The sequence below is a fragment of the Adiantum capillus-veneris genome, chromosome 8 (assembly GCF_014529385.1).
Source record: "Adiantum capillus-veneris isolate H3 chromosome 8, ASM1452938v2, whole genome shotgun sequence".
NCBI lineage: Eukaryota > Viridiplantae > Streptophyta > Polypodiopsida > Polypodiales > Pteridaceae > Adiantum > Adiantum capillus-veneris.
The window spans coordinates 152104388-152176476 of NC_140938.1; the positions used below are offsets into that span (position 1 = coordinate 152104388).

General features: G+C 42.8%; 1 protein-coding gene and 1 long non-coding RNA gene across 3 annotated transcripts; one reads left to right on the top strand and one right to left on the bottom strand.

The window, feature by feature from the left end:
• Window positions 1-4831: 4831 nt before the first annotated feature.
• Window positions 4832-35875, bottom strand: LOC147453172 (uncharacterized). 2 transcript variants are annotated; one of them, XM_086518649.1, is made up of 3 exons: window positions 35459-35875; window positions 34668-34953; window positions 33620-34050 (listed from the first exon to the last, which is right to left on the bottom strand). In XM_086518649.1, exons 1-3 carry the CDS (start codon window positions 35676-35678, stop codon window positions 33786-33788), a joined length of 771 nt encoding a protein of 256 aa, XP_086374775.1. In that variant the 5' UTR covers window positions 35679-35875; the 3' UTR covers window positions 33620-33785. The 2 variants fall into 2 exon arrangements, 1 of the variants encoding a protein (XP_086374775.1); XR_015188949.1 differs by lacking the exons at window positions 33620-34050; window positions 34668-34953 and adding an exon at window positions 4832-5434 and having other exon boundaries at window positions 35459-35597.
• Window positions 35876-41912: 6037 nt separating this feature from the next.
• LOC147453173 (uncharacterized) lies at window positions 41913-45195 on the top strand. The gene is made up of 2 exons (XR_015188950.1): window positions 41913-44203; window positions 44631-45195. It is a non-coding gene; the product is annotated as an uncharacterized LOC147453173 (long non-coding RNA).
• The last annotated feature ends 26894 nt before the right edge of the window (window positions 45196-72089 follow it).

Below are 72089 nucleotides of genomic sequence, written 5' to 3' on the forward strand. Positions count from 1 at the left end.
AAGGAAAGGAAAAGATTGATGAACCTCCCTTTATGGCTGATGCATCATCAGGTTTTTCACATGTAGACATGGATTCAGATGGTTCTGAACAAAGTCTTGATGAGGAATTTGGAATTCCGGCTGTCAGGACACCTGGTGTAAGGAAAGTACCAGAAGATGCTAGAGGGCGAAGGAGTGACCCAAGACCACGTAGATCTAACAGAGTCAGAAATCCAGTTCAGAAATTGACTTATGATGGGTATCTAGCGCATCACCAAGCCTACATGGCTAAGGTGATACAGGATGTGGAGCCCACATGTTTTGAGGATGCAGTTGGAAATGTGCATTGGGATGATGCAATGAATGAAGAGATGGCTGCATTGGAAGCAAACGACACATGGGAGTTGGTGCCATTGCCAAGTGGCAAGAAATCTATTGGCTATAAATGGGTGTATAAAACCAAGCATAAGGCTGATGGTAACATTGAGCGTCACAAGGCAAGGCTGGTCGCAAAGGGTTATGTACAGATGTATGGCATAGACTATGAGGAGACCTTTGCTCCAGTGGCAAAGATGACGACTGTGAGAGCTGTCATAGCAATGGCTGCATCTAGAGGATGGATTATGCATCAAATGGACGTAAAGAATGCCTTCTTGAATGGTGAGTTGCAAGAGGAAGTTTATATGGATCAGCCAGCTGGTTATGTCGATCCAGGTTACCCAGATTATGTATGCAGGCTTCTCAAAGCTTTGTATGGTTTGAAGCAGGGCTCTAGAGCATGGTATGACAGGATTGCCACATATCTTGTCAGTATTGGTTTTAGGAGAGCTCATGCTGATCATTCACTTTATGTACGTGAGAGTGATGTGGGGATTGTGGTCATTACCATATATGTAGATGACCTTATTATTGTGGGTGAAAATGCTATGGAGATTGACCATGCGAAGGGTCTTCTCAAACAGGAGTTTGAAATGAAAGATTTGGGCGAGTTGTGCTACTTTCTTGGCATTGAGGTGATCAGGACTCCATAGGGTGTATGGATGTCACAGAGACAGTATGCTTTGGACATGTTGTCAAAGTATGGTATGGCTGATTGTAAGCCAATTTCTATTCCCTTGGATGTGAATGCAAAGCTGAGTGCAAAGAAGGGTGATGTTGTTGAGGATGTCAAGATGTACAGGAAGATTGTGGGTAGTCTAATCTACTTGACTATCACGAGGCCAGACTTGAGCTACATAGTAGGCTTGGAGAGTCAGTTCATGCATCTTCCGAGGAAGCCACATTTGGATGGAGTACGAAGCACACTTCGGTATGTGCAAGGGACTCTTGACTACGCATTGTTTTATGCAGCAGATGCGCCATTAGCATTGTATGGGTATACAGATGCAGATTGGGCAGGTAGCATTGTTGATAGGAGATCTACGAGTGGCTTCATTTTCTCTTTTGGGAGTGCTACTGTTACTTGGAGCAGCAAAAAGCATCCTACAGTTGCTTTGTCAAGCACAGAGGCTGAGTACAGAGGTGCAGCAGTTGCGGCATGCGAGGTAGCTTGGCTACGCACATTACTTGAGGACTTGGGAGTGCAGGTGGACCAGCAGATTTTCATCCATTGTGTCAACCTCAGTGGCATGCAGTTAGCTAGGAACCCAGTGTTCCATGCCAGGACCAAACACATAGAGGTCCATTACCACTACGTTCGAGAGTGATTGTTGGCAGGTGACATCGAATTGGTCTACGTCAGCACAGAGGAGCAGATAGCGGATATCTTTACCAAGGCCCTCGGAGCTGAGAAGCTTCGACGTTTCCGGACTATGCTTGGACTCTGCGACATGCAGAGCTCGAGGGGGAGTGTTGAGATGTCGAGCTCTACATCTTGAGCTGGCATCCACTACGGGTCTTGGTCGCTTACGGCATTTACTCACTGGCGTGTTAGGTGACCGACACGGAGGATCTCTGCCAGTGATTCTATAGCTGGACTACACTTATAGTGCCAACCTAGTACGCTTCTAACGTGTTCACACTTAGTGACCGAATGTACATATGTGCTACTTTTCAGCTTTAGCACTTAGTCATTTTGTACTCTCTTTTCTGTACAAAGAAGAAGAAGCTTTCCATCTCTGTGTGCTTTGTGCTTGTCTTGCGTAGCTCTCTTGCATCCTCATTCTTTACACTTTCCTCCCTCTTTGAACTTCTTCAATTTGTTGGACCGCTTCCAAGAAGCATACAACCTCCGATGTCCTCTCCTCCTAGGCGGTGATAAACTGCTACTTTCATCAAAAAAGGAAGATGAAGGTTAGCAAGAAGGAGAAGATGGAGATTTCTTCCTTCTCTTTGCCTTCCTTCGATCTTTCCTTTCCCTCTTTTTTTTGTGGCAAGATGGTGGAGATCTCTTTCTCTTTGGTGGTGATGGTGACCACCGTGGCCTTCGTCAATGAGGAGCCACATCCTCATCATTGAAAGAATCTGAGGTGTGACCCCCATCCTCCATTGGAGCTTTATCTTCATGTGTATTCCCATGACTTTGAAGGGAAAATTCCTTGCCACTTTGTTAATGGGATACAAGATGGATTTGCTCTCCTTCTCCCACAAGAATTTCTATTTTGGAAGTCTCGACATGAAGCCTCTTAGAAATTCTTTCATTTTGGGGAGAAGTGAGTAAAGTACTAGCTTGAAGTTGAGCTTGCACTTCAGCAGGGTTACCCATATCTTGTTGTAGCCTGGTGACAAGAAGCTTCACAAGCATAGGGGCATCATTAGTAGCACCTTCATGTGCAAAATCATAGTCATCAACACTTATTCTACTCTCTTTATTATTGTCAGCCATGTTAATAGACTTGTGTGTATGCTAATTCGTTTCATTTGCTACTCCTCTTTACTCTTAAAGAGTATCACTCAACCATCCACACATGTGGTTTAGCACTTTGTTAATTGCAAAAAGTAGTGGAGAGGGTTTAACATTGCTAAGGCGGCGCCGGTCCGTGTCGCTCTTACTAATAGCTCAATAATGGTTAAGCCATAGGCAAGCGCCGAATGACTTCATTATTAAAACCATACATCTCAACGGTGTACCCCGTACCCTATTTTCCATAGGCACGCCAACCAAATATAATAAATCCCTATTCCACTTACTCTATTTGCAATGAACAATTCCAACCTTTATGATCTACTCAAGGACCTCTCTTCTTAAGCAAGAAAAGAGTAGCCGTATGCTTTGATACCAATGTAAGAGAAATGAACTAATAACTTGGAGACTAGTGGAAATTGGTTGTCTTAGCATGACAACCAATTGGTCATATCTTTCTCGTAGATCATTTCCCCGCTAGCTCTCCTCACCTTTGATGGTGTTTGAGGTCTCGGATACTGCATTTGCATACTTCGACGAACTTGACATTGAGCCTCCATCCCAAGACCTCAAACACCATCAAAGGTGAGGAGAGCTAGCGGGGAAATGAACTAATAACTTGGAGACTAGTGGAAATGAAGAGAAGATATGATCTACGAGAAAGAAATATTTCTCTCACTTAGCATAACTCATAGCATAGCTTAGCATAGTACTTGAGAAGACAAAGAGAATGAGCATGCTTGCATTGAGCTTGGCTCTTGCTTGGATTTGCATTCCATGTTCAAGACTTGTTGGAGTAGGCACTCTACTTCTCAAGCTTGAGGGAGAAGGAGCTTAAGCTTCCATTAAAGCTTCACTTTTTTATCTCACAATGAGAGTGTGAGGGGGGGAGAGAGAGAGAGAGAGAGAGAGAGAGAGAGAGAGAGAGAGAGAGAGAGAGAGAGAGAGAGAGAGAGAGAGAGAGAGAGCTTGAGCCTCCTTGCTCTTGCCTTGTGTGTAATGGTGAAGAATACACTAGCGAAAGTGGTTTTGTGAGAGAGATACTTGCTCTAACTTGTGTCCTATGAGTGTGGAATGGTGTGGAGACTTTCCCTACACACACATACACCCTAGGACCTCCCCTTACTTGAATTTCCATGAACCCCCGCCCTCCTTGGGGTATTTTTCACTTATCTTCTCTCTCTTGCTTGGTCTACTTGCCCTCAAGGACTACTTGCCCTCAAGGCCCATGCCTTGCCATTTTGCATGATTACTTTCTATTGGATAGCTTAATCAAGATTTCTGGCATATGAGTGAGCCTCTTTAATGAAGCTAACCCTAAGTTCCTTGATCTCCATTATATGAGCATTGCTCTTTGGTAGACTTGCTCCATTTGGGCTTCTAGGGAGATGATCACATCTCTCGCTTCTTGATCCCATGCTGAGACAAATCTAGTAGCGCATTTTAATATTCCAACTCTTGTTCCCTTTCTCCTCCTGTATTAAATGATCAGTTTAATAAGAGAGAATCATTGGGGAAAGTTAGATATTAGTTTTATGACAGTCTTGGTCATACTGAAAAGGCCATAATCTCTACATATCCAATCCATATGTTGCACTTAGTACAATCCATTTCACTTCAACCTTTTGCCATAAGCATCAAGCTAGGTAGAGTATCCAAGCACAACCTTGTTTTGACTATGAAATAAGAGTAAAGTCAAATAGAACTAGAAAGCCCTTCCACCTAGACTAAATTATCAGATTATGACTAGAACTAAAAACATTTCCCAAGAAATACCATTTTCCAACTTTGCAAAAACTATTTCACGATATAGAACACATGGAATCGATCAGTCTAGATAACATCCTCTTCAACCTTGAGCAGGTGTGTGTGTGTGTGTGTGTGTGTGTGTGTGTGTGTGTGTGTGTGTGTGTGTGTGTGTGTGTGTGTGTGTGTGTGTGTGTGTGTGTGTGTGTGTGTGTGTGTGTGTGTGTGTGTGTGTGAGAGAGAGAGAGAGAGAGAGAAGAAGAAAGAAAGAAAGAAAGAAAGATGTATTAATGTCCACTAGAGGCTGAAATCAGCATATGAGACAAATCAAATGTACATGTGTGTGTCCTCCATCCATCAATGAAAGGACAAAGGTACAAAAATGTACACCATAAAATGAAATGAAATAGTGATCCATGTGTAGCAGAGGTGCATAATCCATGATAGAGTGATAAATGGGGATGGAGTTGTATCACTAGGGATGTTTATATGCTCAAGGTAATACAATCATAAAAATGCATGGTACTAGCTAGCTCCATCCTATATTGATATGGAGGTGTATCACTAGGGATGTTTATATGCTCAAGGTAATACAATCATAAAAATGCATGGTACTAGCTAGCTCCATCCTATATTGATCTGGGGGTGTAGTACATGGTACATGGGTGGGTTTGGGATGAGATCCTCTTGTATGAAGGTCCCTCCATCTGCCAACATTTGGGCTCTCCTCTCCTACGCAGCATGGTGGTGTCCAATCTGGATCTCCTCGATGGAGTCCTACACAATAGTAGCCATGCCATGGTTCTCCTCAACCACTATTGGTGCAACATCCATTTTGCAAGGAGGGATGTCATCCATGGCTGTGTCCTGGAGCAACTGAAAACCATCAGATAGTTCTGTGTTGTTCTTGTCAAGTGCAAGCAGACAAGAAATTTTCTTAGCATTGGTTTTTGTGAAGAAAATGATCATGTTAGACTCTTGACTAACTAATCTCATGGAAAGTAGATTTAAGTCGAGTATAGTGAACTCACCCCCAGGCTCTATGTATGCAATTTCGAGTGCCAAGCACTTGGAAATATTTGGAATCTTTACCTTGCACATTGGGTAAGTGCACTCTGACCTTGTGTGTTAGTAGATGCTAATGACACGCATGTGATCTCCGACTATCTCTACATATATTGCATATAGTGCTTCTACAATAGTATCATGGCTAGTGCTTTTGGACTTTTTGTTTTGTTGTTTTCTCCAACCAAAATACTACGCATCATCTCACCCAAGTAAGATTTTTTCTGTTGTTGAAGAAAAGCAATAAATTTGTCCATCATCGATAAGATCTCTGCCCCAACCATATCTCTCTTCTGGTTATGTTGTGACTATTTTCCATCCGGTTCACCAAATGGCAGAGAAGAATCTTGCGTGAAGAAGTTTTATTACTTTAGCTGGATAGGACCTTGGTCTCTAGCTACATGAGTTGTGAGAGAAATCCATCAAAAGTACACACATTGATTTAAAAAAAAGTGCACATTTAAGACCCTAACAACAATGCACTTTTATTAAATCCAAATTAGTACAAAATATTTCACCCTAATTATTTGATTTAAATCTAAAAAGTTTCATACTTTTTCTCTGTGTACAAATTCTAAAACTATACCTACAAATCACTTCAGCCTTTAACCTCATGGATGCCCTCTATTGAATGTCCATCTAAATCCCCCTTCTCTTGAACACCCTTCTCTGATGATCCCTACTCAAACTGTCCTTACTTGAGAGTTTCAACTCTAAGTCTCCCCAACTAAATGCCTTCGTAAATGTCCTTGCTCTCATTCTCTTCCGAACATTGCATTCATAAATGTCCTTGCTCTCCTTCCCCATTTGATGCTTCCACCCTTGGATTCCCTTCACTAGATGCCTTTCTCCTCATGGCTCTTCTTCCCTTCTACACTTCTTCTTTCCTTTCCGATCTATTCGACTTGTCTTTTCTTCCAAATGAATGCACGAGATCTTGCTTTCCCAACACTCTTGAATAATGACCCTAACTGGATGGAAAACCTCCTTATTTATACCCCTAACTAACCTCCCATGTTTACCCGAAGACATCCGTTAAAAAAACCTCCATCTCAGCATTTTATTTCAAAAGCACCACGTGTGAAAGCCCATCATGATGTGGCAGCCAACTTTTAGCTTGATCCAAAATTGTTGCAAGCCATGATGAAATAGATTGCCCTTACCTCTGGGTGATTTTTTCTTTCTTGTTCAATGTCGTTTGACGACCATATATGGCAGTGAAACCTTTTCAAGCTCTGGCGGCTTCCTTCATCATTTCCTCTCATTGCTCGTGAGTGTTTTAAGCTCCCTTTTCATATTACCCAAAGCTTAGTTAATAGTGGCCAGCCATTATTGTTCTAGAGCCCAAAGCCAAGCCCTAAGTTATTGGGCGGTCAATGTATTTATGCTCAAGGTAACGAATATGGTGCCCAAAAGACATCCAAATCTCCTTCTCACTGTTGTCACTTTCTTTCATCCTTTTCATCAACCCAACTTTCTATGCCCATTGTTGTGTCCAAAATAAATACCAACCCTCCTTGTTTTTGGCTTTCGATGTCCAAAAGGGGTACTCAAACCCAAAGTTCTAGAAAACCCTTCATTCCATACACAAATACTTTTAAACATTTGCTTGCTTAATAGGAACAAATTTTCCTTTGTAACTTTTTCAACCGGTTGTCTTGAATTTTGCTTAGACACATCTTTTCCCAGACATTGGCATATTTTCCTCGTGTAAACACAAAGTGGCACAACATCGAGATTTTCACAAGGCTTTTCATTTCCTACAATGTTACTCTTCACTTTTGCATTTTAGATATTTAAAATCTCTCTCTCTCTCTCTCTCTCTCTCTCTCTCTCTCTCTCTCTCTCATGCGCGCACACACACACACACAAGATTGCGACAACTCTCTCGTGAAAACTCCGAGCCATAGTGCCCACAGATAGCACCATGTATAGAAAGCAAGAAGGAAGTTGTGATTTGCCCATGGATTTCTAAATTTGGGAGCACCTACATAGCTACATAGTGGGAAGCAAGACGAAGAAAATTCTAAGAAAGAATGAATATGGAAACTCTAAAATTCTCAAGGTGAACATATGCCTATACACAAAAGGATATTTTTGGCTTTCTAAAAGAAGCCTTAGTGTTGAGTTGGGTTAGCATACTTTCATTGTTTTCAGTGCCACGATGGAAACTTACCTTAAATGTTATTTCTATTTTAAAATATTAAATGAATCTTTCTATTTCACCTTTCATTTCACATCCTTACACAGCTTGACTTCACTTGCATTCTATTCTTTTAGAATGCTAAAGTGAAGCTTCACCTTGCATAATTCTAGTAAACTCTATACATATACATACATATATTTATCTATTTTACACATACACACACACATATATATATATGAATATATATATACACACACACACATATATATACATATATATATATGTGTTACACACACACACACACATATATATATATATGTGTGTGTGTGTGTGTGTGTGTGTGTGTGTGTGTGTGTGTGTGTGTGTGTATGTATATATATATACATGTGTGTGTGTGTGTGTGTATGTATGTATATATATATATATATATATATATATGTATATATATATATATATATATATATATATATATATATATATATATATACACACACATATATATATATATATATGTGTGTGTGTGTAACACATATATATATATATGTATATATATGTGTGTGTGTGTGTGTGTGTGTATATATATACACACACACACACACTAAATGAGCAAACCATGGCAAAGGGAAGAAAAAATGGTGAAATATGTGAGAGCTTAGTTCAAAAATCTTGCAAATTCAAAATTTTGACTATTATTTTTAGTTTGTTCTTTGCAAGGAGGAAACTTAGTCCCTTAATTCGACTATTATTTTCGGTTTGCTTCTTTGAAGAAGGAAACTGAGTCCCTTAATAAAAGAGACATTCTTGAACAATGCTTTACCTTATATAATTCTAGGTAAACTGAACCTAATGATTTTATCATTTTCTTGTTATTTTAGAAAGCCACCGTGACCCTTTCACTTGTTTAATATAGAGAGTAGAAATTATGTTGACTTTACATTGCCACAAGGCTTTTTATTTTGTGCAATCTTACTCTGCGAGTGAAAGCTTTTCTATTTTTTGGAAGCGAGTGAGTGTCACAATGTGCGACACATGGGAGTGTTGAGCTTTTAGCATTTTCTCAAGCTATTTAATAAAGAGTATGGATGATAACAAGATGATGTTAGACATACATACTTATTTAATCTCTAAAGTTATGCATGGATGCACCACTCCAAGGTACCAATTTGTGCACTTAAGGTGTGAAGTATAATTCCACCATGCCTTCCCATCGATTTTGTAACATTTAATGGCTTAGTAACTTGTGTGTAGCGGAAAATAGCATAAACATAGTGAGCATTCCATTAGAATAGATTCCTAATGAGCATAGCAAGAGTGCTTGGATGGAGAGAGCAACAAAAAGCATAACACCTAGTTAGATAGGCATGAACAATACTTCAAAAGAGAGAGAAATTAAGCTATTGACAACAGTTGAGGACCGGATTTACATGGAGCCGATCCCCCCTCCAAAAGGCTTTGTATTATAGGTTTCCCCCATCAAGGGAGACATTTTACAATACAATTCTTTGTGTTCCTTCAATAACTAGCTAGTGCAATGAAGACGGAAACTTCAAGTACTAAGCAAACACTTATAAAACACAACATCCATTCCCTCACGGTCTCAGACCCAAAACCTCACACACCTTCAAAGATGGTGAGAGCTAGCAGGGTATGAGAGTAGATTGAGAGGAAGAAGGAGTAGTCTTACGAGAAAGAAGTATATCTCCTCACATAATCACTCATAAAATCTTACTAATTAGCATGATAGAGGAGATGAGCATGCAATGAAGCTTGGCTCTTGGTTGGATTTGCATCACAAAGCCAAGAGTTGTTGGTGTAGGCCTCCCTTCTCACAAGCTTGGAGTAGATGATGAGCTTTCCATTAAAGCTTGAGAAGGAGAGAGAGAGAGAGAGAGAGAGAGAGAGAGAGAGAGAGTCTTCTTGCTTCACACATGAGATTGTGTGAGAGTGTGTGTGATAATGCCTTCACAAATCAGCCCTCTCTCTCATCTTGGTCGACCCCTCTTCCAAATTATTCATGTTGGCACCCCATTGGACCCTGCAAAGCTTAGCCAATCATAATTAAGAAGCATAAGTGATAGCCTTGTGACATGTGTCTCCCTTCCCCTTTTGTGAGAGCTTTAGGTAATTAAATAATGCAACTAAACTCTCATTGGACCCCTTTGTCTTCTGTCCAATAGGAAGCAGGCAAGCCATTGGGCTGTTGAATGCTTATTGGACCCCTTGGGAGACTGTCCAATAGTCTTCTAGATAGCCTAATTCTTATTGGTTCTTTTATCAAGTGTTTTTAAATGAATTAAACTAGATTTACTCTAGCCTAATTTTCATTGGTCCACCTCTATGGCCATCCAATCATATTTGAGTACACCTTGGGGGCAACTGGGCTAGGGAGCTAACATGTGTCCCTTATTATTCCCTTTGTGTAAAGGGAGCCTGTGTGTGTGTGTGTGTGTGTTTATCTCTCATCCCCTACTTAAAGGGCTCGCCCCCTCCTATGTAGGGATCTAGGAAGACTTTTTTGTACACTTACAAAGCATCCAATATCCCTAAGGTTTGACCATTGGACTTTACATTGAAAACGGGAACCTTAGCATTTTCGAAGTCTTAATGTGTTGAACCTTAGGGTCTTTGAAGCCCATTGTTGCACATTGCTCTTTTTCATATGGCCCCCCCTTTGGATCCCTATTTTTCCTCTTTCGGATCCCTATTGTGGTCGGTCTTCCAGTTAACCAATATTCTAGCTTTTTCTCCCCTAGTACTTTCCCATATTAAATGATCAGTTTAACATGAGAAAATCATTTAAGAGAATTAGATATTAGTTATTATGACAAATTTTCTTTACATAAAAGGATTCTTTGAGGACACCCAATTTATGGTTTGCAAAATCCAAATGTGAGGATCTAGCCCAAATTAATTGTGCACATGAATTAATTGTTTGAGCCCAAGAATTGGGTCTAGCCCAAATTTTGACATTTCAATAATCTTATCTATTTTTGACCATTTCTGTTGTAAATCTAGCTCTACGTTATGGAATTCTAACTTACATTTTCTTGTAAGTAAATAGATGTTGAAGCAATAAAGGTTCACTCCATATTCTGTGTGAGCAATATATGTGCTTATATGTGAGCAATATATATGCAGCGATCTACTCCCTCTTCATATATTTGAGGACCGTGTTTTTTTACTCTCTAAGAGGCACATATAAGCATGACTACTCATATGCTAATGGATCTAGTAACGTTGAAACAAGGATTATATCTTATTGCTAAACATTGTAAATTATGATCTCTTATTATGAAAGTTAAATTCAAAATGGGTCCTTACTACTTGTTTGAGGATGAGAAAGAGTATCTGTGAGCCCATACATCAAGAACCAAATTTTTAGTGTTGAAAGTAGGCTTTAACCTTTGACAAAGCGTCTTTGTATGAGGACTACTTTGAGTATGGCTTACCCACATGACACATACATTATTTATGATGAAGCTTCCTATATAGAAAGGTTAGTTCTATAGTTTGCAAAAAGAAAAGGACTTAGAGGATCCATATCAAGGAAGAGTCTATCCAAGCAGAGGTAGAAAGAGCACTCAAGGACAAAGCCATTTCAACGATGGTTTAGCCTTGGTTAGATCCTTGTATCGTAGCACTTGACTACACTTGTAGTAATCCAAAAAAAATGTCAATGTGTGGATCATTATATTGGCTAGGGCATGTAAATAGCGAGCTAATAATATGCACATTATTAGTGGATTGATCGAACGGGCGCCCACCTGGTCGGACATCACATTTGTACTCTTATTATTTTTTCGAGCTAATGTAATGATACTCTGTGTAAATCCTTATTCCAGAGTAGCGAGTCAATTCCATGAGTTGTACTCATGTAATGATAAGTGTAATCATGTCAAAATGAGGTCAAACATGGATCACGATCCATGTATCTTTGGCTATAAATTGACAAGTGGGTAGCTGATACCATTTGGAATATATTTCCCAAAAGGCACAATGTCAAAAGACTGAAAAACATTGGTCAAAACAACCAAATACGGAAAGTAGTTAAAAATCGCAGGGCAGACATAAAAACTTACTTTTGACTGGAAAAAAGTTGTCCAAATTCAAAAAGAAGTGGTGGAGTAGACTAGTAACACTACAGGTAATCATCAAGCCAAATTTGGTGTTCAAATATGATGGAACATGGATCGCGATCTATGTACCTCATCATGATTTTTTGCTGAATCCTGAGATTTGAGTAGTAGGTAGCTAAGACATAGAAAAACACTTTTCCCAAAAGAACCATTCGCAAAAAAGTTGTAAAAAGTGGTCAAAAGAGCCAAAAACATTTCATTTTCAAAACTGTGACAGCAGACTGTAGAAGTCAATTTTGGTTGGGCAAAACTGATCCAAATCCAAAAATTCTTTGTGGAGCAAGCTACAAAGATCATAAGCTATCAGCACACCAAAGATCAAGTCCAAAATTGGTGGAACGTGGATCGCGATCCATGTACACCTGAGGAATTTTTGGACAAAAACTTTTCTAGCATGTAGCAGAGACCATTGTAAACAAAAGTCCCCAAAGTATCATTGTCAAAAAAGTTCAAAAAGTGGGTCAAAAGAGCAAAAAGTAGCTCAAGGTGAAAACCCTAAAACAAACCTAGGGATTGAATTTTGCTTGACCTAAAGTGATCCAAATCACACAAAAACCATATAGCATAGATCAAGAGACCAAGGGCAAGTTGTGTGCCAAGTTTCATTACCATCTGACACATAGGTGCATGGATCGCGATCCATGTTCCCTTGTCACAGATTGAGACCAAACTTGTACCATGGCTAGAGTACATCACAGGAAGTCTAGTAGTCTTTTCAAAAGTGAATTTGGATATCAAAAACCAAGTCAAAAGCCCCAAACTGGCAAGCGAACTCAACCTTAGTGCTAACCCTCACGGCTCACGGACACCCTATCACCTACGACGAACGTTGTATTATTTACTTGGTAGAATCGAGTACCGGGCTTGTCGGTCCAATAAGAAAAGGGTAAGAGTGATCGTCGATGAGAGGTGCACTCTAACTGGAACATTCAAGGGATTAGTTGGCTAAGCATGGGCGCCCAAGTGTGAATGGGGCGAGCTCATATAAAAGTCAACTAAACCTAAAATTCACTCATTCTCTCATTTGTGCAATTGAAGAGTGCTCTTGCTCCATCTCCATCTTCTTCATCTCCTTGTGTGTGTGTGTGTGTGTTTGCGTGAGAGAGAGAGAGAGAGGGAGAGAGAGAGAGAGAGTGTGTGTGCGATCGAGCATTGCGGCGGCACGACGGCGGCGAGGCGGTTGAGCGCGACGTAGTAGCGTCTCCCTCTTCTTCGCGGCGAAGAATCCTCCACGATAGGAAGCGTAGAGCGGTGAGTGATACACCAATGCCATCTTTGAGCTTGCTATTTTAGGCTTGTTGTGTGCTTGGAGCTATTTGTGGCTCGCACGTAGTGTATCGGCAAGTTTCTTGCATTGACACGTGCGATATACGTGCACATTTTTGGCGTCGCTGCCTGGGAATGCTATACACTAAGCTTGAATGGCATTTTGTGCTTCTTTTGTGATGCAATTTCAATTGTAGGAAAGGTCAGGAAGCAGAGTATGTGTGTTGAGAAGAAGAATTTTGTGTTACTACTGTGTATTTTTTTTTGTTAATGGAGTTTTCAAAGGTACTGTGTTTTTTCTTTGTGTAAGGTGTTAGTATTAAGGTTGTTAGTTCTGTGTAATGTAATGTACATTAAGTAGGAAGTAGAACTGTGAGAGCTAATAGAGTGTGTTAGTGTGTAACAATAGGCGTATTAGTTGAAAGTAGGTAGGTAGAGTGTGTGTGTGCTCTCACGCAGGTCGCGGCGACCTTATCCTAAAATAATTTTTTTTTTTTTTTCAAAGTTAAAAAAAATCAAAACAATTTAAAGGTAGGACCGGGATCGGGAATATCTCCTATACCCAAGCCTAGACCCAAGCCTAGACCCAAGCCCAAGCTCACGCTCAGGCTTAGGTAACTATCGCCCTTTAAAATTACAAATTTTAGCTTCACACGTAGCTAAAAATCGACTTTTTTGAGGACCAACGGAGCTTCATGTGACCGAACGTTGTGCTGTAAAGCACACCGCGACCCTCTAAGTGCTACGTTCGTTTTGAGCTATCACACACTTTCACCAAAAAAATTGATCATTAAAAAACATTAAGAAAAAAACATTAAAAACGTAAAAAATACGAGTGAAAACAGACGCTTAAAAAAGTAAGCGGTTAACCTTCGAGGTTATTCGCCGACGCTTGTAGGGTGTCAAACGCACATGCATCTGCGCTCTGGTTGTGTGCTAGAGACGGAGCAACTCGAGAGAATTTTGACTTACGCGAGTTCTCAATATCCACCTACCTTAGGTTCCGGACCCTCGACGGGGACCCAAGGTAGTACAAACCATGACCCAAACATAGCGTCTAGTGACTCTTCCTCTGACTACGACATCATGGAGGGTTTACAAATGCCTAATCCTGATAGCTCAAGCTAAGACATACATACCATGGTCCCGCGGTCCGGGCCGAGCGTGCTTAGCCGCTTGAAGGAAACCTTTAGTAGAGCAACTCGCTCCGAACATGGAGCTAATGATGTAAATGAGGGGGGTGGGGAAGTAAATTCTCCATTCATGACCAACGTAGAGCCTATGCCTTTAGAGAATGTGCACGTGAATACTTCATTCACTGCACCTCCTGACTCTTCAGAGCTATTCCCCTCCGAGGTTATATTACCTAACCGTAGAAGCCTTGCCGAAGTGCAAGAGGTTGAGCGATATATCATTACGTCTAGGGAAAAGGAAGTCGAGAGCTTACGCAAGGCGGAGCAACGAAGAGAGTTAAAAGAGAAAGCCTCTATGTCACGATCCTTGCTAAGAGAGCAATCAAGTGCTCCTGACTTAGCAACCGCTAAGGGCCAACCCCTAGAAATCAACATTGCATCTAGTTCAAAGGACACCCCTAGCACCTCAATCCTAGATGGAGCATTCTTAAATGAGAATTGGGAGTACGAACTACAAACGGAAACTCTGACCGACCTATACACAGGTCACACCTATCACGTGGGTTGGTTAGATATCGTACAATCCACAATGGATGCTACTAGTGTGGAGGATCAACAACAAAGAGTTTGTGAGGTCATACATAGGGTCATTGAGTTAGAGAGACAGAACAAGGGGATCAACATGCTTTCAACGGGTCTCATGAGATTCTTAGATACAAGAAAGGCTAAACAACCGTCCTTATTGCAAATGGAGACTCCCTCGGTAAGTCCGATGGATCCTCCATATGTTGTTTCTCTAGGGGTCTCAGTGCAATCTGAGCCCACAAGTGATAGCTTCACCTTTCCAAGTCTGGCTCATCTTTCCCTTGATGACACCACGGCTAGCATGCCTACCGCAATGATGGGCATGACGAGAAACACGCCATGGACCTCATTTGTTAGTAAAGCACCACTACATGGTAGCTCAATGCCTGCAAAAGTACTTACAAGTGTGTACCAGTCGTATGCACCTATGGGTCATCGCACTCATGTAGTCCCTACCCCTCCCATTGTCTCAACTACCTATGCTCCACAACCACAACACCCAAGCTCTTATTTCCATGGGACTATACCGGCTAGCATTAGCATGTCACATCCGACGTCTGCTATGCCTAGGGCCACGCATATGAGCTTTGGGCCATCACATGGTACAACATCATACCAAACGTGGAACCCAAGGGTTTCCTATGCGCCAAGCCCAATGCCAATACCTACTCCACATGTAGTCTCTGGAGCGTCTTCACCCACGATGCCTGCTCACTTAGGTGACTTCGCAACATTTGCTCAAGCTATTGGTTGATCTATTGCTGAGAATATGTGTAACACGCCTGATAGAGAGCCTAGAAGTAAGGCAGTACAAATAGCCAAGCTCACAAAAAAATTTAGTGGAGACGGGGATGTGAGCAATCATATCGAAGTGTTCGAACAAACATGCGATTCTCTAGGAGAACACAATGGCCTGCATAAGAGTAATGCTTTAAGCCTATCCTTAAGTGGGAAGGCAGGGGATTGGTATAGAACCCTAAGGGTGGAAGAAAAAACGATTTACCCTACTCTTACGAAACTGTTCTTGAAAGAATACATACGAGAGGGAGTGCTTTGGGGTGTAGCCTGTCAGCTCCAGAAAGCCCAACGAGAGGAAGGATAGTCGGTGAGAGACTTTATTAGTCGCTTGTAGCATTTGAATTCTCGTTGTAATCCAAATGAGTGCTTCAATAATAATCAATTGCTGGATAGATTCATTAGGGGATTACGACATGAGGATATCTACAATGGCCTAGTCATTAGAGGTTTCACCACTTGGGAAGCAGTCACCACCAATGCGATCCAATTGGAGGATAACTTAATGATTCAAGGAGAAAGAGTGTGTTGAGTCTAAATCTATTAGCTCACAAGCATCGGGGCAATCGTGCTACGCAAAACAATCATATGTATCCAAGAAGGGAGCAACAATGGTTCTCAGTATGCTATGGACCGCATAGTACCAGTGAATGCCCTACTTTTAGAGTAAAATTCAATGGGAATTGCAATGCCTGTGGAAGGTATGGTCATCAAGCTAAGGATTGCATAGTATTTAAGCGTGTGATGGTCCATAGACCAACCTTAGCATGGACAGACACACCTCGAGTGCCTGCATTGATGCCGACCCCACCTCTTGAACAAACAGCACAACACATTGTCCCTAGGGCCCAAAATGTTGTTCAAACAACACCCTTACCACCTCCAGTGCTAGGACCGCAACCACCACATCCAAGAATCACGTATGTGAATCAAGTGGTTTGTGAGTCATCTATTGCTTCTTTGGAAGGCTGTGAGAAAGATATATATCCTAATATTGCCTATGGGATGGATGTGCTTAAAGAAAGTCCACAATACTACATGGAGGACTATTGGGGACAAGTCAAACATGTTTATCAAGCATCTGCTCTTGCGGCAAGAGGCCAAAATATCAATTACACTGCTAAGAGACCACCTCTTCAATGCTATGAGTGTGGAGATCCACATCGTGTAGCCGAGTGTCCTATTAGTCTACAAAAGAACGCCACACTAATGCAAACCAATCAAGCGAGCACGTCTACAATGCCGATACTCATGTGTAATCGATATGGCATAGATCATTTGATTGCCCAATGTCCAAATAATCCAAATGCACCGAAGATCACGCCATTAGACTTGATTGAAGTTACCGAGGATCCATCACAAAGTACACCTGTGGTACCAGTAAACGTACTCACACGATCGATGCTCCAAAAAAAAAATTATATTCTTGAGGAAAGAGACACGGCATCAATTGCCCAATCTCAAAAAAAGAAGAAAACACGAAGAAAGAGATCGCAAAAAGTAGCGAAGTCAGACCCCAGTTCAAAGACCAACATAGAAACTGGTGACGACCCTGTATATATGAGCGACGCTGAAAAAGATTCTGATTCAGGTGAAACAATGGAGACCAAAACGACCACTAAGATAGAAACCAACAAGGAAGACCTTCATGAGCCACAATGGTCAGGATCCAAGAAGAAGATAGGAACTTATCCAAACCCTACAGAGGAGATTGAGCGAATCAAGCAATTAAGGAGTTTGGTAGAAGATACCCAAAGGGATCTAGAACCAGCACCTAAGCAGATCCAGATTACAGACACCATGTTCCCTACGCAACAACAAGCTCACCAAGTCCATAGACCCTTAGCCATACCTAGTGTCATCCAAGAAGAAAGTGACTTAAAGTCATGGGAAAGTGGGCGTACTCACTTCTTGATGGAAAGAATGTTTACAGAGGGACTACTTGATCCTATCGAAGAAATGGAGATCCCATCTTCCCCACGTCAAGGGACTCAAGGCCAAAAGGTGACGTTAAACATTGCCAAATTGATGGATTTCATGTCTTCAGAAGTTAGAACCACCATCATGTCCAAACTATATAAAGACCCTGAGTTAGTCTCAGCTCTTTGAGACATCCTCAATGGAGAACTAAAGTTTAGGCTACCACAATTTGCAGAGATGGATGGAGCTGGGGAGATGCCAATAGAGGAGGAACACTTAGATCCACAACCCAACCTAGATGAGAACCTTGTTATAGAAATACCTGTTAGCAAGTTGGGACAATACTTTGAGGGTGATGAATCCAATGCGACCATACCAATCACTACTAAGGGATTAACTGTGAAGGGAATCCTTGATGGTGGCGCTGGGGTTAGCATTGTGACTAAAAATTGCTGGGAAACTATGGGAAGACCTCACCTTGCGACCACAACCATAGTAGTGAAGATGGCCAATGGGTCTATTGTTAAACCTATTGGGATGTTACAAGATCTCAAGATCAAGTTCTTTGGACATAAAATAAGAGTTACCTTCATTGTTAGGGATTTCTCCAAACACACTATGGCATCGGAGATGATCTTAGGACGTCCTTTCATGAGGGAAGAAAAAATGGTGAATGACTGGTCTAAAAACCATGTCTACCTGCAGTTCCAAGATTCTCTCATTCAAGTGGATCTTGTGACGGGTCGAGCACATCCTCTAGGAAACAGGTTTATAATTGATCATAGATCTGACACCACAGTTCACTCGGCCCCATTGCAGTATTGCTACACATGTAAAGCGGACATTGATGTTGGGAAAGATTCTCCTTATATGGATGTACTACCTGGGATGACTGAGTCGGACAATATGAATTGGGTGCACCTAGGAGCAACCATAGACACTTGGGAAAACAGGGGGATGACCTGGGTAACACCTGAGGGGGATGAAATGCCACCACTCGTACCCTTAAATAAGTTACAAGCAATGCATATAGCTTTTGACAAGACTCATCCCCATATAACAAAGAAAACATATAAGTGGGTCCCTAAATCTTCTTTAGCAACCATAGCTAGTACTAAAAAACAGAGGCCTTGTAAGAAACGTCCCACTCGTCCCAAGAAAAGTAAGAAAATGTGGCGTTGGATTTCTAAACAACTATTGAAAGCCCAAGGCTACTATCAAAGAAATAATCAAATCTGGGTGCCAAAACGTAGATTGTGTTCTTACCTATCACCTGACCCATGTGAGCCCAATCCCGTAGCTCCAAAACGAATAACCGATCGCGGAAAGAAAAAAATCACAGAATGCTACACACCCGCTCCAGAGCTAGTTTGGGTACCCGAGAAAGAATGATTTGTTCTACCTAGCTCAGGAAGGGGGGAGTCCCATGAAGCTTCTAGCTCCTCATATAATGCATCCATAGAGGTAAAAGCTTCTCCACAGTCTCCACCTACAATAGTGGACCTCCATGAAGCTACAAAGGAATCCACACCTCCCAATGTTCAAGAATTACATGATGAACCACTTCAAGTTCGATTCTAGGAGAGTATCTTACCACCCTTGCAACTCGACGAGGCACCTAAGGTAATAGAAAACTACTGGCAAAAATCCTCACCAACTGGAACAATTGGTTTCAAAGGGTGAAGAGGACATTTCAAACGGTATGATCTACCGAAGGAAGGGGGGAGTGTTTGCTGACATCCATCATTCACTTGCTTCCCTCTCAACCTTCCTCCCTGACCTCTCAATCTCCCAATCTTAGGGAATGTACATATAAAGCCTTATACTCAACAAAAACAAAAAATAAATAAAGAGCAAGAGCAATTAGCAAACGAGTATGCACAATAAAAGTCAAAACATTGACTCAGACCTACATTCGCATCCGGTACACTAAAACAGAAACCTATGCCATAAAACACGTTTGATCCACTCGAGTGATGGAGGGTAGGTAGAATTAGTACAATAGGAGTGTTTTTATTTTAGAGTTGAGTGATTAGCAAAGTTCCTTTTTCCCACTGATGTGCCTCCTAGAGGTATTCTTTGTGTTTCCTAGTGTGAACAAGAACGTATTGCTGTAGTTACGGTTTGGACCTTCATGGAATCTTTCTCTCCTCCACTTTTCAAATCAAGCGTGATCATCAACACAAACAGGTGTTTCTTATCCATTAGCATTACCCCTTATCTTTTTGCATCCATGTTTGTCTGCTTTAATTGTGATTGGTAGCATAATATCCGGCGCATTTGCTTAGTATCAAACATTAAATTCAGTGTAATTTTTTGTCATAATCACTTGTCTAGGTTTAAAAATCAATCAGTCCGACTAAGCTAGTTTAACCAAGCTACGCATTAGAGATCTTCTCTTAATACCATGGGGAATGCCTTCCTAATAATTAATGGTTACTTAGGTTCTTAATTTGATTTAAGCAGCACTGTGTGAAATGTACTATGGCTTTCTAGTGGGCTTAGTCCCTATTGACCTTTAGCTTAAGTATTATAAAGGGAGTTTACTAGTGTGATGAGCCTGGGGAGGGTAACAATGTTATATGACCCCCCAAAGTTACAAAATTAAAATGCTGAAAACGAACAAACAAAAAAAATATCAAAGTGCCACAATGTAAAATCTTAAGCTGGAAGAGAAATCTCAGCTTGATTGGGTACTTCACTCACATGTATCGCCTATGGTACTGGAGCCCTAGAGGTTCCTAGTGTGGGTGCTTTTCCTTGAAAAGCAAAAAACCCAAGGCATACAAAATAAGCACACACATCAAAATTGAATCACTGTGAAAAGACTTTGGGGGGTCAAATAAAAGGTAATCAGTCAGGCAATGATTTCATGAGAAATTCCTTTTATCGTAGCTTAACTACAAGGTCTTCTAGGTATAGCCTCTAGTCAGCCCTCGAACATGAAATACTTGGCTCTCGCGATTAAACCACTTAATTGACTAGAGAAAATTAAGAAGCTTACCCATGGTATTAATAGTCGATCTCTAGTGCCTTTCGATCGTTAAATTAGCAATCCCAGACTTGTTTAATTTTTATCTTTACTGTTGTTTATGGATTTGATTATATTGCAATTTAATGTTTATTGCTGACAAATGGTTTAAAATTCTGTTACCAATCAAATTGTCTGCCTACAACTGCATATGCTTTTTAATTGCTTATGAGAATGCAATTACTATGCCAATGTTGTTTGATTTTGCAGTGATTGAAGAAGGCTAAGGACATCCATCTCAAATGCTCTTCCATCTCGACGAACGAATTTCAACTTAATAGCTTCCGAGGACGGAATCTACATCAGGAAGGGGAGGCATCTTAACCCTCACGGCTCACAGACACCCTATCACCTACGACGATGTTGTATTATTTACTTGGTAGAGTCAGGTACCGGGCTTGTCGGTCCAATAGGAAAAGGGTAAGAGTGATCGCCGATGAGAGGCGCACTCTAACTGGAACATTCAAGGGATTAGTTGGCTAAGTGTGGGCGCCCAAGTGTGAATGGGGCAAGCTCATATAAAAGTCAACTAAACCTAAAATTCACTCATTCTCTCATTTGTGCAATTGAAGAGTCTTCTTCTTCTTCATCTCCTTGCGTGTGTGTATGCGTGAGAGAGAGAGAGAGAGAGAGTGTGCGATCGAGCATTGCGGCGGTACGACGGCGGCGAGGCGGTTGAGCGTGGCGTAGCGACGTCTCCCTCTTCTTCACGGTGAGGAATCCTCCATGACAGGAAGCGTAGAGCGGTCAGTGACACACCAACGCCATCTTTGAGCTTGCTAGTTTAGGCTTGTTGTGTGCTTGGAGCCATTTGTGTCCCGCACGCACTGTATCGGCAAGTTCCTTGCATTGACACATGCGACATACGCGCACACTTAGAATTTGATGAAAATTGGTACAGAGCCTGCATATGACCTTGTCTACATACTATCAAAAAAAAAAATTTGACATGGGAGTATCTAACTTAATGATCTTGTAGACATACTTGAGAACATCTCAAATCTCAAATTTGAGCTAAAAATACCCTCTGGAGACCAAGATACAAGCCAAATTTCTTGTGTCCTGGTCTTTTGAGTATTGTTTCAAGTGCAGTTCACTAAAATTGCTCTAACTTTTGATAGACAACTCCAAATTGAGTCAGGTAAAGCCAGGAAGAAAGCTTGCTTGGTTTTGGTTTTAGAGCTGAAATTTTCCACGTTTCCTAATTCCAAACTTTTAGGGTACCCAGAACTAATTTTTAGAGACCCAAGGATCATAAAGACCTAACTTTGAGAGAGACCTGATCAGGAGCAAGAAAGGATAAGTTGCAGAAAGCCAAAGTGGGCTTGTGAAGTACTATCTTGAGAATCTTGAGTGAGTCTTAATCATGACCAATAATCCACCATCAGGGTTTTCTACTCTACTCAGAGACATGAAAAATGCAAGAAATGTTGCAATGCCGTACAACAGTGGGATTGGGAGAATACCTAGAGGACATGCATCCTATGATAAACAAACCCGCTGTGTCATTGGTCTACAATATCAAGGTGACAAACTAGTCTTTAAAGGGTTTTGAAAGGTGTTGTGATGCAATGAATATCTTTGTTTGCAAGGATTCAGGCTTGCTTTCCGCAATATGTAGTGCATTCGATTGAAGCACCAACCAAACATTCTACAAGTGTTCCCTCGTGGAAGCAATAAAACCTTCCCTGATTATGGACTTGTTTGAGGGGGCTACAGAGCCTAGTTGGATACGTCGTAGAGGTATGTAGAATACAGAGATTTCCTTGTGGAGCTTTGCATGACCATGGTGTAAAGGGGGGCCCACACGGAAGGGAGTTGGCAGTTATAGAGGTAACCACATTACAGCCAACCAGCAGATGTCCATTGGGGCTTACCCCTCCCACCAAAAAAGTCATGCATCAGCATAACAACAAAGTTGTTTGTTGTTTGAAAATAAAAAATTGAAATAAATATGGGGCTGGTGCTTTTTGACAATCGTCTTGTGTAACCATGAAAGGATTTATTTTTTCCTTCCACTTCTTTTTCCATTTTTCCAAAGGAGGTTGAGCCACACACACACACAGGCTACTCGTAGATGTACTCAAGCTTCTTCTTTTCTGTTGCTACTTGTGTTTCCTCTCTATCCTTTCGTGAAGCAATGTCCAGGTGAAAGGCCTCCAAAGCATTAATATGGGCTAGCATCAAGGAGTTGATACCTTTGTTATCTGTCTGACGTAAATTATCCAATGCAAACCCTAGCAATTGAACGTCAGTAGTAAGAACCATGGGAATATATTCATTTGTCAAGCTGTTTGCAAATGCCATATCTTCTACTATCTACATTGAAAGCAATGTGCGCTATATGTAACATATCTTTAATTGTTTCGTTTGACAACAATTTAGTCTAAGGGTTTAACTATTTTACTTTCATTTACTTGTCAAGACGTCTCCATTGTGAATAATTTAGCATTCAAGATTCCTCACTTATTATCATAGTAAACTTTGAGGATAGCTTGAACTTTCAGCCAAGGAGAAGAGAGCTCTTTCTTAGGGATTAATTCATAAGCCCGTTTACATTCTACAAAGTTATGTTTATAACTAAATGTCTGGATAAACATAAAATGAGAGCTAAATTGATTACTGTAAACATAAAATGAGAGCTTAAAAGATACATGATGGAGCTCATATGGGCTTGTGCTATCATAGGAACATTCCATCATATCTGGCGTCACCATTTGACCATTTGGAAAACATTACAAAAAATATGCACAATGTCCAGTGACCCCAAAACACTTTTTATCTCCATATTTGAATGTGGTAGCTCCAATGAGGGCATAAGCTTGTATGTTGCCTCTTTTCCTTGTCCTCATTCCAACGAACTATTACATGACCATATTCAATAAGGCTCCAATTCGTGCTTTTAGACTTCATATAGCCATGTTAGGCCATGTTATGCCACTTTGACCATTCTTATTTCCATTTACTATAGTTGGCCAAGGCTTGCCCAATCGTACAAAAGAACGACAAAAACGTTAATCTACATTTGTCGATTTTGAAACCAATGAAGCAAATATGCATGTGTGGAATCTCTAGCTTAGGTTGGCACTCCCAGACAATGGTACCAAAAAAGGTTGTCTAGTCATTGACGTACAAATCCTTTAAATCATCAAATCCGGTTAGCTACCCCGTTAGTGCTTGGTGGCAACCATACTTTTGTATGGAAATCTCATTGCACACATAGTGCGACAAATGCTCGATCTAAATCTATCCTATCTTTAAACTCAAGAACAGTGTATCTATTGTGAAAATACCTCTTCTCAATTCTACTCAATCTATAATCTACAATCCACAAAGCAAGTAATGGTTCTCATTAATCAAGCATGGAATGCACAAAGTAGTACATGCACACACTTGAAAGAGCACCTTTCAATGCGAAAAAGGAAGAGCACACACTCAATAGAGAACAGAAGAGAGTAGAGGAGAAAAGCTCTTCATTGTTGTCTCCACATAAATTTTAATCCAAGATTGCAAGGTATGGAAGCTTGATCTTGCCACCAAGGAGAAGAGTGATCTTTCTTAAAGTGAGGTCAAAATCGCTTTTATATTCTTCAAACTGATATTTATACTAAAGCTATAGACATTGTATGGGTGAACAATAGCTAAAATAACTACTCTGAGCATAATATGGAAGCTTAGAACATGTAAATTGGGACTCATGAGCCTGGGCTATTATAGGAAACTAGATCATATATGGCATTGCCATTTGAAAATTCAAGAGATATCAAAGAAAAATTTGCAATGTTCAAGCAACATACCCAAAACACCTTGTTATTTTTGTATTTGAAACTGAAAGCTCCAATGAGAGCATAAACTTATATACTATCTACTTTACTTGTCCTTGTTCCAATGAACATGACCATATTTGATATCTCTACGGTTGAGTTTTGGAAAATCACTTTTTTGACTACATTTTTAACCTTCTCGTAGCATTTATGCAACACTTAAAAAATTTGTCCAATAAGGCTACAAGTGATGCATTTAAACTTCACATAGCCATATTAGGCCATGATATGCCACTTTGACCATTTCTATCTCCATTTGGGGGGGGGGGGGCACTAAATGTAAATTCTATATATCACATGCGTTCAAGGACTATTTATAAAATCCCTTAGCTGTGAAATTTTCACCAATAAGAAAATATTAAATAAAATAATCCCTACTTTTGAACCCACGTGATATTCACTTTTTATTGTAGTGATTCCTCTCCCCCTTGGTTTACCAAGGTTTTGACCGGTTCTTGCTAGCTTAAATGGTCTAATTTGTTCATGCTAAGTACTAATCGGTCTATTCCTTGTTTTCGCAATTCTGTTTAAGTGTGTCACGATAACCCTTCTTTGGCTAAATGACCAGTGTTTCTTTCACAATATGAGTCAATAGGGATTTTAAAAAAAAGATTATAAAGCAATCTCTAAAAAGATGCAATCTCTAAAAAGTATATAAATAATTATAAAGCAAAGATACACAAATATTTGAAAAAAGGTGAGAGGATTGAAGAAGGATTTACCATGCATGCACCTAAGATTTCTCTATATGATGAAAAGGGTTCTTCAAAGGAAAAAGATGCAGAGCTTATGAGCCTTTTGGATGAAGGTTTATAGGGGTTTTGAGCTATCAACAATAAGGGTTTCTCTTAATCCGAGGAGAGCTAGGTGTGATTCAAAATGGCAGGAAGAAGATCTAATTGATGTTTTGCAAGTTTTGGATGAGATTCTGGAATATTTTTCTTGAGTACCAAAGGATTCAAGGATACCCTTGATATGGGGCAAGAAACTAGAGGGGTGCTATATTACCCATGAAAAAATGGAACTAGTTATGGCTGTCAGAGACAGAAATCCTACAAGATTTTATAAGGGTACAAAGATGTGTTCATAGATATTGATATCTTTGCTGATACCATATGATCCTGGATGTTTTTAAGGGTGCGAAGAGCTTTACATAGGATTTGAAGGATGCAGAATGTTTCAAAATGGCTTTAAGGGTTTCTAGGGTTCTCAGGGCTCTCAGGGTTTGAAGGACTATAAGGGTTCGCAGGGTTGTAAGGGTTTTATGGGCAATGTTTTAGGCAGTTCATTGATGATCAAATGCTTGTGCTCAGTATATACTAATTTTTTGAGCTACCTGTGCCAAAAATGATCTAAGGTCTATCAAGGGGGCTCCAAAACTATTTGAGGGATAGGAAAAATAGATTTTAGTAAAATACTCATAGCTTTCTTATACATTGTCGGATTCAATTTTTTCTTTTATCAAAACAAAGCTCTTAATCAGCTATATATCTTTCATGTCAAAAAGTTTTTGCAATTCTAAAGGTGAAAGGGTCATATAGTTCTTCAAATATATGGGTATTAAAGACTAATTATTTAGCAGCTTTTAGAGTTTATGATCACTATTTTGGACATAGTTTTGACTTGTGACTACTGAAACGCCGTAAAATAAGTGTGTAAGTTACAAGTGCTCTTTCATTTACACTTGAACTCAAGTAATTTGATACATTTTAAGCGCTCCACTCTTGTGGCTCAATCTCAGAGACTAAGACCACATTCGGTGTGTTGGGCCAACTTAGGGCTATTCAAAACAACGAGACAAACTACATGGACCCTACTTAAGGATATTTCATACTTTGATGCCACTCTAGCTTGTATAGCACCCATAAACACTTCTACGACTTCACCTTGAGACTTTTGAAGCTTCATCCGACACCTGCAATAATTCTTGAATTGTTTTCCACATGTATGATATCTTCATCTCTAGCAGCATACTATTTGATCTCTAGTCCTTGATAATTCGAGCCATTTTTTATAATTTCTTTTGCAAAGTCATTCCAGTTGTTGAAAAACTCTTTTACAAACCCTTGAATTATTTCATTGAGCTTTGGATTCACTAATTGATCAAAATCTGCAATCATCTAGTATTTTGAAAACCCTTGAAGTTGCATCTCTACTTCATAACAGGCAATGTAACCTTCAAGATCATATCCATCGAAGATGTTTTTCTCTGCATATATTGCATCTATGGCTTCTACAATATAGTATCATCCATTAGGAAAAATATGAACCCTCTAGGGGCCCTTTGGGATTAAGGTTAATTACAGGCCAACCAATAGAAAGAGGGTAGTGGACACACTCTATACCTTCAAAAAAGTAGAGGGACAAGGTAATCTTGCACCTCTTCATGGCTCTTACCTAGTGAGAAGGTAAAGGAGGTGGCTAGGGGAAGAGGGGGAGGGGGACCACTTTGACCTCTTTTCTCCAACTTTTTGGTCCAGATTTAGAGGCCAACCAATAGGAAGAGGGTAGTGGGCACACTCTATACCTTCAAAAAAGTAGGGGGACAAGGTAATCTTACACCTCTTCATGGCTCTTACCTAGTGAGAAGGTAAGGAAGGTGGCTAGGGGAAGGGGGGGAGGGGGACCACTTTGACCTCTTTTCTCCCACTTTTTGGTCCAGATTTAGAAATACACTAAAAACTTGAAATTAAAAAAAAACAAAAAAACAAATTTCAAATTTCCCCTTCTTAAAAGGCCCCCAAATCTATTTCATTGTCAAAAAAGCACTTTTGACCTCCAAAAGTAAAAAATGTGCACTAAAAAGCCCAAACAAATGAATTTTTTCAAAAAAAAACAAAACATCATTTTCCACCTTCCAAAATTCAAAACATCATTTTCCACCCTCCAAAGTCTTATTAAACCTATCCTATAGCTAAAAAGTGGTTTCACTCTCTACAAACCTTTTTCCAAGCTCTCCATTGCTGCAACAACCACATGCACCACCTATAGTCCAACATTATCTCTTTGTTAGCTTTCTCCCACCTCCATTGTAGCACCAAGCAAGCTCCTCCTCTGTCTCTTTCCCTTGCCCACCACATATTTTCACACCAAGCTATTTCCTCTTCCTTCTCTCACTTCCATTACAACATGAAACAAGATTTTCCTCCTTCTACTTTCATTCACTCACACTACATGAAAACCTATGCTCCCAAAGGTGGCAAAAGTATGATCTCATATGACTTGCATACCACAACAACAAGAGGTGTGAATCATGAGTGGTCATTGCAAGGGTTCACCTCCAACATAAAGATAGAATGGTAAGAAAACTATCCTTGTAGCTTACATTCAGAGTTTAACATCATCTCCATATTTAAGTTTATCATGCTGGAGACAACCAACCTCTTTATAGATTTCAATGTCTAGGGACTCACACCTCATAACATTGGGGTGTGCTATTTTTTTTATGTCTTTGGTGTGCCATCTAGGGTTGTGTAGCATGTGATTGACTCTCACAATGCAAGTGAGTTATGTTATCTATGGAGAGTTATCAAAGATTCTCCTTCTAATTTCTTTTTTGTACAGTTGTCACTAGATTATTAGAATATCATCATTTTGTACTTTATAACTTTGTGCTCACAAAATTTGATGTTCACTTGGAGAGTCAACTTGTTTTGAGAGGACATGGGCAATCAACCATGTCCAGAGATGGAAAACATTGTATTCTTGGTCTCCGAGGAACCTTTCGCTACCATGTTAAAAGATTAGCTCAATTGGATAGAGAAAGTGTAAATATAAATTATAGATGCATACATTCTTAACATAGAAGATATGTACCACTCGTGCCTATGTAAATTGTGAATCAAGAAGCCTTTGATTGGGTACTATAACAATAGAGGTTACATGTGGTTTCAAATACCAAAGAAATGCCTTTACCAAAACATTCCCAAGAGCAGGGGGTGGACGAGGAAGCAAAAACTGGCTCCTTGTTTGGTCGATTTATAGTGCTTAATGTTAAGTGCATTGGATCTGTGAGGCCTTTGACCCGCCTTTGAACACAAAGAAAAATGGGAGGGAGGGGGGGGGGAAGGGGTCTTGCTTTGAGTACATCAAACACTACACCTCTATCTCATGACCATGCATTAAAAAAAGGCCTTGTTTGCCATTTTAAGGTCCCAGGGACCCTCAACAAGAGGGGTCACAAAAGCGCGTGAAATGGCCAAACAAGGGTCTCTGTTTGGCCATTTTGCACGTCCTTGTGGCCTCTCTTGTTGAGGGTCCTTGGGGCCTTAAAATGGCAAATACAAGAACATTTTAGTTGTTTGGCAATGATTCAAGTAGTTTTGTTGTTTAGCTGTTTCACCACCCAAAGAGCCCCATCATAGTCTTTGCATGAAGCCTCCGCGTATTACGTTAGAAGAATCTCATGCACAAGCACTCTTAAGCGCCAAGCTAGAAACCCTCAATATCCAATTTCAACTAGATTTCACTGAACCATGCCTATATACATATTTTTGAACCATACCTCCCTATTTATATCCCCTCCTTCCTCCATTTGTTTGCACCACTGATGAGCTAATCTAGCGAAACGCATTTGGTGTAAACATGGTGTCCCCCCCCCCCCCCCCCCCCCCCCCAAAAAAAAAAAAAAAAAAAACATTTCCGCTCTTCTCTCTCTCACTCCCTCCCTTTGCAAGTTTCGCTCGCTATTAAATTTTATTAAATAAATTTGATTCTAGTCCTTGATAAACCGAGCCATTTTTTATAATTGCTTTTGCAAAGTCATTCCAATTGTTAGCAAACTCTTTTGCAAACCCTTGAATTATTTCATTGAGCTTTGGAATCACTAATTGATCAAAATCTGCAATCATCTAGTCTTTTGAACAATGAAAACCCTTGAAGTTGTATCTCCATTTGGCTAGTAGCTTCTTAGCAAACTTCTCAACATCCAAAATGCTCAATCCTCCTTTGTGTTTGGGCAAAAAAGTTAAAACAACCAAATCAGCGCAAGAAACAAAGCAATTGCCATCATCACAAAAAAAATTAAACAACCAATCTATAATCAATACACAAGGAGTATCTCCAATTGTGCAAAAGAGGAACGACAACACAAAAAGCTTTCACAAGAGGAATATGTACCTACAATAGCAGACAACACCCGGTATCTATAACCTGCAACAACACTAGTATTTGCAATAACATTGCAAGTTCTTTTGTACCGAAGATATGGCAAAACACTCAATATTTCCAACGTGCAACAATGTTGGTATCTACAATAACATTGCAATTTTTTCAAACGTGGTATCTACAATAACACTGCAAGCACATCCCGATCATCTCAAGTCATATGTTGAGAATGTCCATTACAATTCATTTATAGAAAATGTCCATTATGATATCGGTTGGCAAGCAAGGAAGCAAACGAGTTGCATAGTTATGGATTTGATCACGTACAGCCCCCTTTTCCCTATTTTGTTGATCAACAAGGCCGGCTTGGCAAAATACCAACCTCAATATTGAAATTGATTCTTTGATCCCTCGCACCTCTGATCAAAAGCCTGCACCACCACCCTCTTTTTCAAGCACCTTTCCTTGTGACCAGCCAACCAATACATCTCATATGACATGGTATCTAACCTCTATGTGTTTCAACTTTGAGTGAAACACCGGATTCTTTGCCAAGGCAATGACACTCTGACTATCACAATGCAGTACCGGAACCTCGTGAATGCCCAAATCTCCCACTAGATGAGCTAACCATATAGCTTCCTTGCTAGCGTCAGATACAACAACATACTCTGCCTCAGAGGTAGATGAAGACGTGCAATCTTGGACACACATTCTCCAAGAGATAGCCGCTCCAGCAAACATGAACACATAGCCAAACGTGGATCTTCTAGTATCCACACAACCCACATAATCCACATCCGTGTAACCCACAATGGATGCATCACTATTCCCGAAGCGTAGATACTTGATAGTTGTACCCTTCAGGTATTTGAGGGTCTTCTTCACTACTTCCTAGTGCTTCTTGCCAGGGTTTGACATGTACCTACTAACCACTCCTAATGCATGTGCAATGTCTGATCTCGTGGCTATCATAGGGTACATCAAACTACCAATTGTAGAAGAATATGGCACTTTCTCCATTCTCTCTTTCTCAACATCCGTCTTAAGAGAATCTTCCTTGCCAAGTTTTGAGTATGCTTGCATTGGGGTACTCAATGACTTTCCCCCCTACATGCTAAAACACTACAAGACACTAATAAAACTAACTCGAGGTGGTGAAGCATAGAAGGTATCATATGTCTAAAATATGTAAGCATCTAGATTGGCAACAAGTAACAACACCATAATGAAATGCATTGCTAGCATACTACAATGAGACAATGCAACAACAACGGAAATGTGGAGAGCCAAGAGAATAGGAAGAAAGTACACATGATGATCCGATGTATTGCTCACCCATAGGTGCAATCGAAAGTCACTCCCATACTCACCAATCACTGCATAAAGAGTCACAACAAAGCACTACCAACCTCCAAGAGACACATTAGGAGACAAAAGAGAAGACACATCAAAACATTAGACACCAATAACATATCTTCAAGCACACATGTAACATTAGTTGGTCATAGAAGACAATGAAAACTCAGACTAGGGACTATGATCTCTCATGCTATATTAGTCATGCTCCTTTACTTTTTTTTGTTTTATTTTTAATATGTATGGGTATAAGAATATACAGACACGATCCCTAAATTTTGGAAGTTACGAGGTCAGGGAAAAATGTTAAGGGGGAAGCAATTGAATGAACATGCGAGGAACGACTCCCCCCTTCCTTGGGTAGATCATACCTTTTAAAATGAAGTCTTCACCCGTTGAAACCAATTGGTCCAATCGATAACGGGAGGTGATTTTGGCAAATAGCTTTGTATGACCCTAGTTGCAATATCAAGCTACAAGGTGGTAAGGTACTTCCCCAAGAACGAACATGAAATATTGAATCAGATGGTGGGTAGTTTACAATGAGTGATGTAGGGTGTTTGATATTTTTTGAATAATGTACAGTGATAGGGGGTGATGGTGTAGAAGCTTCAACAGCATTGGATAAACTTAATGAAGAACTAGAAGCTTTAGATGACTCCCCTCTTTTTGAGCTCAATGGATATGAGGGATATCGTGCGGGCATTGACATGAACTCTAGGTCCAGTGTATCCTGATCTACAAGCTTCCCTTTACCCAGGTCATCCACAGGAATTGGCAATGTAGGAGTGGATAACCAATCTCTCGCAGGTGATGGTGAATGAGTCAACCGCTGTTTAGGCACCCAAATTTAAGAATTTCCCTCATAGTAGCGTTGGGCTTCAAGCTAAACTTTAGGTACCCAACATAAGGTAATCTGAAGATTGCGTTTGTAGTTGCACTTTTTACGAGGCTTCCTCCTTGAACAAGATGGAGAAGTGGAAGAATTAGGTAATGAAGCCTTGGGAACCCACACATACTTTATTTTTTGCACCGTAGGTTCAACCCTTGTTGGGGCTACACTGATTGTGTCAATCGTGGAGGTTGAATCCTTAGAGAGATCAAGATCAATAGAATTCTTTTGAACCTCATGTGGCTGTGGAGTGTCAATTTCTTGAGTAATAACTTGTGGCTCAGGCTTCATCTCTGGAGCGGTAAGGCTCATAGTTGGCTTTTGTGTTGTGACACTCCTAGTCTCCCAACTAGTGTGCCTTGATTGGTTTCCTAAGGCCTTTCTAGTGGGAGTATTTGATCTAAGGAACAAATCCAAAAGATGGACAATGTGACAACGTTTGTGGTTTATTCCATCAAAAGAGCAAATAAACCACAAATACCTCGGAAAATTAGACCAATTTCCTTGTTTTGTGTCTCTTAGTAAAAATCCACCCTCTGCCACACGTCTCTCCCCTTGCTTGCCACACGTCTCTCCCCTTGCCTGACAGATGGAATGCCAGCTCTCTCTCGCTCTTAAGGATTCTAGGCTCTCTCTCTCTCTCTCTCTCTCTCTCTCTCTCTCTCTCTCTCGTCTCGCTTGCGATCTACTTCACTTGCCCTTGATGTCTATGTGTCAGTCAGAAGCCCGCTCTCTATTGAGATGCCCTCTATGTATGAGCAAGGGCTTTTCTGCGCATGCCCTGTAGTTCTCTCCCAAGGAAGGAAGGCTCAAAGGCCTACTGTTATGCTACAAAAAAGTGCATGGTGTTGCTCCTCCTCTTGCAAGTCGCACGCCTTTGCTTTGGATCGAGTTAATTCACAACATTATTTAATGTAAGTGATAGTGAGCTTTGGCGATTGATTTCTTCAAATAGCTATTCGGTTCAATAGCACAACACGTGCACCAAATGACATTGGTCTAGGAGAACTACACCTTGTAATATTGTTTACTTTGGTCTAGGAGAACTACGCCTTGTAACATTGTTTACTCTAGGTTGTGTTGTTTAGATTATCCAATAGACTTATGACACATGGCATAACTCTTCTTGCGTGCTTTTTTTCTCTTTTCTTGAGGCTCCTTGAGTGGAGTATTTTTGTAATTTTCTTTCATGTCATACCGTCACATAAGGTTTTGGAAAACAAACTTTTATATTTTCAAATGAGTTTTGAGATCTAACAACAAATCCAAAAGGCACAGTATTAGTATGTACCTTGAATAGCATATTGTTCAAGGTTTTTTACCGTCTCTTCTTGAAGTTTCTTAAAAATCTCAATGATCTCGCCACACAATTAAATTTAGTAGTTAGTTATTGCTTTGAGCAAAAGTAGTCACATATTATATAATTTACATATGCATAGAGATGCATTATGTGCACAGGATGCTTGTGCCCAGAAAAAAAGAAAAAACCATACTTGCATATGGCGGGGAGGTGGCACCATCCTCACCCAAGTTCCATAAACCGTAGGGAACGTGCCCTTCCCCGGTATATCTGTTTTCTCCTCCAGTGTTAGAGGGCCACATTATGCTTCTCCTCCAGTGTTGGAGGGACCTTTTTGTTATAAATACTATAGTTGCACACGAAAGAGTCCTTACCTTTAAGTTGACATAGAATTTTGTGTCCTCAAGCTTGGCTCCAATGAAGTAGACAGCAGGCTCGATCGAAAGTACCTCTCTTTGTCATAAGATTCTAGCTATCCAAAGTTTCAAGTGATATAGCAGGCAAAACAAAGTGGTATATTATGTAAGTAAAATTCTTGCAACATCGTCCTTATATGAACTTTTAGGATACTCCTTTTTGGGAGGAAATATGCTAGGATATGACTCCTGCTTTCTCTTGTCGCTTGCAAAGCCTAATGCTCGACTATTTTCTCAAATTAGGCTACAAAAATCTCAAAAGCCTTTTATACCGTAGACAAATGCACCACTTTCCACTCTTGGAAGTGAAAACAACCAAGGTGGCTAGTGTTGCTGCCACTTTTGTTGACCTCTGAGCACCTCCATGTGTTGTCAGCTTGATGGCACCCTCACTCGACTTTCCCATGGAAAACTCGGCACAACATGCTTCTCCTGCGGACCCTCTTGCAAGTAATTTTGGAAGTGAGAAGGCGTGTTGGGACATTAATCTCATCAAAGCATCCCCAGCTCTGAAAAAATGCCTCAGGCAAGGAATAATATTGTTCCTCTGTATAAATTGTAAGCTACGCTTCTACTACTCCTCCAATATATAATAGCTTCTTTCATAGACAAATGATCCATGCAATTCATGTATAACAGAAGCAAAAGCTATGTAGATTGTAGCTCTTGTTTTGGGTTTTCACAATCACCTTGCCACCATAGCTATGGGAAGAAGGAAGTAGCATGTTAGAAAGCTCTATGCTGAACAAGAGTGCAGATTAGGGAGAACTCGACCCTGAAAGTTTGAACTTGATCCTTCGGGAGCTGGAGTGACTCACGCGAGAACTAGACCATGAAAGCTTCAACTCGGCCCTTGGGGAGCTGGAGTGACTCATGCTCGATCAACGAAAACATTTGCAGATGTTCATGCATGAATTAAAGAGTGCTGCTGAAATTGCATGGCCATTCATTTCCTCCTGTCGATTCTCTCAAGCTTGAACCTTTACATATTTCTCTTGTCAATTCTCTCAAGCTTAAACCTTCACATAACAACACACTGCGGAGCACCAAAGAGAGGGTTGTTGCGAGTGTCTCACGTGTTGACTGCCTCGTGCCGGTGCACTATGTTGTTGCCTTGTACAGAAACCTGTACCATTGCAAGACACCAACAGCCTGCCTATCCACACATGTTGCATGGTAGCGCATGGTAGCCAATGGTACAAATAAGATCTGCGGGACATGGGCTTGTTTACATGCATCAAAGAGGAAGCTACGCCTTCCCTGCACCTTGTCACACACAGTCGGCAGACACAATTTGATGGCTGGGCTGGAATGCCACGCAATGGCCATAGCACCCTCAAGCTCATCCCGGGGGGTAACCTCGCCCATGCTCTCCCAACAACAAATCAACAAAAGGGGGAAGCCTGCAAAAGCTGCAAAAAAAATTTCTGTGATGCCGCTCTGTGTGACAAACTACCCCGGTAGACACGGTGTCCATGCTCAGCTTCGTCGCGGGCGGGGCGGGCAACCTACGATAGCTCAGACTTGACCGCCGGTCACGTTTGACACGGGCCATAGACATACAAATACACCCCAGTTACAACAGCCACTCTGATGAACTTATCAAAACGAATTCCACTCCCACTAGCAACCAAATGCATCAAGTAAAACTACAAAATGAGATTCACAATGGGTATGGCCATTTTCTTACATATTCAGGTGATACACAACACGAGGAGAGCGCCTTCTAAGATCTGTTCTCCCAGAAACTTTCCCCGTTTAGGAATCAGCAAGCAAACATATCAAAATAGAATGCATTAATGTATCCACAGACATAGTCTGTGTAGTGCACAACGCTAGATGCAAACGTTTTTCAGACTGCTCTGTCAAACAGCTTAGGCAGTCGGTGATTGATCGTAGGAAATGAGAAGGACTTACCATTTGGGGCACCGCCATAGCTGGATCGACAAACGAGCGGCAACGCAGTTGTCCAACTCGATTGGTGCTGGGTGCTTGAGAACACAATGGCTCGTTTCAAGAAATGAAAGGTAGGGGACAAGGAGAGCAAGGATTGAGAATTGCTGGTGGAAGTTGAAGAGGAGTGGAGGTCGCTGCCGCAAAGAAGTTCAACACTCGCTTCCAAGGCCCTGCTCGCCATAGCTTGGGTGCTCTCTCTCTCTCTCTCTCTCTCTCTCTCTCTCTACATGCAAGAGATTTCAGATATGAGATAGGGCCCAAACACAATCTTTATACTGCCATATCCTCGGTCTGATCCTCTCTTATATATGGCAGTGCGTACTCTCCCTACCTGCTTTTCTTCCGTCTTTGGTTTTTCTTTTTCTTTTTGCTTTTCACGCTAGTGTTCCCTCTGTCTTTCCAATAGTAGCACAACAAGTGGCATAGCTGCCCTTGCGTGATTTTTTGTGAGACTCTTAGTATATCAAGGTAATCAATGGTGCACTTGGTTGCTCACATCCACATTCTACCTAAATTGATAGTGCCTTCCATAGATCCAGTGGGCATGACCAAAAAGTCTTGCACCAGAATTCCATTATCATAGGCAACAGGGTTGTTCAAGATTGCCAACACCTTGGTCGTCTTTTTATTGATACCCTTTATATGAATGGTGCTTGCAGATAAGGTCGGCTTCCCCAATTGACACCAGACGCCATATGATAATAGATTATGTCTAGAGCCTGTGCCCAATAATGCATTGTACAAGACCTTCCCATATGGACCATTCAATTCAATTGGGTATCGGAGAGGCGAATTAGAATCCAAAGTATCCTCATTAGTATCCACGAAAAATGCTTGAGTAATACCAAGGTTAGCCTCGCATTGGTGTCTCCTCTTATATCTCTTACCTCTTTGTCTAATTTTCATGAGGAGGGAGAACCTAGAGATCCCCCTGACATGTTTTGTGTAGGGTACCACTCTCTCATGTGGTAATCAGATGAACAATCACTTGCCACTAGGCGTATGTCTTGAAGTACACTACCTTGGGTCCCGACGGGAGGTTCTAAACCTAACGTAGTCGGGTAGTGTGAACTTGTATAAACATAAGCACTCTCTAATTGGTCAAGCTCTAGCACTCGCCCAAAGCGTAAGTGCATAAGGGTTCAATGCCCTAGAGGTGTTGGCAAGCACCCTCGGATGTGTTTCTTCCGGTTTTTTGGGTGTTTTGGTTTTGTGTTGTTGCTTTTATAAGTTTTTCAATTTTTTAAGGCTCGCTCATCGGACTAGGGCATGTGATAGCTCAAAATGAGCGTGTCGTTTGGGAGGTCTTGTCTCACTTTATAGCACATCGTTTGACCAATGGAGGTACCTATGGCCCCCAAAATGGTCAAATTCTACCAAGGAAGGTGGGAGAAAGGGTCAGTTTCAGGGGTGACACTTGGAGGAGGAGGCCTCCTCTTTGTCCCATACACCCCATTCCCCCCCTTCAGGGACTAGCCTATATATATGGGAGTGCTCCTACACCTATATCAGAAAAGACTAAGCTCAAGCTCAAGCTCAAGGAATGATCCCGTATATATCTTTTTGGGCAAACAAAAATTTATTTTATTTTAGTTTTCCAATTGCCCTCCCGATTTTGTTTCAAATGCATTTTCTTTTTTTTTTGAACATCGAAAATGAACCTAACCTTAACCTGGTCTAAACGCGGTCAAAACAGGTGCAAATTAAACGTAGGAAAGCACAGAAAACACAGAAAAACATAGAATACGTACAAAACGCAGAAACGGGAAGAAAACACAAAAACGGGAAGAAAAACGCAGAAACACAAAAACCACAGGTACATACAGCCAAACAAGAAAAAAAACACAGATTTGCACGCACACACAGGCCTCGCTCGGCCGCCAACCGCACACAGAAAAAACAAAAAACCTCACATGCAGTCGTACAAGTCGTCCATGGAGCTTGATGCACAAAAAATCCCCGACAACAATGCCAAAAATGTACGCTCTGCCGTACGTGTCGTTGCAAGGGACTTGCTATTGCGCCATGAGCGAGCCACGGAGGCTCCAAGCACACAATCGGATAGACAAACTCACACAGAAAGACAGATGTGTCATTCACCTTCCTGTGCTACCACGGATGAGGGATTCCCATGTCCGCATGAAGAAGAAGCTGGCGTCACCACCGCTCAACTGCCTCGCCACCGTCGCTCATGCCATTGCAAGAGCTCGACTGCATACACACTCACTCTCTCACACACGCACACTCGCACACACGAATGCACGAACACAAGTAGAGAAGGAAAGGAGGAGCAAGAGCACCTTGTATTAGCACTTGAGAGAATGAGGGTTTTTAGGTTACAATGGCCAACCCTAATCCTATTCACACATGGGCGGCCAACCCTAATCCTAACCCTAAAAATGGTAAAGTTAAGATACACCTCATAAACGTAATCCATGTGCACTAAAGCATCAAACGGTACTGACAAGTCCGGTCCATGACTCAAACAAAGTAAATAAAGGAAACGTCCATCATGGGTTAACACATGTCTCTCTTGATGTGCATACCAAGAAAGTGATTTTCACCTCCCAAGTATTTCATGAAAAACTGAGTGCTTAGCATCTTTTTCAAGTGATTGATCTCTTCAATTGACTTCCTTGCGATAAGCATATCATCTACATACAAGATCAAGATGATTAAAGAATCATCATTCAACTTTCTTGTGTATAAGCAATGATCCTCTTGGCTCCTTGTATAACCCTAAGGCTACATGAACTTGTCAAAATTTTGGTACCACTGCCTTGAACCTTGCTTGAGGCCATAGAGTGCCTTTTTAAGTCTACATACCTTGCTTGAGGCCATAGAGTGCCTTTTTTAAGTCTACATACCAATTATGCCCTTGTTGTCTTTCACATACGAAACCCTCTCGTTGTTTCATGTAGACATCTTCCTTAAGATCCCCGTGAAGAAATGTTGTCTTCACATCCATTTGGACAAGTTCCATGTCCTCGATAACAACCAAGCCAAGCACGGTGCGAAGTGTAATCATCTCGACTACTGGAGAGAAAATCACGTCAAAATCTACACCCTTTTTTTGCTTAAAACCATTGACAACTAGACGAGCCTTGTACTTATGTTCGGAATCTTTTGATGTATACTTCTTTTTGTATATCCACTTGCAAGGTAAAGCATGTTTGCTTTGTGGTAGTTCAACCAGTTCCCATGTCTCATTAGCCACAATCAAGTTGTACTCTGATTGCATAGCCTACTCTCACCTAACGCTATCACCCATTTGTATAGCTTCCTTGTATTAGGTTGGCTCTCCAAAGTGAGTTACCAATATGTGGTGTAGACCCGACTCAAACTACTCGGACGCACGTGATACTCCTCTAGAGTGTCTTGGTGCTTGTCTGGCTGCTGGTGGACTCTGCTCTCTCTGGAGCAATAGTTGTATCTTGCACTTGAGAACTAGGTGCATCACTAGTAGACTGAGGTGGTTTAGAGGCTACATTCTCAAATAGAACGCATTTGTACTCAATTTCTTTAATGGGCTGCTTCTGCACCTTTGACTCATTGAAAATGACATGTAAGCTACAAATGACTTTACGGGATTCTGGGTGCCAGAGACGATTGCCCATCTCTCCATCTGCACCATAGCCAATAAAGATTAATTTGTGTGACTTGGGATCTAACTTTCGATGAAGTTCTTTGGGCACATGTGCATATGTCTCACATCCAAACACATGTAAATGCTCATAGCTTGGCGTTTTCCCAGTCCATAACTCCTTTAGAATCTTGAAATTCAAAAGAGAGATAGGTAGCATGTTTATAATGTGCATTGCTATCAAGACAGCTTCCCCCCTAGAAGTCTGGAGTAAGCTTCACCGTAGAAATCATAGAGATAACTCGCTCTTGAATGGTGCGAATCATTCTCTCAACTATCCCATTCTGAGTAGGTGTGTATGGAGTAGTGAACTACCTTAAAATGCCTCTTTGATTGCAAAAATCCTTGAACTCTGTGGAGACATATTCTCCACAATTGTCCGTGCAAAAAAGTTTGAGCTTTCTCCTTGATTGGTTCTCAACCATGGCGAGGAATTTTGGAACGTAGAAAAGACTTCATCCTTATGCTTAAGGAGATATGCCCACACCTTCTGGTAAATCATCTATGAATGTTAAGAAGTAGTTTACCCCCCCTGAGTCTTATGTGGCATTGGACCACGCAAATCACTGTGCACTAAGTCTAAGTGTTTACTTAGTTTCTTGTTCAATGGCAAAGATGTCAACCTAGTTTGTTTGTCGTATATGCAATGCTCACACAATGAAAAATCTATGTAATCTAACACAGGTAAGTAGCCAAAACTCTGAAGTGTTTTCATGTACTAATATGCCCTAGCCGGCTATGCCACAATTCGGTAGACGGTAGCTCGGTAACATAGATAGAGTGTTCGTCGACACTGGATACAAACATAGAGTACAAGGATCCATTTTTCTGATCTTTCATAATGACAAGGTTGTTCTTACGGATTAGCCAAGAACCATTACCAAACACTGTAGTGTAACCAAGTTGATCCAGCTGTCCTATAGAAAGTAAGCTCTTTGTAAGCTTAGGCACATGTCAGACATTCTACAACACAAAAGTAGTATTGTTATGCATCTGAAGCTTCACATCATCTATACCAATGACCTCAAGCTCTTAGGAATCACCGAGCTTGACTATACCTTGCATGGACGCATAAGAGGAAAACCAATCTCTATGCAGTGTGGCACGAAAGCTCGCGCCATAATCTAGAATTGGATCCTGCGCATAACCCTCATCTTGGGCAACCAAAGCATCTAGAGTGAGATCCACGATAAAAATGATAACATCTGAGGGATCTGGTGTCACCTTTGTGCCAATCACTGCTAGCATAACATGCATCACTAGAGGAGGAGCAACATCTACTACAGTGGGAGGCATGTGAGACTCAACCACGTTGATCTACTCAATCTTTGCAGTACTCTTGCCTTTGTCAAACTTGTCTTTTTGCATGGTTTTTTGCTCTCTTTGAAAATGGCGACAATACTTTTTGTAATGGCCCTTTTTATGGCAATGGTAGCTCTCGACATATCAGGCACTACACTCTCTACTAGAGTTTCTATTTCTACTCAGATTGCGAGGATGTAGCTCTCTACTTTTGCTTTTGTTCTTGTACCTGTCACGGCCTCTTTGCTTCGTTGAACTGTCAACCATATATGCATCTCCATCACTAGCACCATCAAGAGATTTACGCCGAATTTCTTCAGTAAAAAATGCATTGGTGACATCATTGAACACTAACCTGCCACTCCAAGCTAAATTGCTAATGGTTGTGCAATGTCCCATGAGCTAGGTAGAGAGCATAACAGGAATATAGACTTCAGTTTGTCAAATTCACTAAAGCCTTGAGATGTCAATTGACTGAACAAGGAGTTGAACTCATTCAATTGACGAGAAACTGTGCTACCTTCTTTCATGTTGAGCTTCTTCATGAGAAAAACTTTGTTGGATGCACTTTTACTCTCCTAAGCTGAACATAAGCTATCCCATAGATCCTTGGCTATCGTCTTCCCTATGATAGTGAAGAACATTGACTCGGCTAGGTGTAAACGTATCGTAGCCATCACTTTTGCATCCAAAAGCTCCCACAAAGTCTGTATGTAGCCATCACCCTTTGCACGCTCTTTCAATGGTTCTAAGAGACCTTTGTAGATCAAAACATCCTTCATGCACTCTTGCCACATGGTGAAGTTGTTATCATCAAATTTGCGAATGAACTACTCCTCTTTTTGGAAGAATAAGCCATCACTGACAAGAGGGTTTAAAGGTTCTAATCTATGGCAAGAAGCTACAGAAATTTGGGTAGAGTCTTCTTTGTATCAGGAGCAAAATCTCAACCATAATAGGGCTCAAAAGTCACAACAATGAGTGTCACGACTCACGGGAAAAATCCGACAAAGTTTCCTTTGTATGAGGAGTCAAAACTAAACTCAAAACACGCAAAAGAGTGCCAACTGCACTAATTGGGCATCAAAATTGTACAGTGTCTCACTACCAAAAGACTACCATACACGACATCACGCATAGAAATCCCAAAACATACATAGCCTATGGCGAGGATACGATAGGGATACTCCAACCACCTGTATCACCGAAGGTGTCTCATAAATATGAGCACACCCCAACTCAAAGAAAACATCACATTGGTCCCTCCAATCGGTTGCGTAGACTTAAGACACTAGCCATAGTCTTAGAAAGGGATCTTCTAGATCGAGTCTCAAAAACGACCGAGAAACTGCCAAAATAAGTCAGATGTGGCTCCACAAATGTCGTGCATAGGCAGTGTGCGCAACATAAAGTACATAGATCTTGCCAAAAAATAAAATACTTGCTGGGATCACGCTCTCAAGAGAGCTAACAACATAAAATGTGACTTGTACGCACAATCTGCGCACAAGTGATCTATCGAACTGTGAAAACACCACCTGTATGGTCATAGCCGAAACTTACGCCTCAGCCAAAAAATGTCCGTCGATCGGGTCTCCAACGCGTACACCTGTAATGTCGATGCTGACAACTCCATCTCCAAGCAGAATGCTCGAGAAATGCATCTCTCAAGAGACCGCGAGAGAGGCTGGCTCTCTCTCTCTAACGTACACTCCCATTGGAGCATAATGGAGGAAGTCGGTGGTAGGTGTGCGAATCAGGAATGTGGGGATGAGTCTGTGAGATCCAGGAATGTGGGTGAGTGTCTCAAATGTGTCAGGAAGGAATCTGTGAATCGTCGGCACCAAAGTCGATGCCAGGTGTCACTTCCCTAAATGAGGTACCTCACCCGAGTATGTCGCTGTCGTGGCTGTCCACAAGAACGCCCATCCGTGGGAATCACTGGAGTGTCGAGAAGTGATCGGTGTTGAAATCAATGTTGTCGAGGCCGAGAAGCGGGCGACGCCAAGAAAAGCATGCCTCCGACATGCCGAGGGGCGGTCGTAGGTTGTGGGATCCCAAGCTCACTTGCCCTTCAGCTAGTCACTCGCCTGGGTCGGTCGCTTGGCACTTAGGCGAGTGTGAGGCATCCTTTCTTTTCTGGGTACATCAACAAGCAAACGGATCCCCATTCAAAGTGCTTCTTAGCTTTGCCATGAATTGGGTCTGTATGTAGGTATTGCTATTGATTGCCTTCGACCGCTCCGTGTGTGTGTGTGTGTGTGCGCGCGCGCGCACGCGCAACACACACACATATTTGAATCTGCAATTTTTGGCTTCCTCATTGATTTCCTACTGCTGCCCGAGTCTTCTTACTCCACCTGACTGCCCCCGATTTGCTTATGGGCTGGTTCGACTGGGCTGATGCCCCAATTGGCTGCCCACGATTCATACATGTAGGCAATGATGTTTTGTCATGGCAGAGATCCTTCCCTTGCTGCTATTCCAGCTACTACACACATAGATAGATGCTTCCAATCGGCTCTCCTGATCCAGACTCACAAATCGGCCAAGCTTGCTAATTCCTCCAAATTGCTTGCCAATTCAATCAAAGTCTACCACAAATTTCTCCGCTGCAATCCAGATCTTCATGCCAATCATCAGCTACTCCTCTAGACTCGGGCTTCAAGCACTCCACATTCTTTAGCTTCCGTTTTCATATCCTAGGTCTGAGCGTAGTGGCTTTTGTTGCAAGACATGTATCTTCTTTTGTAGCTTTGACTACTGTTTGTCTTGTGCCTTTATTGTGTCACCCAAAGAGAACTATCCAAATTCCACAGAGAAGTGGCTCAGATTCGTCGAAGGAGAAGAGACCAGATCTACAGCACTTTGACTGAGCTGGAATCCGGCCCACAGTCAGACGATGCCCAGAACTCCATCATAGAACTCAGAGCTAAACTCAGACAGGACGAAGCTGTCGTGAACCACCATGCTTCTATATTCTTCAGAGACTGGTGGGCGGGTAAAATAGACAGGCCTACCAAACAAATGTTCCAAATTCTCAAGAAAAAACATACTAAGGAATCGTGTCCCCTTTTTGTCTGCTCAGACAGACCCATTCAGAATGAGCAGGAGAACTTGGAACTCATTTTGAGAAACTTTTCAACCCGAAAGAAGTGTCGACTCCTCAGGTGCAAAATGCAAGGGAGGTCATTTGGAAATACAGGTCTAAAGTGGTCCCTGAAGAGTGCTGACCAGCCTTTTTCAGTCTCTGAAATTAAGATGGCCATTGAATCACTAGCTCCTCATAAAAGCCCCAAGGTGGATGGATTGCCAGCCGAAATCTTCCAAGTATTCAAAGAGGGTCTTGCCCCTTGTCTCCTTAAAGTCTGGGAGGAGTCAAATCAGATTTAGATCCCTTCCGTACTCCATCAACTCGGGAATCATCAAACTACTACACAAGAAAGGTGCCAGGGATAACCTTGCCAATTGGAGACCCATTACTATGCTCAACACTAGTTATAAAATCTTTGCTAAAGTGGTCTCTCTCAGAATTACCCCTATTTTGATGAAATGGATATGTGCTGAACAAAAAGGTTTCATTAAATGTCGGAGGATCATTGAAGCGGTCATAGCTTTGTGGAAGGCATTGAGCATGCTGAAGACAGTGGAATGGACTATGTATTTGTAAAAATTGATTTCGAAAAAGCTTATGACCGCCTCGAATGGTCCTTCATCCTTCCCACTCTGGAAAAGATGGGATCTGGCAAAGAACTGATAAGGTTTGTGACCACCTTGTTTGGACATGCAAGGGCCCGTGTGTCTTCTCAATGGGGCACTATCTGAATTCTTTGAATTGAATAGATCCATTCGGCAAGTTTGCCCCCTAGCCTCTCTTCTGTTTGCTATCAGTGCTGATGGTCTCAATTGTCTTATCAAAGGAAGGATCTCTGAAGGTAGCATCAAGGGGATCCCGCCCCCCAATAGCAATAAACAGCAATGCCTTTCTCAATTTTCTGATGACACAAATGCATTACTTAACAATGACCTCACATTGCTGAGGACTCAATTGGCATCCTCACCTCCTACTGGAACAGGGCTAGGGCCGAATTTCTGTGGCTTATTTGGAAACTAAGAAACAATTATGTGTTTATTGAGGCTTACCAAGCTCCCCGCCTGAGCTCTCTTTTTGTTGACATCAATTTTCAGGTGCACAAACCGAAGATCAACCAACTCAACATCTACTACCTGAGGAACAAGATACTAAAGGACATTGAAGGAGTCCACCTCTCACTCCCGGAAGAAGATAGAGACCTGCCTATCAATAGAATGAACTCCCGGAAGAAGATAGAGACCTGCCTATCAATAGAAATGGAAGGAGCTGGACAACATGATCTCGGCCAACAAGGAAAGGATTAAAGAAGAATTCGAAGCTGTAACTAAAGCTGGATAGTTTCTGGAAAAGCTACTCTATGATTAACTCCTTGGGAGCTCATGCTTAAATCTTTGTATCTGGGCTGACTGGTGTCTATGCGGGTTTTGTATCTGGGGGTTTTTGTATCTAGGGGTGTTGTATCTTTTTGGCTACTCAAGTCTTCTGCATGAAGCGATTGTAACCTTGTCCTCTCTAATTATCTCTGCTTTGCTGGAAAAAATAAAAAAGCATGTATGATATGATCAAAGAGGAATTTGAAGCTGGAAAAAAATTATCTCTGCTTTGCTGGAAAAATATATATATATTTGCATGTATGTTAACCTTCAACTTTTATGGGCCCTTCTCGTACTTATGTGATCATGCATAATTTGAAATTTTGAAATGTGAAATTTTAATTCTTTTTTGGACATAAAAAAGACATAAGAGGTGAAAAGACTAGAAACGAGAGCGGGTCGCATATCATCACTCTTGTTCCTTCTGCAAGTTTGCAAAGAGTCAGACATGCAATCTCTGAGTACTTGGAAGGCCTTTCGATAATAGAAGGCCCTCAACAACATCAATAGTATTGCCGCCATTGCAGCCACGCTTGCCCATCCAATGTTCCAGTAGTACTCTCTCTCCCTCATTGACAGGGCGATTGAGCTTAGGAAATCGAGACGACCACGACAGAGATGCAGAAGCACACTTCACCGGAGGAGACTACAACAAAGGATTAGAAGCATTCTAGCTAGACACCCAGAATGCTCCTAAGAAGTTTATTTAATACGTTGTATTTAGTTTTTCACATTTATTTTCACACTTTCACACTTTTCACACTTAATACTTATAGTACTAAGGTACCCAGACATTGTAACAAATTCACCACTTTTGTATCAGTTTGGTCTCATAGGTCATTCTGGCCTTTTGAAGACGTTAATATAACATTTCATTTCTCTCTCTCTCTCTTGGGATTGTCCTACGCCATGTAAGAAAATGAATTATTGAGCATTTTCTCTCTGTAGAAAATCAGTATTGGAGCTAGAAGACGCCATAGTAGAGGTAAGAAAAGGTGAAACAAAGGTGGGACCTTCTATCAAACTCATAAGAACTTTTATTCTCTACCCAGATAAGACGGAATTCCTTCACCTCGATTTCCAAATACTTCATTCATGGCTATGGCTTGTGCTGCATTCATGGCGATAGCTTCTCCATTGAAGGAAGCACATTTTTGACATCATCTTGAACATTTTGAAGTTTGCAGACCCTATTTAGCTTTGCAAGCTCCATCATCTTCCCTCGCATACTACTTTCTCCTAATACTCCTTATGACACCTTCTCAAGTGACTTCCACTCACTCACATAGGGCCAAACACAACTTACATATTGATCTAGATTCTGGTTATGAACCAATATGCAAGCGCAAAAGGAGGAACACACTAGCCAATACACATCATATGAGGAGCATTTGTCTCAAGTATCTAGACCTATGGTGTGATGGCAGTATATACCTTGTTGAATTGACTAAGGCTACCCCCTTCCATCCTCAAACCCGACTACACGGTTGACATTTAGTAGAGATGGCATAAATGGCTTGCTAGGTATTGTTGATCTCTATGTAGTGAAGCTCACATCAAGTGTTTTTCTAAAAACATATTCTATACAGTTAGTCCTTCTACAACAAATCAAGAGTGCCAAGTTATCTTGAACAGAGAAGGGTCCGTATGGAACCACTGATTCCTGATTTTCCCCTCTTTCTGGTCAAGAATCATGACCACTGGGTAGTGATGAAAAATGCACGAGTTAAATAAACTCTGCTCTTAACCCTACTGAACATGTTAGCTAAGGGAAGGGAGATATAGCTCCTGTCAAGTCGTGCCTTCCTAGCCAAGCTGCCCCTCGAGTAGTTCTGCCATGAGAACACTCCCTCTTCCCCACAGTCCCAGAGATCAAGCTGTTCCTTAAGATGGTCCCATGCCATTCTCTCACTACCATTGATGACTATTCCTTTTCCCAATAACCTATCTCTAGCGGATTCCACCATGTTAAAGTCCCCAGCTATGATGACATCCCCAGTGATATGAGAAAGTTCTTCCCACATTTTAGTGCACTGGGCAACAGAGCCTGCGGCATACATTGGCACGATAGAGCAGACAACAGGAGAGGAGATGGAGACCGCCACCCAGTGATTCCCTGCCACAATCACCGTGTTGGGGGACAGCCACGAAGAGGGGATTCCTACTGAGGTGCCCCCAGAGCCTCGTTGGTGGGTAGAGGAGAACCATTGAAGAGAGGAGGAGATTTCCTGCAGCCTCAAGGAGAGGTCTTGGCCATTTACCTTGATTTCCTACAGAGATACCACATCTGCCTGGTTGCTCAACAACCAAGCCTTAATCTTTCTAGATTTGGAGGGGTCTGTGAGCCCCTTAATGTTCCAAGAAAGCACTTTCATCTTTGAGTTTTTCTATCCTTCTTGGCTTTCCCTGCAGGCGACTTAAGACTGTTTCTGAGAGGCTTCTTCATGAGCAGGCTTGTTATCTTTTTGAATGTCCATCGGGGTCGGGAGGGGCTTTGGGGGGATGTTTTCTTTGTTGGCAGTTTCCTGTTGAGGGGAAGCTAGGTTAAGATCAATGAGTGTATCCTCATCCATCTTGTTAACTTGCATCTCCAGATTAGTGGGGAGCGATTCTTCACCTTCAGATTCAGACACCTCGGACTCTTGAAAGTCACTTTCCTTAAAGCCGGTTAGGGGAGCTAGCACAGAGAATCTATTCGACTGTCGATTCTGCCCTTACCCTTGGGCTTCTCTTTGTTCTTTTCCTGATTTATATTAGAGGCTTTGCTGCTCGCATGAGTCACTATAGTGAACTGACCTTGATCCGGGTCCTTTCCCGGGATACTAGTTCCTGTCTGAGGCGGAGGGACAGTGGGCGAGAATTTAATCGGGCAGTTCTTCCTGACAAAGTGGGTTTTGTCCCCACAGTGAAAACAAGCATTAGTTAGGTATTTGTAGGTTAACTCTTGTTCATAGAGTTCCCCATCATCTGTAAAGATGTTGATGGCGGTAGGTGGATCCACAGAAATATCCATTTCGATAAGCACCTGAGGGTACCATGACGGCACGTAGTTCGTTTTCTGCTTGCCCCCTACGACTTTACCCAGAGGAGCCCCTATTTCTGCCAAGTGAGCATGATAATGCATGGGCAGGTTTGGGAACTCAACCCATACAGAATAGTTAACCAGTGCAGACCGCTCGGGATTAAAGTCCCTATGCCACCGAAACAGGCTCAACGGGGAGGAGCGGATGATCCACTGCCCGTGACTCAGAACTGCAAACGCCATATCGGCTTGCTTAAACATAAACAAACTTCTTTCGAATCTGAGAAGCAGGTAGGGTTACATGGGGCTTACTTCCTCTACCTGGAGCCGTGCCTCCTTGAGCATCTTCAGAGCTTTCGCACCCGAGAAGGTCTTCGGGCAGGGAGATTGAGCTTGCGCGAGGAGCTTCGCCACCGATTTCTGGCGCTGTTTTGGTACGGTGTACAGCTGCTGCTGCGCTTCCATATCCGGTTGCCTTGAGTTTTTGGGCGAGGTCGTGGGGCAGTGCAGAGAGGACCTCCTGCATGAGTGTGTTCTTGCCGGGAGCGTTGGGGAGGACTAGGCTACGATGCGACAGTTGATAAGATGGGTACCATGAGTTCGAGGCAGAGGGCTCATTAATGGGGTGGTGAAGTGCCATGATTAATACGCGAGGGCATAACCAGGAGGTTATGCCCAACTGATCTAGCTTAGCTCTACTCAGGCCATAGCTAGGCCCTGTTAGTCACCGCCCTAACCCTAGCGCTCCAGAGGCCAGCAGCAGCCTTGAACCTTACATGCAAATTTTTAAAATTGCAGTGTCTCCCTATCAGTTAGTGCGGCAAAGTGCCCCATAAATATTGGATTGGGACGATGAGAGTGAAACGACGAAATGGAAACGCTAAAGATGAGGACCGCGTCAAAGGCAAGCAGCGCCCCGCTTGTGATGTTAGGCGTGGCGTTCTTCTTGACAATCGTCGTACTACGCCCGTGCGTCATAAATGCGGCAGCCAGCTGAGGGCAGCGCCGGGGCGGCAATGAACCATCGAAGGTTATGAATGTGGCGACGATGATGGAGCTGCTCTGCAGGCGCAGCTGCTGCACCCATACAATAATTCATCTCCATTCCAATCGCCGGAAGGGACGACGACGGATGAAGAGCAGCAGCAGGTGTTATCAGCAGATATATTGGCTCTGGAGATCAGGCTGATCAGGGGCCTGGGCCGTGTGGAGGCCGCCAGCTTGTCAAGTGACGATGATGATGACGATACAGCTAACGACGACGATGATGACGAGCCTCTGATGAGCACCGCCATTATGGTACCAGGGAGAAGTAGGCTGTATTACATGCAGATGGAAGTGGGTACCCCGCCTACCACCTTCATCTTCGCGTTTGATACCGGAGGTGGCCTCCCTTGGCTTCAGTGCGCCACTGGCTTCAACGAGCTCGCTCCCGGCCCTATTTTCAACCGTGCCCTTTCATCCACTTTCCGGCCGGTCCCTTGCCCCTCCGACCTGTGCTCAAGTCTTCCATCCTTCCAGGCACGGCGCCTTCGACATTGCTGATACTCAAACTTCCCACAACCCTAGTTATTAAACTTCTTGCTTCTCAATATGGCATATTGATGTGGTTCTGAACTTTGTTGCAGGGTTGTAATGACAATGACGAGTGCAGTTTTTCCATGGAGTAGAATGAGGGATCCAGTGTAAAAGGGATTCTGGCGCAGGAAACGTTTTCCTTGGACGGAACTCAGATGCTGCAACCCATCCTGTTTGGGTGCGTGCACGAGGTGTCGGGGATGAGTGTTCCCATCAAGGCATTGGTGGGCTTTGGTGCCCATTTCTACTCCTTCCTGTCTCAGAGCCATCGCAACTTCTTCTTCTGCCTTCCACACAGATCGCCCAGATTGCGTATTTCTAGAAGAACCGGCTTTTGGGAGGGAGGGAAGATCGGGTTGGGCAACATGCAGAGGCTTATACCGGGCGCCTTAACAACTGTCTTCACCAGGCTCATTCATTCACGCAGATTCAAGGGGGCTCACATGGTGCCATTGGTCGGAATCAGCATCGAGGGAAGGCGCCTCTCTGCACTGGTCGATGCCTCCAGCTTCACTACCCTAGATACAGACACAATCGGCCTTGATACAGGCACAATCCTTGATACAAGCACAGTCTTCACCACATTGATCCCTGCCGCATATCGTATTGTCGGCGACGCCTTTCGTGCCGCCGCAGAGGCACGCAGACTGATCCAAGAAAGCGTCACTGATCCCGAGGACATCTGTTATCGGCTAGATCTTTCCCAAGAACCCACTATAGACAATACCTCCTCTGTGGAGCTGCATTTTGAAGGCAATGCAAACATTGTGCTTCCACCCAAGAATGTGCTCTCTACATCTCTATCATTGCAAAAAATTGGAATCTCAACTCTAGTCTACGAAAAGAATCGTACTTACTCTCGATGTTCCTATCTGACTCTTCAGCCATCTTTGAAATAACGTCTGCAGACACAGCCTTTCTTTTTGCTTTGGAACATGACGATCCAGAATCACTTATCTCAATTAGCACACGCTTCGAAGATGAGTTTCTCAACTTGTCATTGGCATCATCACGAGAAATACAAGCATTCGTTGCCTCTATGTAATATCCAAAGAGCAGACAAGAGAAAACCAAACAGAACAGCACAAATTCAAAGACCAGAGTGCGCCATTAAATAAAGTATCGACTGTAGAAAGATAGCAGCCATACCGTAAACATCAACATCTATGCTTAAAACATCATTTGCAGATTGAGCCATAAGTATCAAGTAAGATGTACAGCCAGTAGATTACCCAAAGTGCGAAACCCACAAGCACAAGATGAAAGCCCTCAAACTAAACCTCACCAGCATCTATACACAAACAGTCTCCAAACTTGCTCTCTATACACAGACAGTCGCCAAACAGCAAGAAACAAAACGCTCTCCTTTGTTTTTGACGCTCTCTCAAAAAACCCCCTTTTCATTTTCCAAAAATAGCATCACCCAAAAGAGAATCAAATAGAGCCTACCTCTCAGTTTTTTCCAAATCTGATTATGACTCAGCATGTACAAAGTCAAACGTAATCATCACCATTTCTGAGAACACATAAATTAAATAATAAACATAATAATACTTTTACTGGTAGATCTGTTATTATAATCCACTAGAATCTCACGAGATCCCCCTCACCAATCTCATGAAATCCCTTTGCTTCTCCCCTTTTGAGGCAGTTTTCAAAAGGCTATGTGCAGATTCGAACACGGGTGTTGGATAATTACGCCTCTGAACATTCCAAGCTGACCAATGACTGTGTTCAGACAATGCCAATCGTTCCACTTTTTAAAATTAGAAAAAAAATAACCCGGCCTGGCTGGACAAGGCCTCCTCTTGCTGCACGCATCCTCACCATCGTCGGCACCCCCGTCTTCCTCGTCACCGCCCGCATCTCCTCCTGTCGTCCGTCATCTCGATGCGACGGCGCCCATTCTGTTTGGTCTCATACTGCAACTGGAGGTCATTGCCTTCCTCGCCTGCCGACGACTCGCATCCAGCTCCGGAGGAATCCTGCGAAGATTCCAATCAACCGGAATTTTCGAACATCATTGGCACATACTTGCAAAATCGCAGAATTGAACAGAGAAACAAAGAGAGAGAAAGAGAGAAAGAGAAACACACATGTACCTTTGTCATCCATTGCAAAGACATTTGGCCTGCATCCATTGCACAGGCGGCAAGATTCCTGCACAGCCAATCCATGGCAGCATGATGGTACACAAACACGATAGAGACAAAGAGAGAGAATGTCACGTGACACATCCAGCCCTATGTGTCTGTGGACAAGCTACAGCATGATCAGGGGTCAATCAGTCCAGTCAGTCTAGATTTAGAAGTGATCTGGCACTTTTGTGAGTCTATTCGTAGACCGTGCATGTCCAGTCACTTAGCATAGATGCATATCCTCTGGTTGCACACAGCATGATCATCAGTATTCCCTTCAGAATCCATTAGAATCAGTCAGGGAAATTTTCCAGTGCATTTAGCCTATTTTCCTTATTTTTGGTATTTTTCACTTATTACTTTTAAGTGACTTCCCAACAAAAGTAGCTAGGGCAATTGTGCTAAGTTTGTATATAAGCAAACCCAAGTTAGCACTAAATGGCAGAAGAGGCAGCAAGAGCACCGCTCAACAGGCACCTTCTCAGCAAGACCCCAAGAACTTCTAGCGTTTTTGCTCCATAGCAACTTGGCTAGCGTTTTTGGACAAGACATCACAGATCAGCCAGCGTTTTGCATTTGCAAAGCCACGGCCATAAGACCACAGCAGATCAGCCTAGCGTTTTTGCATCTGCAGAATCCCGGCGACAAAAACACCAATTTCAGCCCCTAGCGTTTTTGCATCTGCCAACAACCTCAGCGTTTTGCAGATCTATAGAGACAGAATCAACCCTAGGATCAGCATTTTCAGTTTTCAGCAGTCAGACATCGCAGATCAAGTCCCGAACCTCGTAGATCTCACCTTCCCGCAGCAATTCCTCGCCGCACGGACAGTTTCCGCAAGGTTTACAATTTCAGCCCGGAAAACGCAGATTTCAGCATCTGTGTTTTCAGCGAGTCGTCGTCGCATCGTCATCATCGACATCGTCACCAACATAGAGTCAGAATTCAGCAGATAGAAGAAGATTAGCAAATTTCAGCCCATAGCGTTTTTGGACAGCAGTAGAAAGATTGCAGATTTCAGCCCTTAGGTCGACTTCGTCATCACCGTCGTCATCGTCGACATAGCCTAAACTTGCATCAGTCACTTGCATTCATTTGTACCAGATTGTGCAATCATAAGTAGACCACTCTCGGCGACGAGAGTGGGGCCTTCGGAGGAGGGTTTTACAACGTCTCTGGTGTCGTATCTCTCTTCTCTCTCTATCTCTCAGTCTCATACACTTGCACGCACAGTGTCCATTCACTTTGTTTGTCATCAAAGCATTCTCTCATTAAGAACGGAAGGCTCTACCTTCCATAACAAACAAAGGAACCTTGAGCACAGTTCGGAGCACTCATCTTGAGCAAAGCGCAAACAATCATTCCACTGCACCTAACATTGGTATCAGAGCTTTGGCAGTGTTGTGTATCACTCAAGGAAAGAATCACAAGAAATTTTTTTTTGCCTTGTTGAGGTCGCACGAACCCAAGTTTGCTTGGGCGTGTCGATTCCTAATCGTGTTTTGTTGAAGAGTTACAGGAATCCTAAGAAAGAAGGGCTTGTCCAGCCTCCCTTTGTGTCTATTTTCACTCATTGAGAGCCGACCGTGCACTTAGCGGCTGGCCAATCGACGTGAGGTGGGAAAAAGCAACCTTGGTGTGAGCGCAAGGTCGCCAAGGGGTGCGCCCGCGGAAAGGAGTAGAACTCGGGTGAAGAGAAGATCCTTCTCAAACACGGTTGCAAGCGAAAGAAAACCTCAAGAACCTCAAGAACCAAGATCCCCAAGAACCCAAGTTCCTCGTGAACTTAAGAACCCAAGTTCCTTGTGAACTTAAGAACCCACAAGAACCCACGACTTCAGAGTGATCATCACTCGAAGCGGAATGGATACTTCGCTTGGAGATGATGAGCATGAGAGAGGCGAAGAAGAATTTTCCCCACCAGGAGGTTTTTCCGACCCTCCCCCTTTTCCATCTACGACAAGGATTGCACTAACTCCTATGGAGGCTTTCGACAAGAGGCTGATAGACAGGAAGTTAGAAAGCGAAGAAAGATTCGCAGCCATCGAGCAAGATTCGCAGCCATCGAGCGTAAGTACCAAGAAAGAATGGCAGCCATAGCGCATGAGAGCGAGCAAGCACGCTTGGAAGCCAAAGCAAGAGAAGCGGAATTTGATCGAGAGAACAAAGCAAGAGAAGCAAAATTTGATCGCGCGACCAAAGAAAGAGAAGCAAGATTTTATCGCGAGAACAAAGTACGAATGCAAGAGATGTTGCAACTCTTTTCTCAAGTTCAGGCACCGATGCAAGAGATTCGGGAAAAGAACACTCTCCCAGTCTCTTCTTCTCCAAAGAATGATATCAGGATTTGCATGATTGTGTCAAGCCTGATGATTTGAATAATGATGATAAGCATGATGATTTGAATGACAATGATTTGCATGATGATTTGAATTATATTGCTAAGTATGATGATTTGCATGATCAAGGTGTGATTTCTCACAAGCATGATGAGTTGCATGAAGAAGATATGATTGTTCACCAAGATTATGTGTTAGTGGATGCTAACCTCGTTGAAGATTTGATCAATCACGAAGGATCGATCTTGGCTCTCGAGCCTAGGTCCAAAGAACCCTTACAGAGAGTATTATGTGTTCGCATGATTGATACGCACGCATGGTTCAAATGTTCCATTCGTGATTGTTTCCTGTATTTTAGTCAGCATCGTTATGTGATCCCTTTTGCTAGGCATGACATATTGTATGTTGAGCACGTTTCTCTCATGGATGAGCACGAATGTATGCGGATTTTTCATGAAAAGCTGAAAACTATGCATTTACGGAAGTCACATTCCATGTCTCTTTCTTGGCACCACACAGTTTCCGAATGAGCACATGAAAGTATGAGCACCAAGCATGGACATTTCCGTGGTGAATTGCCACAATTGATTGCTCTAGATCCTAAGCGAACGATTCGATCTCATTGTTTGCATGTGTTTGATGAACGGTTTGTCACTCCGTCTCTATGTTCATCTACATTGCATACACAGTCTTTAGCGAAGACAAGATTTTTTCCACTCACTTTACATGGAATGGGTATGTTCATGTTTTTGTGTTGGAGATGGTTTCAGGAATTTTCAGCCTCGGAGATTCTTGAAGAAGAAAGAAGCATGACTCTATACGAAGTTGAAACAAGGAAGGAGCCACAGAAGACTTTGTGTCGCTTTCAGCGCGGCCCAAAGAAGCAAGCGTTGCAGACCTTTATGAAGTTCAAGTACCGCACGACCCACACATCAGAGTGGGCTGGCGAAGAGTCCCTTCCAAGATTCCGGATGCTATTGGCGACCTCCCTCGACACCATACAGTTCGGTACCAATACCTCACTTTGAAAAGGAGGGGATGTCACCTGACACATCTAGCCCTATGTGTCCGTGGAGAAGCTACAGCATGATCAGGGTTCAGTCAGTCTAGATTTAGAAGTGATCTGGCACTTTTGTGAGTCTATTCGTAAACCGTACATGCCCAGTCACTTAGCATAAATGCATATCCTCTGGTTGCACACAACATGATCACAGATTCCATCAAGGAAATTTTCCAGTACATTTAGCCTATTTTTCCTATTTTTGACATTTTTCACTTATTATTTTTAAGTGACTTCCCAACAAAAGTAGGTAGGGAAATTTTGCTAAGTTTTTATATAAGCAAACCCAAGTTAGCACTAAATGGCAGAAGAGGCAGCAGGAGCACCGCTCAACAGGCACCTTCTCAACAAGACCCCAAGAACTTCTAGCGTTTTTGCTCCACAGCAACTTGGCTAGCGTTTTTGGACAAGACATCACAGATCAGCCAGCGTTTTGCACTTGCAGAGCCACGACGACAAGACCACAGCAGATCAGCCTAGCGTTTTTGCATCTGCAGAATCCCGGCGACAAAAACACCAATTTCAGCCCCTAGCGTTTTTGCATATGCCAACAATCTCAGCGTTTTACAGATCTATCGCAACAGAATCAACCCTAGGATCAGCGTTTTCAGTTTTCAGCAGTCAAACATCGCAGATCAAGTCCCGAACCTCGCAGATCTCACCTTCCCGCAGCAGTTCCTCGCCGCACGGTCAGTTTCCGCAAGGTTTACAATTTCAGCCCGGAAACGCATCTGCGTTTTCAGCGCGTCGTCATCGCATCGTCGTCATCGACATCGTCAGCGACATAGAGACAGAATTCAGCAAATAGAAGATTAGCAGATTTCAGCCCATAGCGTTTTTGGACAGCAGTAGAAAGATTGCAGATTTCAGCCCTTAGGTCGACTTCGTCATCACCATCGTCATCATCGACATAGCCTAGACTTGCATCAGTCACTTGCATTCATTTGTATCAGATTGTCTAATCAGAAGTAGACCACTCTCGCCGACGAGAGTGGGGCCTTCGGAGGAGGGTTTTACAACGTCTTTGGTGTCGTATCTCTCTTCTCTCTCTATCTCTCAGTCTCATACGCTCGCACGCACAGTGTCCATTCACTTTGTTTGTGATCATAGCATTCTCTCATTAAGCACGGAAGGCTCTACCTTCCATAAGAAACAAAGGAACCTTGAGCACAATTCGGAGCACTCATCTTCAGCAAAGCGCAAACAATCATTCCGCTGCACCTAACATAGAAAATGCCTCATAAACAAACCATCCTATGATCTGCACCGCAGGCGACAGGATTTTGTGCACAGCCAATGCATGGCACCATGATGATCTGTACGTGACACATCCAACCCTATGTGTCCGTGGACAAGCTACAGCATGATCAGTCTTCAATCAGTCCAGTCAGTCTAGATTAGAAGTGATCTGGCACTTTTGTGAGTCTATTCCTAGACCGTGCATGCCCAGTCACTTAGTATAGATGCATATCCTCTAGTTGCACACAGCATGATCATCAGTATTCCCATCAGAATCCATCAAATTCCATCAAGGGAATTTTCTAGTGCATTTAGCCTATTTTCCCTATTTTTGACATTTTTCACTTATTATTTTTAAGTGACTTTCCAACAAAAGTAGGTAGGCCAATTTTGCTAAGTTAGTATATAAGCAAACCCAAGTTAGCACTTTCTGGCAGAAGAGGCAGAAGGAGCTTCCCGCTCAACAGGCACCTTCTTAGCAAGAACCCCTCAAGCACCTTCCCGCCAGCATCTCCACAACCCAAGCGTTTTCTCCATCAGTACCTCCCCTAGCCTTGGCGTTTCCAACATTGCTAGGCCAACAACAGTTCCCCAAGCCTTGGCGTTTGCACATCGCCATCAGCAGTACTAGAACTTCCCAGCTACCTAGCGTTTTTCAGATCTGCCAGCGTTTTGGTTTTCAGCCCATTCTGCAGCAAAAAGCTCAGCGTTTTCAGCAGTAGCAAATTCAGCCCTAGTTGGTTGCAGAGTATCCTCATTTTCAGCCCTCCAAAACACAGCCAAAACAGTCATTTTCAGCCACCGAAACAGCCCCGAAATTCAGCAAATGAAGACCATAGATTTCAGCCCTAAAGTCGTCGTCGTCGTTACCGGCATAGTCCCAGGTTGCATCAGTCCATTGCATCGTCATGGTACCACTTTGTGCAATCAATAAGTAGACCACTCTCGTCGACGAGAGTGGGGCCTTCAGAGGAGGGTTTTACAACGTCTCTGGTGTCGTATCTCTCTTCTCTCTCTATCTCTCAGTTTCATACACTTGCACGCACAGTGTCCATTCACTTTGTTTGTGATCATAGCACTTTCCATTAAGCACGGAAGGCTCTACCTTCCATAAGAACAAAAGGAACCTTGAACACAGTTCGGAGCACTCATCTTGAGCAAAGCACAAACAATCATTCCGCAGCACCAACATTGGTATCAGAGCTTTGGCAGTGTTTTGTATCACTCAAGGAAAGAACCACAAGAATCACAAGAATTTTTTTTGCTTGTTGAGGTCCCACGAACCCAAGTTCGCTTGGGCGTGTCGATTCCTAATCGTGTTTTGTTGAACAGTGAGAGGAATCCCAAGAAAGAAGGGCTTGTCCAGCCTCCCCTTCTGTCTCTTTTCACTCATTAAGAGCGGACCGTGCACTTAGCGGCCGGCCAATCGACGTGAGGTGGGAAAAAGCAACCTTGGTGTGAGCGCAAGGCCGCCAAGGGGTGCGCCCGCGGAAAGGAGTAGAACTCGGGTGAAGAGAAGATCCTTCTCAAACGCGGTTTGCAAGCGAAAGAAATCCCTCAAGAACCTCAAGACCCTCAAGAACCCAAGTTCCTCGTGAACTTAAGAACCCAAGACTACAAGAACCCACGACTTCAGAATGATCATCACTCGAAGCAGAATGGATACTTCGCTTGGAGGTTATGAGCATGAGAGAGGCGAAGAAGAATTTTCCCCACCAGGAGGTTTTTCCAATCCTTCCCCATCTACGACAACGATTGCACCAACTCCAATGGAGGAGTTGGAGCGGTTGTTTATGGAACAGAATTTACAACACGAAGCAAGAAATGCCGCAAGAATGGCAGTCATAGCGCGTGAGCGCGAGCAAGCATGCTTGGAAGCCAAAGAACGACAAGCCAAATTGGATCGTGAATTCAACGAAAGAAAAGCAGAAATGGAACGCAGACACGCAGAAGACGAAACAGAAAGACAAGCAGCGAACAAAGCAAGACAAGCAGAATTTGATCGCGAGATTAAAGCAAGAAGGGAAGAGTTCTTGCGACTCTTTTCTCAAGCTCAGGCACAGATGCCAGAGATTCGGGAAAAGGAGACTCTCTCAGTGTCTTCTTCTCCAAAGCATGACACACAGAATTTGCATGATTATGAGAAGCGTGATGATTTGAATGATAATGATTTGCATGATGGTTTGGATGACAAAGATAAGCATGATGATTTGCATGACCAAGATGTGATTTCTCACAAGCATGATGAGTTGCATGAAGATGATGTGATTGTTCACAAGGATGATGTGTTAGTGGATGCTATAGCGAAGCTAACCTCGTTGTAGATTCGATCAAGTCCGAAGAACCGATCTTGGCTTTCAAGTCGAGGTCCAAAGAACCCCCACAAGACGATTCGATCATTCAGGAAGAACCGATCTTGGCTCTCGAGCCTAGGTCCAAAGAACCCTCACAGGAAGTATTATGTGTTCGCATGATTGATACGCACGCATTGTTCGAGTGTTTCATTCGTGATCGTTTCGTGTATTTTAGTCAGGGTCTTTATGTGATCCCTTTTCCTAGGCATGACATATTGTACGTTGAGCACGTTTCACTCATGAATGAGCACGAATGTAATATGTATGCGGATTTTTCATGAAAAGCTGAAAAGTATGCATTCAAGGAAGTCACATTCCATGTCTCTTCCTTGGCATGACACATTCGTAGAACGAGCACATGAAAGTATGAGCACCAAGCATCCGCATTTCTGTTGTGAATTGCCACAGTTGATTGCTCTAGATCATAAGAGAAAGATTCGATCTCATTGTTTGCATGTGTTTGATGAACGGGTTGTCACTCCGTCTCTATGTTCATCTACGTTGCATACATAGTCTTTCGCAAAGACAAGATTTTTTCCACTCACTTTACATGGAATAGGTATGTTCATGGTTTTGTGTTGGAAGTGATTTCAGTAATTTTCAGTCATGGATATTCTTGAAGAAGAAAGAAGCATAACTCTCGACGAAGTTGAAGCATCGAAGGAAACACAGCAGACTTTGTGTCGCTTTCGGCGCGGCCTAAAGAAGCAAGCGTTGCAGACCTTTATGAAGTTCAAGTACCGCACGACCCACACATCAGAGTGGGCCAACGAAGAGTCCCTTCCGAGATTCCGGATGCTATTGGCGATCTCCCTCGACGCCATACAGTTCAATACCAGTACCTCACTTTGAAAAGGAGGGGATGTCACGTGGCACATCCAACCCTATGTGTCCGTGGACAAGCTACAGCATGATCAGGGTTCAGTCAGTCCAGTCAGTCTAGATTAGAAGTGAACTGGGACTATTCGTAGACCGTGCATGCCCAGTCACTTGATATAGATGCATATCCTCTGGTTGCACACAACATGATCATCAGTATTCCCATCAGAATCCATTAGGGGAATATTCCAGTGCATTTAGCCTATTTTTGACATTTTTCACTTATTATTTTTAAGTGACTTTCCAACAAAAGTAGGTAGGGCAATTTTGCTAAGTTAATATATAAGCAAACCCAAGTTAGCACTTTCTGTCAGAAGAGGCAGCAGGAGCTTCCCGCTCAACAGGCACCTTCTCAGCAAGAACCCCTCAAGCACCTTCCCGCTAGCATCTCCACAACCCTAGCGTTTCCTCCATCAGTACCTCCCCTAGCCTTGGCGTTTTCAACATTGCTTGGCCGCCAACAGTCCCCCAAGCCCTGGCGTTTGCAGATCGCCATCAGCAATACCAGAACTTCCCAGCTACCTAGCGTTTTTGCTAGCGTTTTTCAGATCTGCCAGCGTTTTGGTTTTCAGCCCATTCCACATAGAAAGCTCAGCGTTTTCAGCATCCCCTACAGTAGCAGATTCAGCCCTAGTTGGTTGCAGAGTATCCCCATTTTCAGCCCTCGAAATCGCAGCCAAAACAGTCATTTTCGGCCACAGAAACAACCCCGAAATTCAGCAGGAAGAAGACCACAGATTTCAGCCCTAAAGTCGTCGTCGTCGTCACTAGCATAGTCCGAGGTTGCATCAGTCCATTGCATCGTCATTGTACCACTTTGTGCATCAATAAGTAGACCACTCTCGCCAACGAGAGTGGGGCCTTCGGAGGAGGGTTTTACAACATCTCTGGTGTCGTATCTCTCTTCTCACTCTATCTCTCAGTCTCATACACTTGCACGCACAGTGTCCATTCACTTTGTTTGTGATCATAGCACTTTCCATTAAGCACGGAAGGCTCTACCTTCCATAAGAACAAAAGGAACCTTGAGCACAGTTCGGAGCACTCATCTTGAGCAAAGCGCAAACAATCACTCTGCACCTAACATGATCGTACAGAGACACGATAGAAACTGTAACAGACTTGGACACTCCAACTCAAGAATCAACCGCGACAGCACCAAATAACCACTTCAAAACAATTCAAAGATCACAATAGATTTGCACATTTGCACTGGCCCGGCGGAGTTCCGTGCCTAGAGATATTGGCCCCAAAGACTGGCGCCCCTTTCGGTATTTCTTTTTATATTAATCAGATCAAAGTACAAGAGTGTGGCTAGGGTTTCACTCTCAGACTCTGCGTCCAGATGCTCTGAGAAGTGAAGCTCTCTCCACATATTTAAAGGTACAAGGGATGCCCAAAAGCAGAGCCCCAAAAGCTTTTAAAATAAAAAGCATACGAGTTCAAAAGCTCTTCTCTCTCAAGTTCTCCTTTTTTTTTGTTAAAAAAAAGCATTCTCTTCAAAAGCGAAATTCGCGTCGCTCATCATTCCAAAAAAAAAAAATTGAACCTCCGCGATTTCCGGAAATTAGGGTTTTTGGCAGAAATTAGGGTTTCTGTTGTCCGCCACGTCATCACTTTGTGACATACCCCCCTCTTGAAAGCATTGTAATCGACCGCGATTACGCCTACAAAACCAACAAAAGCCATAAATCGTCTTAGCAGACACTGACTGTTAGTACCTACGTACTAGGAACACACATCTAGTACCTGTACAAAATCGACAGTCACATCACAAGACATCACCAGACATCACAGGACATCACATGACACTCAACATTCATTCGGATCTTAGACCATGATTTATCGGCAATGTAGCTAGCAATCACATCTAGGTCCAATCGGGACCTCATCGATGTCCGATTGACTAATCCCTACTGCAACCATGTCTATTCGAGATCAATCAGACCAAAATGCTGCAGTCATTTCGTCTATCAGTTCCTGCACTCACAAGAAGTCAAGAACAAATCAGTATCATAATCAGGAATTCCATTTCATAAAGTCATACAGCAGAATACTGTCAGCTCTCAGTATCCCTGAAGCTCAAAGAGACATCAGTGACTCTAGTATCTAAATCAAGGCATCTGTTGACAAAGGAGTGGAGTGACTCCCCTCCTGTGCATCCCACTGCACCAGATCTTCGGCCAAGCTGAATTCTGGGTTCCATTTGGAGTAGACTATGCTAAACCAAAAGCATCGAGGTAAAGTTTTACAATCTGAGGAGTATCTGCTGGGTCCTCCTCCTCCATCCACTTCGCATCAAGTGCAAGATAATTCTTGAACTTAACCAAGAACCGCCTTCGGACTTTACCCTTATGCTTCGTATCCTTATGTGCCAAAATCTGTTCAGGAACAAGGATCTCCTCGTTTTCTTCCACTTCGGGTTGCTCATCAAGCTCCCCATCATCAGACACATCACCTTTAAAAGGTTTCAAGAGACTCACATGAAATGCATTGTGAATCCTCCAAGTATCCGGCAGTTTCAGTCGGAAGGAGACTTCATTTATCTTTTCAGTAATCTGGAAAGGGCTGTAGTATCGCATACTAAGCTTTGGAAAAAGCCTCTCCATTCCCTTTTTCTTTCGTAGGCGTGCCTTCTCGGAACGTAAGAGCACCCAATCATCCTCCTTCAATTTCATGTCGCGACGATGGCGATCCGCTACCTTTTTCTGTCGTTCTTGAGACTTCTGCAAAGTCTCGCGAACCTTGGCAAAAGCCATATCCAGATCTCGCGTATATTCATCCGCTTCAAAGATCTTATCTTTCGTGCTCAGGAAGGGTGGAACCTTCGCAGCACCTTCAACAATCTCAAATGGCGCCTTCCCCGTCGACGAGTGTATCATGTTATTGTAGGCAAATTCCACCAAAGGTAAATATCTTTCCCATTGAGTCTTCTGATCTGAGATATAAGACTTCAATAAATCTAGAACCACTGAATTGGCAATCTCGGATTGCCCGTCAGTCTACGGGTGGAACGATGACGAGAACTGCAACCGCGCGCAAATGTTCTCCCAAATTGCCTTCCAAAACAAACTCGTAAATATGGGGTCTCTGTCGGAGACAATTGTCTCAGGCATGCCATGTAATCTAAAAATCTGGGCCACAAACAGTCTCGCTAAGTGATTCGGCTTGACTGTTTTCTTCACTGGAATGAAATGAGCCTGTTTGCTAAATCTGTCAATAACAGTCCAGATACCATCGTGACCACTCTGTGTTCTCGGGAGATCAAAAATGAAATCCATCGCTATACTTTCCCAGGGGCGAGTGGGTATGGGTAAAGGCTGTAACAATCCCTGTGCTTTATGCCTGTCAAACTTGACCTTCTGGCATACCAAGCAACTGCGCACAAACTCTTCCACATCTTTCTTGAGTCTCGGCCAAAAGAAATATCTCTCTACCCCTTTCATGGTGGTAGCAATGCCGCGGTGACCCGTAAAAGGTAGACAGTGGCATTCAGTCATAACCTTCTCCCTCAACGGCTGTGTAACGCACAACATAGTCTTTTTCATCAAGTAGCCTTCCCGAAGGGAGTATCCAGCTACTGTCTCCCCATCCCGTAGACGTGTGAAAATATCTGCAAAATCTGTATCTGTGGCATACTGATCGACCATATCCTCGAAGCTCCTATGATGTATCGCGGAAATAGCCAGAACCAACGGTTTCCGAGACAAAGCATCTGCCACCGCATTCTTCTGTCCCTGCACATGGACAATCTGGAAGTGGAACTGTGACAAGATGTTCGCCCACCGCATCTGCTTCTCCGAAAACTGCTTCTGTGACAAGAAGTAGCGCAAACTCTGATGGTCTGTAAAGACAGTGAAATCCGCTTCGAGTAGGTACTGCCGCCACTGAGTAAGAGCATGGACAACCGCCAAAAGCTCTTTCTCATAAATCTGTGTTGTCATCTCCGGCCTAGAGAACAAACGGCTCTCGTAAGCTATGACATGGCCTTCTTGCATCAAGACCGCACCCAGACTACGACCACAAGCATCACAATATACTTCGAATGACTTTTGCAAGTCCGGCAAAGTCAAAATAGGTCCCGTAGTCAATTTCTCTTTCAATGTCTGAAAGGCAGTCACCTCTCTGGGTCCCCACGAAAAAGGTACTCCTTTCTGTGTCAATATATGCAAAGGGGAAGCAACCTCTGCAAACTTTCGTATGAACCGCCTGTAGTACGAACATAGTCCCAAGAAGCTTCTAACTTCATGGACATTCTTCAAGTCGGGCCAATCACGGATAGTCTCTATCTTGGCCGGATCCATTTGCACTCCTGCTGCTAACACAATGTGTCCCAAAAAGTGTATCTCTAGTAGGAAAATTTCACTTTTCTTTGCATTAATCACTAACTTGTGATCTCGTAATGCCTGAAAGACCTGAAGCAGATGATCTCTGTGTTCTGCCTCATTCTTGGAGAAAACAATGATGTCGTCAAAGAAAGTGCCAACAAATAGCCTGTACTCTCGAAAAATCCTATCCATCATCCGGTTAAATGTCGCAGGAGCATTGGTTAAGCCAAAAGGCATCACCAAAAACTCAAATAACCCAAAAGTCGTCCGAAAAGCTGTCTTGTAGACGTCTCCCGGCGCTATTCTGATCTGATGATATCCACTCTTCAAGTCAATCCTGCTAAAGCACGAGGATCCCTGTAACCTGTCGAGTATATCATCGATCCTAGGAATCGGAAATCTGTTCTTGATGGTGATTTTGTTGAGAGCTCTATAATCGATGCACATTCTCCAAGATCCGTCTTTCTTCAAAACCAACAACACTGGAGAGCAATACGGTGAAGTACTAGGCTGGACAAGACCCTTTTCCAAGAGGTCTTTCACTGGGTTCATAATCTTTTCATTCTGTACTCGACTCACACGGTAAGGTGGCCGATTCGGTGGTGTGCTTCCAGGTATCAGATCAATGGTTTTATCTTTAGGCCCTCTAAACAGCAATTGACATGAGTGTGGGGAAAAATCTTGGCGTTCTTTTGTCCAGGTCAAAACATATTCAACCTTTAGCCATCGTTCAGTTCTCTCCCAAAAGAATGAGTAAAGAAACTGAAGTTCATCAAATACAATTCTCTGAGCCCTTCATTTATCAAAGTCGCTTTCTCGGCCCGGTAGTCAACCACGGCGTAGTTCTTGTGGTACCAAGGGATCCTGAGTAGAACGTCACTCGCGTGCCCTGAACACCCCTGTCATTGCAAACGAAGTTTGCCAATGCTCGGTGTAATGGCAACATCCCATCCGGGTGCCAGTCGAACTACCTCCGCCTGTGGCGTCAGTCTGTCGGGCGTAATTCCAAATCGAGCCGCCAATTCCAAGTGAAAAGAAGTTGGCCTTGGCTCCTTCAAAAGAGCTTCCTGATCCTTCACTTTGTCCCAAAAGCGGCAAAGGTTGTACTTTCATTCTTTAGATTCGGTGCAGGTCCCACGCCATGTGGTACCAATTCTGCTTTTCTATCTACCTTTTCTGCCACATTCCTCAGCTGCTCTTGAATTCTCAGGCTTGTCGTCGTTCTTTATCATTTTGTTCTTTCTGTGCCTTTTTAGGACACTTCGCGGAGATATGTCCATGTTCCCCGCATCCAAAGCACTTCCCCTCTCTGATGAAGCGAGCTCTCTCCTCAGGAGTAAGCTTGGGTCGTGCATCCTTTTTCTCTGGGTTGCTCTTTTTCTTTCTACTTTCATTCCCAAAAGTCTGTTCGGCTCGTTGTGTCATGGCCTCATTTGTGGGGTAGGTCAGACTGCCAGAGTGAATGGCAAAGCCCCGCTTTGCATGACTCATCAACTCCTGAATAGAAGCTGACTTCTGTTCCAAGCAATGATCTCGGATCTCTATAGGTAAACCCAAGGTAAACCGCTCAATCTGTTCTCTGAACGAGATCTTCTTAAATGAAGAAACAGGTAGAAAAGAGCTCCAAAATCTTTCACAGTAAGTATTTACTGTATCGCTCTTGGTCATCCGAAGATGGTTCCAAGCAGCTCGTATATCTCGTTCATATTCTTGCGTCAACCAAGAAGAAATAATAAGCTTCTTAAATTTCAGCCATTTAACTGGCGCAGTCTTGTCTAAAAGAAGCGTGGACCACCAAGTACGAGCATTCCTCTTAAAGTAAGAGGCAGCTCTCCAAATCTTGGAGTGCTCTGAATAGCGTCCTCCTACGAAAGCGATGTCAAAACTGCTGTATAAAAGACAAAGCCTTCGAAGCATCTGAGTATCCTGAAAAAGTATCAAACTTGATCGAGTGGCCACCTTCCTTAAACTCTCGGACTTTCTTGCTTTTATCTTCGAGAAAGTCATACTGGTTAGCTTTGTAAAAGTTCTTCTTGTTCGCATAAAACTTTCGATCATCGGAATCTGAGCTGTCTGTAGACGAGTCCTCAGTAGAACTGTCAGTCTCTGGGCGAGATGTAGCCTTCTTTGCCTTTTTCTTGCCCTTTCCGAAGCTTTGTGTCTTGCTTCGCTTTCTGCTTTTTTATGTCTTCTTCGCTCGAGTCTGAAGAGCTAGAAGAACTGTCAGAAGAAGAAGAAGAGCTGAGTAAGCCTTCAAACTTGACACGCTTCTTCTGTTTCTTTGCCTTGTCAAATGTCGACCGACGACCCAAATATCTCGGGAAGTCGGTGCCTTTCTTCTGCTTTTTGCCGTGCGGTTTGCCTTTCTTTTGCACGTCGAAAAGCTGAGCAATTCGTGCATCTACCACGTTCTCTAGTTCCTTCTCCGTATATTTCTTGGAGGCAGAAGATTTCTTGAGAGTGGGTTTCGGGAGTGGTGTTGTGGTTCTTTGTCACTCCATCTGTACCTCTCCCAAAGAGGTCTGATTCATATATTTTGCCATCTTTGGGTCCTTGGCAAAATTGAGCATCATCTTTGTTGCATCGCCAATCAATTGACGACGCTCCATCTCTCTTTGCTCCGCCTGAGTAGGCTGAGGCGGGCCATACTCTCTGTCCGAATCTTCGTTGTGATCCACAGCACCAAATAACCACTTCAAAACAATTCACAGATCACAATAGATTTGCACTGGCCCGACGGAGTTCCGTGCCTAGAGATATCAACCCCAAAGACTAGCGCCCCTTTCGGTATTTCTTTTTATATTAATCAGATCAAAGTACAAGAGTGTGGCTAGGGTTTCACTCTCAGACTTTGCGTCCAGATGCTCTGAGAAGTGAAGCCCTCTCCACATATTTAAAGGTACAAGGGATGCCCAAAAGCAGAGCCCCAAAAGCTTTTAAAATAAAAAGCATAAGAGTTCAAAAGCTCTTCTCTCTCAATTCTCCTTTTTTTTTGTTTAAAAAAAGCATTCTCTTCAAAAGCGAAATTCGCATTGCTCATCATTCAAAAAAAAAAAAAAGAACCTCCGCGATTTTCGGAAATTAGGGTTTTTGGCAAAAATTAGGGTTTGCAGGAATTTTAGGGTTTCTGTTGTCCGCCACACCATCACTTTGTGACAGAAACACAATCTGTAATCTTTTGTGAGAAGATATCAACGCTATTCAGAGCTAAAGATTGAGCCCAAGGACAGGATTCTTGCACAGCCAATGCATGGCACCATGGTGAGCAGCAGAGTACACGAGCTACAAAGACACGACAGAGCAAAGAGAGAGACAGATAGAGAAACAGAGACAACACAGCAAGCGATCATCCTGAGCCTATCGAGCATTCGGCTGAACAGCCACGCCTGCAGAGTACGCGAGAGGTACAGACATCACACACACACACAGAGTCACAGCAGCCAAGACCACGTTCTCTCAATAGAATGAGCGAAGAGAGAGAGAGAGAGAGAGAGAGAGAGAGAGAGAGAGAGAGAGAGAGAACAGAGTGCCCCTCAAATCATACGCAGACACGATAGTGAGAGAGAGAGAGAGAGAGAGAGAGAGAGAGAGAGAGAGTGAGCGAACAAAACCCACGACCACTTGCCAAAAATGTTAATTATGTCTCGGCCAATAAAGACAAGCCACCAAAAAGACTTGGTTCAAAGTGCGCAGCGGCACAGTGGGCACCTTTCGCTATAGCCAATAGCTATCCGCCGTGTAAGCAAACGTATTCACAGTGGGCGGCGACAGAGGCTGCTTTTAGTTGCCAGCGCACGACAGAAGCATGCCTCATCTCTTCCGACCCCGCCCCCCCCCTCGCCCATCTTCTCTTCCACCCTCCACGTGTGCTGAAAAGGCTTCGGTGGCAGTACTTTTAATTTTGCAAGTTTCTTTTCAAATAAAAAAAAAACCCATCTATTTGTCTTCTAGTCTACCTTCCGCCCATCCCTTAAGTTCACACCAGGCGGCGGAAGACTTCACCCTTTCTCTCTTCCACCCTCCCCATTGCGAACATTTAGCCGGTGGAAGAGCGGATAATGCACATCCTCCACCCGGAAGATGGCGTTTTAGGGGTTCTCTTCCGCCGTCCCACTGTGAACCCAGCCTTAAACTGGCCCAAAAAATAAGACCTGCACATGGCATGCCAAAAAGGGGGGAAAAGGAACGTATTGGAGTATGCTGGGAGGGAGGAGGTTTTGCACCTTCTGCAGAAAGGTTGAGGGAAGGAGAGAGAGAAGTTTGCTTGCTGCCATAGCCGTGTGCAAGGGAAAGAGAGAAAGAGTCTACTGCCCATCACTTGCGCAACACACACACACACACACACACACACACACACACACACACACAGAGAGAGAGAGAGAGTTTTGGTTCAGCCATAGTGCTATCGAGTGAGAGACAAAGAGAAGATGTCCTTCTGTTGGTGCAATGGAGAGTGGAGAGAGAGTCTTTTGCTGCCCAATCCATGGCGCTATGCAATCCAAAGTGTGCAACAAACAGTGAAGAAGCGGGGTATGCTATGCTATGCTTGCAAGCTTTGGAAAGGGAGAAATTTCTATGTGAGAGCTACTGTTGTAAAAAATCATTTTTTTTTAATGTGTGTATATACGAGTAAGAGATACTTCCCACCAACAATAAGAGAATAGGAGTGATGTTGTTGGTTCACTTATGAGTTTGTGTGTCATAGCCTGCAATCAGAGTAAGAGAGCACAATGACACAAGTGTCCGGCCATAATATGTACGGCCATGTAACACAGATACAATATCTCTAACACTCCCCAAGCTATAAGACGCGTGGCTCCCTTCGTACGGACGACACAACTCCCAAGCCTCTCTTTTCATTCCATTTCATTAGAACCAAGGGAATCTGCCCCTTTCCCTTTTCCCAAACACCAAAAGAGGGGGCATCTTTGCAAGATGCCCCCTATATAAATCGCTCCCCCAGCCGGGGAGTATACTTCTCACACTTTCTTGTTTATGTAAGTCCAAAATATCTACTCTAAATATTTCAAATATAGCATAAACATTAACACCCTATATCAACTTGTGCCATCTAACCGCCTGATGCTTCTAAAGGAAAATCCTTAAAAGATTGTACCCACAAAAAGTAACAGGTAAACTCAATCAAAGAGCTCACCAAAAGTAAGTTGATGAGCATCAATTTTCAAGTCTTCTAGTGCCTGCCTTCATGATGATAAGGATGTTATGAAATATTACAGCCCAAATCGTAAGCAATACACATAGAATCAGACAGTGAGACTTAAGGAATAACCTAAATGTCTAGGCCGGTATTGGAGTGACAAATTACAAGGTTCAAAGAAGACTTAATGTAGTATACACAACTACTCATAAATCAATTTGATCTTGTTCACATCTATGCTTAGAAAAGAAACAGTCCCTTTTGTGCAAAGCCTTTGTGTTCAAGCAAAGGCCCACTCACTGAGATAAGCCTAGGTGACAAGCATAAGAAAAGGCTACAGAGCGGGAAAGTATAGCCATAGAGACCGACAACTAAGACGAAGATACGGGCATCAAGGCCGGGTTAATTTCAATCTAGGACAGAAGGCTCTCACAGCTGGAGGTCTCGCACCTTCCCAGCTAAACCGCACACATCCCGACAGTGTACACCATACACAAAGTCCAAGCCGAACGTGTGTCAATGTACCTCAAACAAAAACATGCACACATGCACAGAAATAAGAAACAACTTCTTTTCACACAGTCAAGTTGTCACTGCTACTACGTCATGCACACCTGCACAAAAATACGAAACAGCTTCTTTTCACACAATCAAGTTGTCACTGCTACTATGTCATGGGTGACCATAAACCGACAGACTAAACTAAACCACGCACTCATACGCAATTGACAAATCCAAAAAGGATCTTATTCCTATAAAATGACTTCAAAACGAAAGAAGCATTCACATCAACAAGCTCTCGCTACATGTGACTTATACCTTTTGTCAACCTTCGACCCTTGCCATACACTCTGCCTTTCTCTGCTTACACCACACACAAAGTCCAAGCCAAACATGTACCAATGTACCTCATAAACACATGCATAGAAATACGGAACAGCTTCTCTTCACACAATCAAGCTATCACTGTAGCTATAACATGGGTGACTATAAACTGACATGCTAAATTAAACCACGCACTCATTTATAATCGACAAATCCAAAAAGGACCTCGTTCTAAAAAAAATCTTCAAAGAGAAAGACACATTCACATCGACCCTCTCGCTACATGCAACTTAATACCTTTTTTCAACCTTCGGTCCATGCCATACGCTCTACCTTTCTCTACTTACACCACACGCAAAGTCCAAGCCAAACATGTGCTAATGTACCTCATAAACAAAAGCATGCACACATGCAAAAGAAAACGGAACAACTTATCTTCATATAGTCAAGCTGTCATTGTTGGTATAATGTGAGTGACCATAAACGGACATACTAAAATAAACCATGCGCTCATTCACAATTAACAAATCCACAAAGGACCTCATTCCTGTAAAAATAACTTCAAAAAGAAAGAAGCATTCACATCGGCAAGCTCTCACTATATGCAACTTATACCTTTTTTTCAAGCTTCAACCCATGCCATATGCTCTACCTTTCTCTGCTTACACCACACGCAAAGTCCAAGCCTAACATGTGTCGATGTACCTCATAAACAACAGCATGTACACATGCACAAAAATACGAAACAGCATCTTTTCACTCAATCATGTTGTCACTGCTACAGTGTCGTGGGTGACCATAAACTGACAGACTAAAATAAACCACATGCTCATTCATAAATGACAAACCCAAAAAAAACCTCATTCCTGTAAAAAATGACTTCAAAAAGAAAGAACCATTCACATCGGCAAGCTCTCGCTACAGGCAACTTATACCTTTTTGCAACCTTCGGCCCATGCCATACTACGCTATGCCTTTCTTTGCTTACACCACACGCAAAGTTGAAGCTGAACATGTTACAATGTACCTCATAAACAGAACACGCACGTTCAAAAAAATATGGAATAACTTTTGTCACGTGACACATCCAACCCTATGTGTCCGTGGACAAGCTACAACATGATCAGGGTTCAGTCAGTCCAGTCAAGTCGAGATTAGAAGTGATCTGGCACTTTTGTGAGTCTATTCGTAGACCGTGCATGCCCAATCACTTAGCAATAGATACATATCCTCCGGTTGCACACAGCATGATCATCAGTATTCCCATCAGAATCCATCATATTCCATCACGGGAATTTTCCAGTACATTTAGCCTATTTTCCCTATTTTTGACATTTTTCACTTATTAATTTTAAGTGACTTCCCAACCAAAGTAGGTAGGGCAATTTTGCTAAGTTAATATATAAGCAAACCCAAGTTGGCACTTTCTGGCAGAAGAGGCAACAGGAGCTTCCCGCTCAACGGACACCTTCTCAGTAAGAACCCCAGCACAACCCTCGCGTTTGCAGATTCCCTTCATCGCTAGACATTTCCCTCACTTGGCGTTTTCACCCCTGCTTGATCGCCATCGACAGTTACCCTAGCGTTTCCAGTTTGGCATCGCCATCACCCCCAGAACCTCAGCATTTCACTAACGCTAGGAAGACAGGCAACGTTTTTGGTTTTCAACCATTGTCGCATCAGATGGTCAGCGTTTTCAGCAGTTAAACACAGCAGCAGATTCAAACCCCCATTTTCAGCCCATAAAAACGCAGCCAAAACAGTCATTTTCAGCCACCGAAACAGCCCCGAAATTCAACAGATAAAAGACCACAGATTTCAGTCCTAAAGTCGTCGTCGTCGTCACCGGCATAGTCCCAAGTTTCATCAGTCCATTGCATACGCATTGTACCACTTTGTGCAATCATAAGTAGACCACTCTCCCCGACGAGAGTGGGGCCTTCGGAGGAGGGTTTTACAACGTCTCTGGTGTCGTATCTCTCGTCTCTCTCTATCTCTCAGTCTCATACACTTGCACGCACAGTGTCCATTCACTTTGTTTGTGATCATAGCGCTTTCCATTAAGAACAAAAGAAACCTTGAGCATAGTTCGGAGCACTCATCTTGAGCAAAGCGCAAACAATCATTCCACAGCACCTAACATTGGTATCAGAGCTATGGCAGTGTTCTGTATCACTCAAGGAAAGAACCACAAGAATTTTTTTGCTTGTTGAGGTCGCACGAACCCAAGTTCTCTTGGGCGTGTCGATTCCTAATCGTG

Coding starts and splice junctions, on each gene's coding strand:
- LOC147453172 (XM_086518649.1), bottom strand. CDS start 35,678: ATGGCGAGCAGGGCCTTGGAAGCGAGTGTTGAACTTCTTTGCGGCAGC. Junction 34,954..35,458: donor CTATGGCGGTGCCCCAAATG/GTAAGTCCTTCT, acceptor TTTTTTTTGCAG/CTTTTGCAGGCTTCCCCCTT. Junction 34,051..34,667: donor GGTGTCTTGCAATGGTACAG/GTTTCTGTACAA, acceptor GCATTTTTTCAG/AGCTGGGGATGCTTTGATGA.